Source organism: Heloderma suspectum, chromosome 1, assembly GCF_057233095.1.
Source record: "Heloderma suspectum isolate Gila_16-S chromosome 1, 16-S_ref, whole genome shotgun sequence".
Taxonomy (NCBI): Eukaryota; Metazoa; Chordata; class Lepidosauria; order Squamata; family Helodermatidae; genus Heloderma; species Heloderma suspectum.
The window spans coordinates 309743114-309815202 of NC_139458.1; positions in this window are offsets into that span (position 1 = coordinate 309743114).

Sequence of the window (72089 nt, forward strand, 5' to 3'; positions counted from 1 at the left end):
GACTGTGGTGCTCTGGGAGGGGGGTTTAAGCTTTCCCCGCATTTCTAAGGGAGACAGATTTCTTTCTTTTTTTAAACCTCCCCCTCCCGCTGCAGGGGGTGGATGTTCAGGATGGAAACAGGGGCAAAGCTTAAATCCCCTCTCCCAATACAAATTGGGGTCATGCATGCTTACACTTCATGTAAGCATGCATGCATCCCCTTCATGGATCACTGCCTTGTTGTGGCGAAGGGGCTTGCGTAACTCAGTGAAGCCATAAGCTATGCCGTGCAGGGCCACCCAAGATGGACAGGTCATGGCAGAGAGTTCTGACAAAATGTGATCCACTGGAGAAGGAAATGGCAACCCACTCCAGTATTCTTGCCAAGAAAACCCCATGGAACGTATCACAAGGCTAAAAGATATGATGCCGGAAGATGAGCCCCTCAGGTCGGAAGGTGTCCAATATGCTACTGGGGAAGAGCAGAGGGTATTTCCAAGTAGTGCCAGAAAGAGTGAAGCGGCTGGGCCAAAGCCGAAAGGACACTCAGCTGTGGATGTGTCTGGTGGTGAAAAGAAAATCCGATGCTGTAAAGAACAATATTGTTTAGGAACCTGGAATGTCAGATCAATGAATCAAGGTAAGCTGGAGGTGGTCAAACATGAGATGGCAAGATTGAACATCGACATCTTGGGAATCAGCGAACTAAAATGGACAGGCATGGGTGAATTTAATTCAGGTGACCATCATATCTACTATTGTGGGCAAGAATCCCTTAGAAGAAATGGAGTAGCACTCATAGTCAACAAAAGGGTGGGAAAAGCAGTATTGGGGTACAATCTTAAAAATGATAGAATGATCTCAGTACGAATCCAAGGCAAACCATTCAACATCACAGTAATTCAAGTCTATGCCCCAACCACTGAGGCCGAAGGAGCTGAGGTTGATCGGTTCTATGAAGACCTACAACACCTTCTAGAACTCACACCAAAAAAAGATGTCCTCTTCATCATAGGGGATTGGAATGCTAAAGTAGGAAGTCAAGAAATCACTGGGATAACAGGCAGGCATGGCCTTGGTGTACAAAATGAAGCAGGACAAAAGCTAATAGAGTTTTGCCAAGAGAACATGCTGATCATAGCAAACACTCTTTTCCAACAGCACAAGAGGCGACTCTACACATGGACGTCACCAGATGGTCAATATCGAAATCAGATTGATTATGTCCTTTGCAGTCAAAGATGGAGAAGCTCCATACAGTCAGTAAAAACAAGACCTGGAGCTGACTGTGGCTCAGATCATGAGCTGCTTCTTGCAAAATTTCCGCTTAAATTGAAGAACGTCGGGAAAACCACTAAACCGTTCAGGTATGACCTAAATCATATCCCTGATGAATATACAGTGGAGGTGAGGAATAGATTTCAGGCATTAGACCTGATAGACAGAGTGCCTGAGGAACTATGGACGGAGGTCCGTAACATTGTTCAGGAGGCAGCAACTCAATCCATCGCAAAGAAAAAGAAATGCAAGAAAGCCAAGTGGCTGTCTGATGAGGCTTTACAAGTAGCTCACGAAAGAAGGGAAGCGAAAAGCAAAGGAGAAAGGGGAAGATATACCCAACTGAATGCAGAGTTCCAGAGAATAGCAAGGAGAGACAAGAAGGCCTTCTTAAATGAACAATGCAAAGAAATCGAGGAAAACAACAGAATGGGAAAGACTAGAGATCTCTTCAAGAAAATTGGAGATCTCAAGGGAACGTTTTGTGCAAAGACGGGCATGATAAAGGACAAAGAAGGCAGGGACCTAACAGAAGCAGATGAGATTAAGAAGAGGTGGCAAGAATACACAGAAGAACTATACAGGAAAGATCTGAATGTCCCTGATAGCCATGATAGTGCGGTCACTGAACTTGAGCCAGACATCCTAGAGAGTGAAGTCAAGTGGGCCTTAGGAAGCATTAGTAACAACAAAGCTAGCGGAGATGACAGTATTCCAGCCGAGCTATTTAAAATCCTAAAAGATGATGCTGTTAAAGTGCTGCATTCAATATGCCAACAAATCTGGAACACTCAACAGTGGCCACAAGACTGGAAAAGGTCAGTTTACATTCCAATTCCAAAGAAGGGCAACGCCAAAGAGTGTTCAAACTACCGCACCATTGCGCTCATTTCACATGCCAGCAAGGTGATGCTCAAAATCCTACAAGCTAGGCTTCAGCAGTATGCGAACCGAGAACTACCGGAAGTACAAGCTGGGTTTAGAAGAGGCAGAGGAACTAGAGATCAAATCGCCAACATTCGCTGCATCATGGAGAAAGCAAGAGAATTCCAGAAAAACGTCTATTTCTGCTTCATTGACTACGCTAAAGCCTTTGATTGTGTGGATCACAACAAACTCTGGCAAATTCTTAAAGTGATGGGAGTACCAGACCACCTTACCTGTCTCCTGAGAAACCTGTACGAGGGTCAAGAAGCAACAGTCAGAACCAGACATGGAACAACCGAGTGGTTCAAAATTGGGAAAGCAGTACGACAAGGCTGCATATTGTCACCCTGCTTATTTAACTTATATGCAGAGTACATCATGAGAAATGCCGGGTTGGATGAATCAGAGGTCGGAATTAAGATTGCTGGGAGAATTATCAACAACCTCCGATATGCAGACGATACCACCCTAATGGCAGAAAGCGAAGAGGATCTCAAGAGCCTCTTGTTGAGGGTGAAAGAGGAGAGTGCAAAAGCTGGTTTGAAACTCAACATTAAAAAAACTAAGATCATGGCATCTGGCCCCATCACTTCCTGGCATATAGAAGGGGAAGAAATGGAAGCAGTGACAGATTTTACTTTCTTGGGCTCCAAGATCACCGCAGATGGTGACTGTAGCCATGAAATTAAAAGACGCTTGCTCCTTGGGAGGAAAGCTATGGCCAACCTAGACAGCATAGTAAGAAGCAGAGACATCACCTTGCCGACAAAGGTTCGTATAATCAGAGCTATGGTTTTCCCAGTAGCAACGTATGGCTGTGAGAGCTGGACTATAAGGAAGGCTGAGCGCCGAAGAATTGATGCTTTCGAACTGTGGTGCTGGAGAAGACTCTTACGAGTGCCCTGGACTGCAAGGAGGTCAAATCAGTCCATCCTAAAGGAAATCAACCCTGAGTGCTCATTGGAAGGACAGATAATGAAGCTGAAGCTCCAATATTTTGGCCACCTAATGCGAAGAGAAAACTCCCTGGAAAAGACCCTGATGCTGGGAAAGACTGAAGGCAAAAGGAGAAGGGGACAGCAGAGGATGAGATGGCTAGATAGCATCATGGATGCAATGAATATGAACTTGAGCACGCTCCGGGAGAGAGCGCAGGACAGGAAGCCCTGGCGTGCTATGGTCCATGGGGTCATGAAGAGTCGGACACGACTGAACGACTGAACAACAACAACAATGCTTACACTGAAATAAATAAGCCACATTTCAAGAAAGTGAGTTCTTGACCAGAGACAGGGCTTCAGGTTTACATCTCTGAGTTATTCTGTCAGGGGCTAACTGGGGTGGAGGTAAAAAAAGAAAAGACAGACAGACAGAAACTGGCACCTTGGCTTTTATTGGGAGAGTAAACTAAGGGCTCCTTCACATTGAACTTTTATCCTGCAATTGAGATTGCTCCTTCACGGAAGTTTGCAGGCTCTTTACATGACGCCGCAATCATTCACGGCATCTCCTGCACTAAATATTCCATTTTTAAATAGATTGCAGATAATGAGCTATCAAATTATCCCATTTGTGTCCCACTTCAGTTCCCTCCGTGAAAAGAGTAAAAGCGGCAAGAAGAGGAGCGAGATCAATGAAAGATAATGGGAGACTCAGATATGGGGAAAAGGAGGAGGGAAGGGGAGGGGGGAAAGGAAGCGAGTGAAAAAGGGAGTCGTTGTCATGCTGCATTTAAGACGGAAGCAGAAAGCCCTGTTTTAAATGCAGGATTTTAGGCTGGTGTAGAGATGCCCTAAGTTAAGGGAATAGCTTTTCCTGTGAAGCAAAATTAGTAACGTTTTAAGCAATAAACAAGTAAAGTATACTTCTAATATTTAACCTGTTATAAAATTAAACACATTTTAAAGTATAACTATTATTCAGTAATAAATGCATTTATAAATACATACATTTAATCTTTAAAATCTCCTTGTCTATGGAGATTGTACCACTATAACCTAAAGCCCACTGCTATCTGGTGTTAAGGGGAATGAGGGTTTATTAAGAACTGGATGGTGGCAGCAGTAATTAAAGGATAAGGAAAGCAGGTTCATTCATTTATATAACATTACTGGTGGGATCATAAAGACAACCCCACCACATTTGGTGCCAATGGTGGGATTATAAGGAGTACGTATTTTTTACTAGAGGGACTAAGCTGGCAGAGTGCTGTCAATGTGCAGTATTGTATAAATTTAGCTAATTCTAGTTGGAATTAGAGTTTCAACATTTTTTGGCACACTTTATGCATGTTTAACAGCTCTGTGGCAAGCAGAAATTAACCAGGTTTTTTTTTCTGGTATGTAGGTACTATGGGCAGTATCCAGTGCTGCCCATGCACCAGCAGAACACACTACAAGCACAATGGGAACCTAGTGCTTCCTAAAACAACTAGGAAAAAGCTGAAACAAGTCAGTGGAGATAGCAGAAGGGAGCTCTGCTGACCTGTTCTGAAAATTAGCATTTAGGCTCATTTCTGGGGTTGTTCTAGGAATCACTAGCTTCCTGTTGCATTAGCGGTAGGTCCCACTGGTGCAACATACTCAGTGGGGGTGCAGTGGTGGCGTTGGATACTGCCCCATGATCGTAAAAACTACACCTACTAATGTGTGCATATTACACAGCTATTAAAGGCAAAGGAGCTCAAGTTTTGTTTTTTGGATTGTTTGTTCGTTTGTTTGTTTGTTTTAAACTGGCAATGCTAGCTGGGATAGGGGCATGTTCAATGTTTTAAAATTTCCAGTGTTAGTGTTAAGATTATTTATTTATTTATTGCATTTATATCCCACCTTTTTTCCTCTTGCAAGGAACCCAAGGTGGCTTACATTATCCTCCTCCTCTCCATTTTATCCTCACAACAACAACCCTGTGAGGTAGGTTGGGCTGAGCATCCGTGACTGGTGCAAAGTCGCCCCGTGAGCTTCCATGGCTGAGTGGGGACTAGAACCCGAATCTCCCAGCTCCCAGTCCAACGTTCTTGCCACTACACCACACAGGCTCACTGGAAGATTACACCCTCCATTCCTTACTTTCAGAAGGAATTCCTTATTTACATAACCTGGAATAATTCCAGATTATATAATTTGAACACCCTAAATCTGAAAAAAACCCTACATTTTCCTTATAAACAATAGAGATTATTGTACTAAATCTCTCTCTCTCTCTCTCTCCTTATCACATCCATTCAATCCACATTGCAGCATTTGAGCAAATTGTGTGTGAGTGTATATAAATTTTCTCAAGAGCTGAATGACAATGATAAGGCTATAAGATTTTAAAAACCACTGCATATGACACTAAGAATATATTCAGACTTGCTTACATTATGAGAATAATACAAGTGATGGGAAATGCATTCTTGATACCACTCAAATTTCATTTGGTCCATGAAATCAATGACATAACATGAGTGTTATAGAGAAAGAAATCGGTTGGAATTGTAATATTATGTATAAACCATGTTAGCTGCATGGGTGGATGCATAATATATTTGCAGCCAATGTTGGAAGCTCCATGTATGGATGAGTGTTAGCAGTTTATCTCCACAATAGAGATGACCTGCTGTATTTGTACGTCAATGCACATGAAGGGACAGGACAAGAGATAATTTGGTGCATAAGTCAAGATGTACAAACGGTACCCTGATGTTGTTTCAACCAAGAAATCCAAATGGTCAACATGATGCACAATCTACTGGGAAATGATTCTGCATAAGGCCCATATAAATGATATATTCCTTAGCAAGTGACCCACAGCCTGGTGGCAGGCTCTGGGAACCATAGAAAAAGCAAACAGTACCAGGTCACCCTGCAGCACAGGGCATTTGAGGGCTCAGGCTACTCATGGACAGTGTGTGCTTTAAAGCCCAGGAAAGAAGAGCAATGAGGCAATGGGCAGGAGAGAAGGACGATGGGCCTAGATGGGGCAGAAAGCAAGTGTAGCTCTGGGAAGTAAGACAGAAGAAGATACAAAGGAAAAGAGATGGGCTGCAGAAGAGAGCAAGGGAAGATAAGAGGGTAGAGGCCACCAGAACCAAAGCAGCCCAGGTTGAGAGGGAGGGAGGGGTTTGCACAATCACTGGGTGGATAACAAGCCACTGTGGCTTGTTAATCACCCTGTGCATGCTAGTTGTGTGCTGGTCAGATGGCAGTAATTATTTATTATTATTATTTATTAAATTTATTAATCGCCCATCTGACTGGTCACCCAGCCACTCTGGGTGATGTACAACCCACCATAAAACAATTTAAAACAATAAAATTCTACAATAAAAACATTTTCTAAAATACCCTAACCCACCCCAAATGCCTGCCTGAACAACCACGTTTTTAATGCACGACGGAAGCTCATTAAAGAGGGGGCATGACGGAGTTCCCTAGGGAGGGAGTTCCACAGAGTGGAGGCCACCACAGAGAAGGCCCTCTCCCTCGTCCCCACCAGTCTAGCTGTCCTGGCTGATGGGACAGAGAGAAGGCCATCTGAGGCTGATCTTGTTAAGCGGCCTGTCTGGTGTAGCTGGAGGCGCTCCTTAAGATAGGCTGGGCCGGAACCATATAGGGTTTTAAAGGTCAAAACCAACACCTTGAATTTGGCCCGGAAAACAACTGGTAACCAGTGCAACTCCTTCAGCACTGGAGTGATGTGATCTCGCCGGTGGCTGCCTTTAATCAGGCGAGCCGCCGCGTTCTGTACCAGCTGCAGCTTCCGAACCATCTTCAAGGGTAACCCCACGTAGAGCGCATTACAGTAGTCTAAACGAGAGGAGACCAGGGCATGTACTACCGATGGGAGCAGATGGTCGGAAAGGAAGGGGTGCAGCCGCCGTATCAGATGGAGTTGATACAGCGCTGTCCGGCTCACAGCTGACACCTGAGCCTCCATGGACAGCTGGGAGTCCAAAATGACCCCCAGGCTGCGGACCTGGTCTTTCAAGGGTAGCTGTACCCCATTCAACACCAGGTCAACATCCCCCAGCCTCCTCTTGTCTCCCACCAAAAGTACCTCGGTCTTGTCAGGGTTCAGCTTCAGCTTATTCCTCCCCATCCAGCCACTCACCATCTCCAGACATTTGGACAGGGATTCTACGGCCAACCTTGGTGAAGATTTGAATGAGAGGTAGAGCTGCATGTCATCTGCATATTGATGACACTGCACCCCAAACCTCCTGATGATAGCCCCCAGTGGCTTCACATAGATGTTAAACAGCATCGGGGAGAGGATGGAACCCTGTGGCACCCCACAAGTAAGTGGCCACGGGTCCGAAACCTCCTCTCCCAGTGCTACCCTCTGGTACCTGCCGGAGAGGAAGGACCGGAACCACCGCAATACAATGTCTCCAATGCCCAACCCCTCCAGGCGGTCCAGGAGGATACCGTGGTCAACGGTATCAAAAGCCGCTGAGAGGTCGAGGAGAACAAGGAAGGAGCATTCACCCCTATCCAGAGTCCTCCTCATATCATCTACCAAGGCGACCAAGGCCGTTTCTGTCCCATGCCCAGGCCTGAAGCCCGACTGAAATGGGTCTAGATAATCAGTTTCTTCCAAGTGTGCCTTCAACTGCACCGCCACCACCCGCTCAATCACCTTGCCCAAAAATGGCAGATTTGAGACTGGGCGAAAGTTGTTCAGAACTTGAGGATCCAAGGAGGGCTTCTTTAAGAGCGGTCTTATCACTGCCTCCTTGAGGGCTGATGGCATCACTCCCTCCTAAAGGGAGGCGTTCACCACCTCCTTGATCCCCTCACCCAGTCTCTCTCTGCAGCTCATAATGAGCCAAGATGGGCAAGGATCAAGTAAGCAGGTGGTCGGCCTTACAGATGAAAGCACCTTGTCCAGTTCATCAGGAGGAAGAAGCTGGAACCGATCCCACAAAACCGGTTTGCCACAGGCCGCCTCTTGCTCACTAACTGTATCCACAGCGTGCAGAGTAACACACCTAATCTGATCAATTTTATCTGCAAAGTGCCTTGCCAAAGCCTCACAGGAGGCCTTAGAATGCTCCAATGGTTCCGGAGCCACAGGACCGACCAGGCTCCGGACCACTTGGCACAGCCTCCTGGGGCAGCACTCTGCAGACGCGATGGAGGCAGCATAATATTCCTTTTTTGCTGCCTTCACCGCCATGTGATAGGCTGAAGATACAGCTCTAGCCCGTGTCTGATCGTCTTTGGAGCGAGACTTCCGCCACCGGCGCTCTAGCCGTCTCACCTCCTGTTTCAGAGCTCGTAACCACGGATTGAACCGTGGTGCAGTCCGAGCCCTGTTCAGGGGGAGAAGGCGTTTCGGAGCCACCCGATCTAATGCCCCAGTGATTGCGGCATTCCAGCCACCCACCAGGGTCTCGACCGAGTGGCCGTTGGCATGCCCCAGAGAATCCCCAAGCGCGTTCAGGAATCCATTTGGATCCATAAGACGCCTGGGGCGGACCATTTTAATGGGTCCTCCACCCCTGCGGAGGGGTTGTGGAACCGAGAAGTCCAACATCACCAGATAGTGATCAATTAATCAGATTGCAGTAATTAACTCACCAGTGTGGCTTCTCATGTTATCTGAACCAGGTGAAGGTGACTGGTTGGGATGCATAACGAACCACACAGAATGCATGGGCTGTTATACAGATGTGGGGTGGTTTGTTATTCACTCCAACAAACTACCCTCGCTGAATTTGGATGACAGGAGAAGCCATGCCGGTTTGTGCAAATCCAGCCGGCACGTTACCGGCATGTGCTGAGTGGTTAACAAGGCATGGGGTGGCTTGTTAACTGCCTTGCAATCAAGTCAACCAACACTGGCAAATGGCCAGAGCCAACTATTCAAAGGGCGATTGGCCAAGGGTTGCCTGCATGCGAGAAGAAACATTCTGTGGAAGGAAGCTGAATTGACCAACCCCCTCTACTTACCCCTAGGGGCTGTCCACCTGAAGAAAGAAACCCTTAACCTTGGAGGAAAGAAGAGGGCCTCTTTGCCATGAGCAACCTACTTATGAATTTGTATATTTAAAAAAGTCTGCAGTGCTGTAGCTAGGGGCTCAGGCTGAATAAATGTCTAATGTTTTGCTTTCTGGAGATCAGCCTTTTTCCTGTATTCTTACCAATGGAAAATGGGGGGGGGGGTTGAGGTGCCCCTGCCCCCAGCAAATACTACTAGAGCTGCTATGCTCTTGGATGCATAGTGCCTGGTAGGCCAGGTGGAGGTCGAGGTAAAATATTACCTTGAAATATTTAAATAATATTAAATATTATTTAAATATTATTTAACTTGGTGGGTAAAATATTTCCATTCCATCTTTCAGCACTATTATTTTAAAGGGCAAAATCCAACATTTACACAATGGGACTTTCCCCTTCTCCCCTGCCCCTCCCTCCACCCTTGCCAAGTATGCAGCAATGCTCTGGAGCAGAGTTTGAGCACATGCAGCAGGCTGCAGGCAGCAGGGAAATATCGACTGTCCCTGTTGTGCGGAAGGAAGCTGTTCTGTCAGCAGGAAGACTTAAATGGATACCACCCCTGATTATCTTCTATTTCCTTTGCTGTCTCTGCTTTTCCTATCTATACTGTGAAGTGTGAAGATAATATCTCAATAGGATCAAGGTAACTAAGCTCCCAGCCTTTAGAAATTGCATGCCCATTATTTTCAGGAAATGAAGGTTTTGCTTTTTATGCCCTCTGATTATTATTGTGGTTGGAATTTGGGTGCCATTTTTCTCCAGAATTGTAAGCATTGCTTCACTTTGGCACTGTGTAAGAATCCCAAATCAGTGTTCTTTTCCAGCTTTTGTGATACTTGAGCCCCAAAGGGATTTATGGCTAGAATCTGTTGACTGTTGTGTTCTGTTCTGTCAAATGATAACAACCCAGTGTTAGTATAAACAGCCTCTGATCCAAAAGAGGGAGCTGTAGCAAATTTCTCACTTGGCATGTACAAGGAACTGTATTGGGTCGGTCAAGGCCATGGAGCTGATGGAGGGCACAGAGCACCTGGTCAGCAAATGGAACTTGTCGCATACTCAGTCAGTCATGATCACAAAGTCTTTGTACTCTCTTGAATAATTAAGCCATGATTAAGACTTCAATCCAATACATACTTGTATGCCCCATTGAACTGAATTAGTTCAATACTTACTGCTTGCTTGCTTCTAAGTAGACATGTATAGCCTTGTGCTGTAAATCAGGGGTGGGCAGAAGGTAAATCTCTTTTTGGTCTTCAAGTCCCACAGTCCTCTGCCAGTATGGCCAGTGGTCAGGAATGCTGGGAGTTGACGTTGAAAACTTTTGGAGATCTACTTTATTTTATTTATGAATTGGATTTATTGGATTTATTCTATTTAGGGCACAATCCAATGGCCGCTAGACAGCATGGCCATATACTTTTTTGGTTTCTGGGAACTGAGCTCAGAGCCAGCACCCAGAGGTCAGTTCCCAGAAATCTGACTCCTTGCCCCCTCCCTTGCTGCCTCGTAGGAGGTGTAGGTCATCCCTGGCTCCATGCTCAGAAGAGCAGCACAGAGCAGTTGAAAAGGGGGCATTCCTGGGGGCAGGGAGGGGAGGAGTCCACGGAAGCACCACTATGACACTTCCGACCTCCCACCTGCCCCCCACTTTGAGGAACAAGTGTTAAACAGCCAAAATTGGCTGTCTAGCTGCAAATGAAGGGTGGCCAGAGTGCGGAGAAGAAGATCCCTTCCATGCTTCACCCACCCTACATTGGATAGTCAGCCACCTCCAAGTTTGGAGGCAGCCGACTATCCTCATAGGATTGCGCCCCTATTCTACTCTATTATTTATTTATTTGACTCGTGCCCCACCTTTCTACCAAAAATGGCACTCAAGGCAGCTTATGATCACTAATAAAACTGGATTAAAAAATGATAAAATACATTTGTTTTATTACTGTTTTTTATCAAAATACTTTCTGCTGACCCCTGCTAGAAATCCCCCAGATTCAGGAAAATTTGCAGAGCCTTTCATGTGCCAGAAATTTAACTTCATTAAGCTAGAAAAAGCTTACACAATGTTGAGAGGGAGTGAATCAATATTATGTAACAAATGAAACCAAGGAAACCTGACTTAATTCCAGGTCTGTTGTTCCCTCTCTTTATAAAATCAGAGTAACAGCAGCCTACTTTATTGAACTGCTGTGTGCATGGGTGGCAATCCATTCTGGACCATGATAGCTTGGCCACAGTGGTTCAAGCATTGATAACCTCAAGACTGGATTATTGCAATGCACTTTATGTGGGCTACCCTTGGTTCTAACATATTCAACAATATGTTACATCTCTGCTAAAAGAACTGCACTAGCTGCCAATAAGTTACTGAGAGGTAAGATTCGGTTATTAACATACAAAGCCTTAAACCACTTAGGACCAGGTTACCATCGAGATCACCTTATGAGGTGGTGGCTGGTGATTCCACTTTGTGATGGGTAGTGATCCCATTCAGGGCTTTAGTTACCACCAGCCAAAACTCTAAAGGTGTTATCCAAGGTGCTGAACCCATTTTGGGGATAAGGTTCAGCCGGCATTGCCTATATGTCCCTGCCTAGTCCTTGTGGTTCTGAAAGGAGCATTTCTGGCAGTACTGTATACTCCTGAGGTTTGCCTCAGGACCACCTATAACAAAGCATTTAGTGTTGCAGCACCCACCTCTGGAACACACTCCCCATCAACATTATGCAGATGTTGTCAGTGTTGATCTTTAGATGTCTGCTCAAGACCTACCTCTTCATGCAGGGTGAGGGATGACCCAATCAATATGGTTCTAATTGACCAGCAATTATTTTATTGCTCTTTTATTGTTACATGCTTTGTTTTTACTATCCCTGTTAACCACTCTGACAGGTCACTAGAAAGTGGTATATTCTTATAATAAATACATAAAAATTGTGATTGTAAAGCACTTCATATACTAACAGTGCAATCCTATGCATGTCTACTCAGACGTAACTCCCATTAAGTTAAATGAGACTTCCTTCCAGGTAACAGTGTATAGGATTGCAAACAAAAAAGGATGAAACCAATGTTGTTTATTCATTATATATGTTTTTAAGATGTTTACCTTCTTTTGATTAACTGATTTTCAAGATAGCTCACAATAGATTATAACAATTTGGTTCAAAACTATTAACTTATCTTTGTAGTGGGCCAGCCATAGGGATGGACAGAACACTTACCTTCTGTTCTGTTCTGTTTCTGCTGGGGGGGAGGCGCTCTGTCCCTCCCCCCGGAATCCTCGATGGGGGGGGAGGCGATCCAGTCCTCCCCCCCGGAATCCTGCCTGGCCGGCTCCATTCCGCAGCCAAGTCGCAGAGCCACCGGCCGGCTTCGGCCGCCCACAGCCAGACATCCAGCCACTGGGCAGCCCTGCAGGGACGCAAATGGCAGCTGTCGTAGCCGCCGCCATTTGCCTCCCTGTATTTAGCCATGATAGGCTACGTAAATATTTACGTAGCCTATCACGGCAGGGGGAAAAAAACACAGCATACACAAATGGCGGTGGCTACCGCCATTTGCGTACACTGGGGTTTTTTTCCCCTCTGCCGTGATAGGCTATGTAAGTATTTACGTAGCCTATCACAGCTATGAAGAGGAAGCAAATGGCGGCTGCAGGACGCCGCCATTCGCAAAGCAGCGTGGACGGGAGCAGGTAAGTGCTCCGTTTCGCACTTTTTTGTGGGTTGGGGGCGACGGGGACTTCGTCCCGCGTGCCTTTTGTGGGTTGGGGGGCGGGGGTTTTGTTTTGCGAAGGATTTCGGGGGTCCGAATGCACTGGCATTCGGCCTCACTGAGATCTGTCGTGGAATTCTCTGACATCCCAAGCCAGCCAAGCAAGGTGCTAAGGAGACTTGATGTTAAAGTCACTCCCCAGTTCTTTGGTGTTCCTTCCACGCGTCCTGCTATCCTAATGGAACCTAGGGCAAGTCTGCAGGAAATGGTTTTCCCCCACTGAGGGGGATACAATTGGTTGTAAATGACACATAATTGTCACAAATGACACATAATTGGTCATAAAATACTATGGACTTCATCAGGCTAATATGGGATATAGAAGATAGTTTGGATCCATAATAGCTACTTAGTGCTTACAGTAATAATAGTGGTGTCACACAACAGCAGTGTTGGAAGAAGGTATTGTTATACTGTGGCAAGACGAGACTTAAAATACTTCTGATGACAGTTTACGTAATTCAGGAGATGTTACTATATCTCTCAGCCATTGTTCAAATTCACAGAGTTCTCTGTGTTTTCCATCTAGGGCACTTGGTCACTGTTGTAAAAAAGTACTTAACAGAGTCAGTCCTATGGATTTCTACTCAGAAGTAAGGACTATTGAGGTCAGTGGGACTTACCCCCAGGCAAGTGTGTATAGTATTACAGCCTAAGACAGACATTCAAATGAAAACATCATTTATAAAATAGTCGTGAAGAGATTGGTGTTGCACCAAGTCTGGCACCAAGAACCATAAGAGATATCTTTAGCAGCCTGCATGAGGAAGCACCGCCTACATAGCTCATAAATATCCTGATTTTTTGTGTGTGAATTTCTCCTAATATATGCATTTTTGTATGCAATTTTGCCTAATATACACATTTTTTCAAGTAGTTTATATAATTTAATGTATTTTTGAACATTATGTTCACTAATATACACATTTTTGCATGCATTTTCTGAATGGAGAATTCTATTACACAATCTGGAGAAGTGCAAATTTGGAGGCATAACTGAGTTTTCATTCTTGTATTGGTTCAGAAGTGTGAAGTTAGGTAAGTTCACTTAAAAAGCAAACTGAACAAATTTCTCCTCTATCCCTACTAGGACCTGTTTTTGTATGCGAAGCATTTGATTTGCCACTGAGCTAGCAAGAAGAAAATGATTTCAACACTGTCACCCTTCAATAAGAGAATTTGGCCAAAAAAAACCCATAAGATTCATTCTTTCAGCCCAACTGCGCAGAGACAATTCATTCACAGGATCCTTTTCAGTACTGCATGCTTTCATACTGAACAGTGAATAGAGAATGATGTGGTTGAAGCAGCCAAATATTTTACCACAGATCAAGTTATAGTAAGGAACATATTGGTGCATGACTGGGGTTGTGTGAATGCACTCTGATGTTAGAATACCATACTAATGGTGTCCCATTTAGGGTGCAATCCTAACTAGATAGGCGGCCGCCTCCGAACTCAGAGGCAACTGCCTATCATAAGCAAGGCAGGAGAGGCATGGGGGGGATTGTTCCCTCCGCGCCTCTCCTGCCTTGCTATTTTTTTGCTAGACAGCCATTTTCAGCTGTCTAGCAATGGGGGGGGTGGCAACTGGGAGAGGAAGCTGCCGTTCGACACATAGGATGGTCGGTTCAGGGAAATGAGCATATCCTATGGCCCTCTAGACAGCGTCTAGTGGCCATAGGATTGCTCCCTTAATGTCTAATGCTACTCCTTTGAAAAAGAAGTTGGAAAACAGGGTTTTTTCTCCTTTTACCAGTCATGCAGAAAATACAGCAGTTGCAGTCGATGAAGTCATGGAATGACTTCCATTGCTGGCAACTATCATTGCTGGCAAGTCAGACCTTTAAAAAGGGGAAACATATTTATTAGATTTCTTGATGAGGAAAGAATGAGAAGCTATGTGTATATGCTGTTTATCTAAAATTATCTCAATATATTTTGAATTTGGCATCCTGGATTAAGCATGTTTGTTTAGCAGTTCGAAATGTTCAAATTCCCCTTTGAAAGGGAAAATTTCCCTTTTTCAAAGACCATTCCATAAATGCTGAAAAATTAGTCTTCATCAAAGATATTTGATAACATTGAGGAAAACTATGACATCTCTCCATTGGGGACTTATTTTTGCTTATTAAAAGTTACTGCACTGCAATTGTTCCATGCTGCTCCTTACATTTCAAGGAGGGTTTCTGCTAACTAGTGTTCTTTGGAATCCATTCAAATTAGTATCTGAATTTTTTGGCATTAAAACCCCTTGTCTGATGACTAATGCAGTTTAAAAGGTCAAAAATGAATATGCTAGGGGGATACTGTTAGAACTAGAACCCCATTAATATGCAAAGATATGGCATATCTTTCAAGTTATATATTAGCAGTAACTCCAGTTGTTTGCTGTTTCTGGCACCATATATGAAACCGATCGAAACCTTAGCCATAAGTGGAAAAAGAAATAACAAACAGAGGCTGCTCAGGAATACTTGACAGAAGAGTCTGGAAAGGAATGATTAACCCTGTCAGAGTTGATAAGGTCTGCAGAAAATCCAATAAATTAATTGGCAAATGTTTCAGGGAGCATGGCAGGGTGATCATGAACAGAATCCTTGGGTTATACTTATCCAGTGTGGCACTTGTTAACTGCAGGCTAGGCTCTGTGTTTCCAATACAAGGTTGTACTGTATTTCCAGGTGCCTTACATAGGGGCGAAGATGTTATTGCTGTCTTGCCCTGTTTGTGAGCTTTCTAGAAACATCTGGCTGGCCACTGCAGGAAACAAGATGATGGACTAAATGAAACTTTGATCAATAAGACCAGGCCTTGTGTTCTTTGGAGGTGCCAGCTGGTAAAGTCCTGAATGCTCATTCTTAAGGCATGTCTGGAGGTTAGCCAGAGCCATGCCCTGTAGGCAGACCACAGTGCAAGAAGCCTGGATTGGATTAATGGGACTGATCAACTTAAATATTTATTTCTTTGTGGGATTTATATTGGCCACCTAGCTAACACCATAATTCTCTGGGTGGCTCACTAAGGTAAAACGAGTACAATGCAATATTAAAAACATCATAAAACCAATTGCAGCATAACCAATTCCAGCAGAGAGAGATCCAGAACCAAACACAATTTGAGTTCTTCTACAGCCGTAGAGATTGTCTGTAGTCCATCCATAGTTCTACAAATGATACTAGTGCTGTTATCTTGCATTCTGACTCCAGTGTGAGATTTCACAAAGAAATTTCAAATGTACAGAAGATTGCAATTCTTTCTAGCGAAGATTCCTTTTCACCACTCCATAGAGGTTTAAGGGGCAGTATTTTATAGATATAATAAGTTCAATATTATGGCTACCATCCACTGAGAAGTTCTCCTGCACAAGGTCCAGGAAAGCTGTGCAAGACCGCATGTGCGTTTCAGTGGGGCACATGCAGGAGAATGTCCCAGTGGATGGTTCTGTGTGCACACCTTACACACATGTCATACTGTGGTATACGGTTATCTCGCAGGGCTTTACTCTGCCCGGGCGTAGTTCGGAATCCTTACTGTGCATTACACACATATAATACATAGTAGGATGGCCATGTGTCCCTTTTTACAGAGGACAGTCCTCTATTTGAGGGATTGTCAGAGGACTGTCTCCTGTTCTGAAGGTGTCCTCTATTTGAAGTACTGCCCAGTCCACATCTGGTTTATAGATAAAGAATCAGAAGGCTGAGCTGGGCCTTGAAGGTGCCCATCAACAGCACCTGGACAGCAGACTGAGCAAGGCACACAAGTCAGCTGGTCCCAGTCCTCCACACTATGGTGAGATGCACAATATTTCTATTTAAATTATTATTATTTCTAAATTTGCATCTATACATATAAATTAGCATATGCAAAATTTATGCAAATCAGTGTCCTTTGTTGTCCTCTTTTTTGGTTGTGCTTTCTCTTTTTGACCATTCAAAAGTGGCCACCCTAATAGTGAGAGCATAATAACAAGAGTACATTTATATATTTCCGAAAACAGTCCCAAGGATTTCCTGTGTTTCCTGATACTAATGATTCCATGATTGCCAACTTTACAAGAACTGTTATGTTCAGCCATGTTTCTCTTTAAATATGTCATCCTTATTTATTGATAATGTGTCATTATAAAACCTCCCACTACCACCTCATTCATTATGCACTCTACTAAGCTAGCTGATTATATTCCCCCATTGTCTTACATTGGATATTTCAGAATATTCTGGCTATGTCAGAATATGTTCCAATAGCAAACATGTGGCTAATGGAATATACATTTTATTAATGGTGAAAACTCCAAATAATTTATAGCAGCAATGATTAATTGTAGAGATTTTTGCAAGCTTGACCGGAAAACAAACATATTGAAGGTACTGTGCCTACAAAACTATGGACATAAACTATGGACATAAACTATATGTGCATAAGGAGAAGAACTATAGATAACAGCATACTTTTTAAGTAACAAGTAATGTTCATGGAAACTTCTCATAGATATTGGTAAGTTTTCTCACCAAAGTGTAGGTGATAATAAGTATCCTTGACAGGACTTTGTAGTGTTCCAGACGGAGGCCCAGTCAGTGTCAGATACTCAGCCTTTCTATCATCCATAGAAAATTTGGAAAACATGCCAACAAAAAGAGAATTTGAAATAGATTCTAGCAAAAAGCTTTGGGAGAAAGCTAAAATGTAGGCAGAAAAAAATTATAAAGAATTAACATAGTCTTCAGAAATCTAAAATTAAACAAGATCACAGTTTTACTGCCAGCTGGCCCATTTATATCTTCTTATAAATTATCACCAGTGTTATAATTTCCAGTAGTGGTATACAGTGACCTGGTTCACACATAATACTAAACCATGGTTAACTGGTAGTTCTTGCCCTACCCAGGGTTCGTCTGGCAGACAATTGAACAAACTGTGGTTTGTTTTCTCAATCCCTCATTTGTTGGTTTCCCTTGTCCTTTACCTGCTCACTCCCTGTAGCCAAAATGCCTTTGCAGAGCTGTAGTACTGGCATGTAGAGTGGCTGGGAATTTTTTTACCACTATTGCCCACCACCTCTGTAGCTAGGGGTGTACAGATTCCCCACCGTCCATTCCAGTGGGGAATCCATGTGCGGGGAGGCAATCTGTTCCTCCCACCCACCAGAATCCTCCAGAGCAGCTCTGCTCCACGAGGATTCCAGGGCAGGGGAACCGGCTTGGCGGCCACTTAACTTCCCTCCTGCCAGCCAGAGCCATTTGCCTCCTCCCTGTCCTGCCGATCGCCATGTCTTTTCTTAAAAAAAGAAAAAAGAAAAAAAGCGATCGGCAGGATGTGCCCATAGGCTTATATGCAAAATAGAGCTGTGAATCTTGCGTATAAGCCTATGGACACATAGACTTAGACACAAGATTCATGACTCTATTTGCATCTAAGTCTATGGGCACATCCTGCTGATCGCTTCTTTTTTTAAGAAAAGACATGGCAATTGGCAGTGACAGGGAGGAGGTGAATGGCTCTGGCTGGCAAGAAGCAGCTGAGTGCCGTTCTGCCTCCAGTCTTCCTGGAGCGGAGGTAAGTGGTCCCGGATTCCAAAGAATCTGGCCTCATTTGAATCCACACTGGATTTCTCTGACATCCCTATCTGTAGCTATGAACAACCCACAGTTGTGGGTTCACATGTAATAACAACCCATAACTTAAACAACCAAAAGTTCACAACCCAGCAACAAACCATTTGTTCTCTTTCTGGCATGTCTGCAGTTAACAAACCAGGGTTTGTTGGTGTGGCTGGGTTCAGCAGGGATTCCCAGATCCAAGGTCATAGCACTGTCTCTGACCTCAGATCCAAGAATCAGAAATATCCTATGCCCCCCCGCCCAGATGCTGTCTACTCTAGGGCCATAGGATTGCTCCCTTATTTGTTATTATAAATAACAAATTTATAATTTATATATTTTATAATAAAATATATTTTTAAATATATATAAAAATATATTATATACTCCCTTCACATCTTAGATTTTCTTCTCATTTAACTGGGGACCATCTGTAACCTTCTAATTTTCTGCAGCGCCTCCCCCCAATCACAAATTCAGAATTATAAAGTAACAGCGTGTATAGAGTTGATTTGTTATATATATAAATATATATAGAGAGAGAGAGAGCGAGAGAGAGAGAGAGAGAGAGAGAGAGAGAGTAAAAACAGTTCTAGCTTCTGTAATAAAATTAACATGGTGCAATTCAGATTTCACAAATCACCTTTATAAAATCATGACCGTCATTCACAGAGATGATATATAACGAATAATAGCAACAATATTGTTTAAATGAGGGTTACGTCATGATAGATTACAATAGGAAACATGGAGATTAGATCAATTCATCAAAATCATTGTCAAGCCAATTAATATTTACAGAATAATGAAATGGTTCATAATGATGGGATACTAAAATTGTTACTCATCTCATAATATATAAATCTACATGCATAAACCTTTATATATGTCGATGATTGGTCTTCTCCCTTCCCAAACTTTAGCCTATGCTATTTGATGACTGATTCTCAATAGAGATCTAGGATAATCAGTGCTGGTTCCAGGTGCTCGAAGGCCCCTGGGTAAGACACCGTTAATGGCTTCCTCCCTTAGTGAGTCTAACTTCTCACCACCATTGTCACCAGCTGCTACTGCTCTTTCTCCTCTTTCTCAACATTGCTACAACTTGCTTGCTAGACTACCAGACAGCCAGTGAGCAGCGAGAGGAAGGTGCACAAGCAAGGTGCGATGGTGAAGAGGAGGAGCAACTCCAGGGGGCTCTTGGCAGTGGGCCCCTGCTGGGGTGTGGGCCCTCGGCAGGTGCCCAACCGTGCCCACCCTTAACACCGGCCCTGAGGATAATGCTTCCAAACTGTCTTTAAAACATGAAAAATGGAACTGGTTTTTGTTTTGCTTTTAAACAAAGCCTTTAATTATTAGTCTTCCTATCCGAAGCTTTGTGTTTCATTATAGTCTTTTTTCTTCATAGGAGCTCTCCTGACAACTCCTGGGGCGTGCATTACATGGAGAAATGCCATGCAAGTTGTGGACTGGGCACTGTATGGCTGTACTTTGCTGCAATTACTACAGTGATGTATGCCCAGAGATGACTGGGAAGGCTCACTTGGAGAGGGGGAAAAGGTGGCTGTTTGCATGCATGAACTGGACCACAGTCTTAAGCATTTGTGAAGAATCTACAGAACTAGAGTTTTTAAAAAGTGATTGTGAAAGACACAGTTTGTTGGAGGCTGCAACGTAAAGACATTTACTATTATGAATTAGATAAACAATTACTCAGTTGTTTGGTGAGGTTCTTATTAATCTGTGAATGTCAGTCCCATGTGACCAACCACCTCCAAAACTCTCTTGCCTGTTCACTCCCTTCCTGTCATCAGAGACAGCTCTGACTTCAAGGTTACTCCACAGCCTGCCCCTTCCATCTATTCGTTGCCATTTCACAAAATCATTAGGGTTGTCCATTGCAGGGAAATCCGGCCCTTTGGGGGCCTGACGGAGTCCCCACCACCACCTTCCACTGCCACTGCCACCGCCATGCACAATTCGCTCCTTCTCCCCTTCCTGGGACCCAGGGGGAAGAGAAGGCGCCATTTGTGCACAGTGGTGGAGTCACTGTGTATGAGCTTCTCCTCCTGGCCCCCAGGAAGAGAAGGAGAGACTTATGCACAGTGACCCCACCACTATGCACAAATGGCGCCTTCTCCCCCTCCTGGGACCTGGGAGGGGGAGAAAGAATAATTTGTGCACAGTGGCTAGGCCACTGTGTTCAAATGGTGCCTTCTTCCTCCCAGGCCCCAGGAGAAGGAGACATTTGTGCACAGTGATCCCACTATGCACAAAATGGAGGATGAGAGGGGAATGATGCTCCTGCCCCAGTGCCCTGCAAAGACATTTGTGCGCAGTGACTCCACTATGTGCAAAATGGAGGATGAGAGGGAAGCGACACGCCTGCCCTGCTGCTGTGCAAAGCCAGAAAATCCACCAGCTGGCCTGACTTGGTGTGGGCTGAGTTGGGCCAGCTGGTGGATGTTGGACTGGGGGTCGAGCCGGCAAACACTCACTGAGTTCCATCGCCCAAACGGACTCCTCCAACATCCCTAACGATCATACATTTTAGCCATTTTGCGATACTCTTGCAACTGACAAGTCAGAGAGAATTGGATGATACCCCATCTATGTCTAATAGAACAATGAAGTACAAACAGTTAGGAAGTAGAAAAGTGTAAGACACACACCCTTTTAAAAATGTCTATGAATTTTGATGTACTTGTTACTGTCTTTAAATCCCCAGGTACATTTGCATGGGAGTAAAGCACCCAGTCCAAACTAGTTCAGTAATTTAGGTTGTAGTCCTATATGCAATTTCCTGGAAATATGGCTTGTTGAATTCAGTGGGATTTACTCTGGAATAGACATGTATAGGTTTGCACTGTTGATCTTTTTATATTTCTGAAATAGCTACCACCTCCAGTGTCTCATGGGCAGGCTGATGCCTGAGCTACAGTGAGATGACTAAATTTGGGTTTACCCTAGGCTGCTCTGGCCATAAGCTGCTTTCTAAGAAAGCATGTCACCGAGCAATTGTTATGTAATACTTCTCTTACATAAAACCGAAGTGTAATGTGGACACCTGTGAATTAAAGATTGACTACATACGATACTGTATTATTGGAAAGAAAATTGCATTATTTCTCTGATTGGCTTGGGTGTAATTGGCTAGCAATACTTGACTTCCTTGTCCTTTACCAAGGCATATCATGTTCAAAATGGCGCTGATCTCATCATTTATAGGCCTTCTCCCAAGCTAGAAAATGTCTAATCAAGCTCTGTGTCTCTTAGGTACACATCAGGCAGAATCCAAAAGAAGAGATTTTGTTTTCACAACCTGCCCTTCACTATTTTAAAATCGAAGAATTCCTTTTCAGTAACCAGAAAAGATCCCTGTCCTTCCAACTTCCAGAGCCATTTAAAGTTGAAAATATAATGAACAATTTCCATGGCTGGCTCTACCATTACTAGGGATATATGAGAAATACGTTTCAGTTCATTTTTGACCAGAATCTACCAAATTTGCACTTCCCAGAATGAAATATGGACCAAAACTAGGGATGTACAAAAGTCACTTAGCTTTGCAGAACTTGGATTTACAGTGGGGGGGGAGGCACTCCATTCCTCCCCCCGGAATCCTCCCTGGGCCAGCTCTGCTCCGTGGCAGCTCCACGGAGCCGCCAGCTAGGGCCGCCTGCAGCCGGAGTTCCAGCCGCGGACAGGCTGCTGCGGACACAAATGGCGGCCACCGTAGCAGCCACCATTTGCGCCCTGTGAAGCTGCCATGTTAGGCTACATAAGTATTTACATAGCCTATCACGGCAAGCCAAAAAAAACACAACAACACACAGTGTACACAAATGGCGGCCGCTACGGCGGATGCCATTTGTGTTCCCTATTTTTAGCCATTTTAGCCTACGTAAATATTTACGTAGACTATAACGGCGAAAAACAAGGGGAACGCAAATAGCGTAGTGGGAGCCATTTGCGTTCCTCCCCCCGCCATTTTCGCCCACTTAAACATTTGCGTAGGTTATTACAGTGAAAAAAATGGAACGCAAATAGCTCCCACTATGCTATTTGCATTCCCCTTGTTTTCACTGTAATAGCCTACGCAAATATTTACGTAGGCTAAAACGGATAAAACAGATAAAAAACACACCCCAAAATCCCCGGAACGGACCTACCTGGAGGCAGCTCCGGCATCGGCTCCGGATCATCTTCCGGGCTGCTGCAGCCGTGAATGGCGGCTGTCGTAGCGGCTGCCATTTGCATCCCCGCTTTAGCCATGATAGGCTATGTAAATATTTATGTAGCCTATCACAGCTAAAGCGGGGATGCAAATGGCAGCTGCTACGCCATTTGTGTCCCTGCTTTAGCTGTGATAGTCTACGTAAATATATATGTAGCCTATCACGACCTAGTATAGGGATGCAAATGGTGTCCCCTTTGTAGGATGCCATTTGTGTCCGCAGCAGCCCGGAAGTGGATGGAGGTCCCGCTGCAGGCTGGCCAGGCAGGATTCTGGAGGGGAGGCAATCCGGTCGAGGATTCTGGGGGGAGGACCAGATCACCTCCCCCCCCCCGCTAGGGGTGCACGAAAGCCACTTACCTGGTCTCGCAGCTTGCTTCGCGGTGGGGGGGAGGTGCTTCGCTGCTCCCCCCGAAGTTCAGGCCGGGGGGGGAGGCTTCCCTCCTCGCCCGGCTGAAATTCAGGCCGGGGGGGGAGGCTTCCCGCCTCGCCCGGCCGAAATTCAGGCCGGGGAGGAGGTGCCTCACCTCGCCCGGCCGCGAAATAAAAAGTTAAAAAAAAAAACGCCCCCGTGATAGGCTACGTGACGATTAACGTAGCCTATCACGGCTAGATCTGCAAAGTCATTTTTTTTTTTTTTTACTTTTATTGGAATGGCGGCGGCGGCAGCCGGTCAAAAGACCGGCTGCCGCCTCTGCCCCTGTCGAAGACCTGCCGAACCACCGCCGAGACCAACTGCCAGGAGGGACATTCGGGAAAGGTAAGTCCCATCCCGGGGGGGGCGGGCGGGCAGAGAATTTCTCCCCGAAACTACTTCGGGGGGCTGAATACGTTGGCACTCAGCCCCCCAAAGTTTCGGGGAGAAATTCTCCCCCATCCCTACCCCCTGCGGACCCCCCGCTGGAATGGAAGGTAGGGGTTTCATACATCCCTAAGCTGAGCACTCTGGAGTTCAGTGCTGGCTGAGAGCAGCCTGGAGTTGTGTCATTGCTATGTAGGGAGGGGGGATAAATCCACCACAGACCCCAATGAGGCTGGATTTCAAGAGTAGGGATGTACGAAAGTCACTTACCTTTTCTAAGGGTGACATTCGCGGGGGGGGAGGCGCTCCATCCCTCCCCCTGAAATTCTCCCCAGCAGAGAGAATTCTCTGCAGAGCCACTGGCCGGGGCCACCCACAGCCAGACATCCGGCCACTGGGCTGCACAGGGACACAAATGGCGGCCACCATAGCCACCGCTATGGTGTCCCTGTATTTTGCCATGATAGGCTACGTATATATTTACCTAGCCTATTACGGCAAAAGACAGGGGCGCAAATGGCGGCCACTACACTACGGCGACTGCCATTTGCGTTCCCTTTTTTTGCGGTGATAGGCTACATAAATATTTACGTAGCCTATCACAGCCTCCGCAGGGACACAAATGGCGTCCCTGCATTAATCCTGATAGGTTACATAAGTATTTACATAGCCTATCACGGCCATAATGAAGAAATGAATGGCGGCCACAGATGCGGCCGCCATTTGCAAAGCAGCGCGAACGGCACCTGGTAAGTGTGCTTCCTTCCACCATGGATTTCAGGGGGCCGAATGCACTGGCATTCAGCCTCACTGAGATCCGTGGCGGAATTCTCTGACATCCGTAAGAATCCAGCCCCATTGGGGCCTGTGGCGGAATGGAGCACTCACCTCCACCTCCACACAGAATCCTTCCAGGTCAGATCCATTGCTGCCTTGATCCTGCGGAGCTGGCCGTGTCCCTGGTGAATGCCAATATGGCAGGCAGCCATTGCCGTGCCATATTGCTGGAAGTCAGGCTCCGGATGCAAATGGCATAGTGGGCGCCATTTGCGGCCATAAAGCTGGTAGATTAGCCTAAATGCAGCCATTTATAGCTGTATTTAGGCTAATCTACCAGCTTTACGGCCGCAAATGGCATCCACTACGCCATTTGCGGCCCTGTTTTTAGACATGATAGGCTATGCAAATATTTGCGTAGCCTATCATGTCTAAAAAGAGGGCCACAAATGGCGTAGTGGATGCCATTTGTGGCCGTAAAGCTGGTAGATCGCGTGAACAGGGATAGGCCCATCCCTATTGCTATGTGCACCTTAACCACTCTAGCCCTCTCTCCTGCAAGGACAGGAGGAGATGGCTAGAGGGCTTGGGTGTGTGTGGTGCTGAGGGGTCCTCCTGCCTCTGCCGGCTGCGAAGGAAGCCCTTAACAGCGAGTGGGGGCAGGATGGACCTTGGCACCCCAAGCGCTGTTGACCTCTCCTCCTTGTGAGTGCTTGGGGCATAAAGGACTCTGGCACAAAGAACAAGGGCTTGACTGCTGGAGTTCTTGGTGCACAGAGGAGGGGGAGCTTGCATGGCTTGGTGGGGCGGGGACGAGCAGGGAGGCTCAGCAAGCGGGTCTGTGCTGTGCGAGGGGGGAGCTCGTTGAGCTCCCCTATGCCCCAGAAGAAGGTGTGTAACCGTTCCTAAGGGCAACAAATCTTTCAGTAATTTAATGTATCGTTACTCCATTTTTATTGTCAGAGAGGGGATTTTCTGTGTCAGGGACCAAAATAACTTCATCAGCCTTGAGCACATGGGCCTCCACAGGAAAGGGCAAGGAGGTGCCATTCCCCCCCCCCTGAAATTCTCCAGATTGTGGGACTCTTCTTCCCATGCCAGCTTTTAAGGGAGCCCTTGACGGACGGCACGGAGAAAAAGGGCCTTGGTGGCACCCAGCACTCTTACCCTGGCTTCCTCTTAAGGAGGACAGGGTGAGAGTGCTGCGGTGCTGCCGAGGCCCTTCTTTTCCATGCCAGCCATCAAGGGCTTGCTTAACAGCTGGCATGGGAAGAAGAGTCATGGCGAGCTGCCCCACAAAATCTGACCAACATGGCAAAGCTCTAGGGGAATCGATGGGGAGGAAAAGCCTCAGCAGCATCAACAGTGCTGCAGAGCCGCCCCGCCGGAAATCTGACCAACGCAGAGGTGAGTGGGGCCAATCCACTGCAGACTTCGTAGGTCGGATTCTTGAGAATCCAGCCTGATTTGACTCTGCAGTGGGTTTCTCTACCATCTCTAGTGTTCATCAAGGTTTCCAAGATGAAGGAAATAATTCCAGGCAAGTCATGTGAAGTTGTCAATATAATGATAAGGGTAGTGATGCCATAAAATATCCAGTATGATCTTCTTAAGACAGCTGTACCATGTTGATGTATTTGGGTTGTTTTTTTTCCCTCCTGTTCCTGGTGTGTGTTTTATCCCTCTGCAAATAAAGCCATAGAGATGGATGAACCCATCCCCATCTGGGGCGGGGAGCTCGATGACCTGCCCCCACCAGCTCACGCAGCCTAGGTCTGCTCAGCGAGCTTCCGTGCTCGCCCGCCCACCTGCCCACCGAGCTGCGCAAGCCATCCCTCCTCTCCTCACCAAGGACTCCAGTCAAGCCCTTGTGTTTTATGTGCACAAGGGCTTGTCTGCTGAGTCCTCAGCGCAGACAGCCCCCAGCGCTCTTGCCCTGGCCTACTCTAGAAGAGGCCAGGGCGAGAGTGCTGTGGTGCCACCATCACCCTTCTTCCTCACACCTGCTGTCAAGGGCTGGGAGCAGGGAAGAAGGGTCTCAGCGTGGCCAGGGCTAACGTAGCTGGGATGGGGGCAGGAAGGATCATTCCTGTCCCCCTCCCTCCTATCCTGAGCCAGCTACACAGAGGCATCAGCTTGATGAGAGCAGAGCAGCGAGAGAGGGGCTTCTCTCTTGTCTCCCTCTTCCTGTCCAGTCGCTGCCTTCATGGGAGCTGGGATGGGAAGGGGAGAAAGGATCATTCCCCACTACCACCCTGCACCCACAGCATTTTTTTTTTTTTAAAGTTAGATCTTGCACACAATGGCTGGCTGGAAATTGTCAGCCATTGTGCACAAGATTTCATTTACAACAAACAGGAAGTTGCCATGTGCGACTTGGCTGTGGGCACTCGCAGGCGGGACTGTAAGTCCTGGCAGCTTGGTGGGGGGGGAGGCCTCTGTGAGCCAAGTCCAGGGGCCTGAGCAGATGGGAGTCCATGGGACTAAACCCCCAGACAGACGCTCGCAACATCCCCTATAAAGCCATGGTGCTTCTTGAATATAACGCACTTCTGTATTACTACTGTTCACTTGCCAGGATCTTCCAGTTCCACTGCTCTGTGTACACTTCTAATTAGTTTTTTATTATAAAATTTTAAGGATACAAAAAAAAACCCATAAAGAGAAAAAGAAATCTGTATACACACACACACACACACACACACACACACAGATTTGAATATATCAGTTTCAATACACACATATGAAGTGTGTGTGTGTGTGTTTGTGTGTGTGTATATGTATATGTATATGTATATCTATATGTATATGTATATGTATATCTATATCTATATCTATATCTATCTTTCTAATAATTATTCATAACCTTCAACAAAAGCAGAAGAAATATCCATGTATGTATCTATACACAAGTGGTGGCTATATGCCACCCATTCAAATGTTGAAAGCACTGTAAGGTCCTCAGTCCATTTCATTATAGGAGGTGAGTGTTTATTCTTCCAGTGTTGTAATATCAGTCTTTTAGCTGTCAGAACAGCACAGAGAATCCATCTGAAAAAAAAAAAAATTGTGAGTTTATATCAGTGGGAGAGGTGGATATTGTATCACCCTCATCCTTAATAGCTGAAATAATATTTCAGTGTTGTTGTTGTTTAATTGATGTGCCAGAATCTTACTGGGATGTTCACCATTTTGCCAGGATGCTGTCATAAACAGGCGAGGATGAATGTTGCCTGCTGTGAAAGAACTCATATTTAACTGTCTGCAACTCCTTATACAGTTGTGCAGTTGGGCAAATGGCAAACTGGGCTATAAGGATTTCAACTTCTTATTTAGATATATTTGTTGCACTTTTTACAACTACAACAACAACATCAACAAACCCTTATAGGACATGTGTTGTAGCGGCACGCACTATGTGCGTAAGTTACAGCCACAAACTATTGTACACCGCAGCTTTGCCCCAAACCCTGGAAAAATTCCCATAGGCACCAATGCTTGTGCATCTTGACTTCGGAGAGAAGGGCACCATTTGCTGCTCTGCCTGAGGCAGCGACGTGTCTTGGATTAGCACTGATACCTTCATACACTGAAATTGGGTAGCAAAGCATATCGTCATTACACTGATATCCCCATGGGGTGAAGGGAAACTGCCTGGAGAGCATCTACAAACACTGTTTATGTGTTCGTTCGTTTGTTTATATGCTAGAAACTCAACGCTGCTTTTGAAGTTAAATGAAGGTGCCAAAGCTTCAAAATGGTAGGATTTCTATACAAGAAAATAACTGCATGCATGCTCACACAGAGACACACACACACACACCAGTTGGGACTGCTTGTTTTGTAAGCTTTACTGGCTAAAACATGGGGTTTGCAACATTTAGGGTGCAATCCTATGCAGATAGGCGGCCGCCTCCGAACTCGGAGGCAACTGCCTATCCAATGCAGGGCAGGAGAAGCACGGAGGGGATTGGTCCCTCCGCGCTCCTCCTGCCCTGCATTTTTGGCTAGACAGCTGCAATCTGCTGTCTAGCAGTGTGAGGGCAGAGCAGGGGAGGAGGCTGCCGTATGATACTAGGATGTATCATACAGGCATTTCCACCCTCCCCGCCCTAGAACACCCCCAGGCACACCCCTTTCTGGCTGCTCCGTGCTCCTCTTGCGAGCGGGGAGCGTGGGGCTGTTCCACGCTGCCTCCAAGGCAGCACAGAAGGTGGGGAGGTCAGTTCTCCAGGAACCGACCTCAAAGCGCAGTCTCCAAGCCTGGTTCCTGGAAAAGGAAAACCAGATATCCTATGGCTGTCTAGCCACTGTCTGGTGACCACAGGATTGCTCCCTCAATAGCTTTGTCAAGCAGATTGGCATCATCACAAATCCTAAATGAAAAGGCTCACAAAGCGGAAAGTTGAGGGACAAATGAATTTGAACCCAGGTCTCCTAGGTTCAAATTAGACACTCTGTTCTCTTGATTACATGGATAATTTTATCTCCTTTGGGCAAGAAGAGTTTGTTTTTTAATCAGTCTGAATCAACTTTTCCCTCTAGTAGTAAATTCACTATTTCAGTATTTGATTCATGTCCCAAAGAGACATGCAACATCTAACTTGGTGATCAAGGCAAATGTTCCAGTTATATATAGTTTAATCTTTTTTACCTGAAGGAAATATTTTGACATTGTTGAAAGGATATGCTTGCAAATTGGAAACAATATATAACAATTTCAGTTTAATAATAAACTATCTCCAGCCACTCTTTTTGCTATTCAGTGTTTATCAACTTAACAATACAGATTTACAGATTTAAAAATAAAAATAAAAACACCTTACAGTTTATGTCTTCTGTCAAAATTACACCAGCTGTGACAAACATTTACCATAGCATGTTTTAGGATAAACCCTCCTTATTATCTTGTCCAAAAATTCCCTCACACATCTCTCTTCCCTCTGCCTGTTTCTGCATACAGGAGCCATTGCTGTTGTCTGCTTTAGAATGAGGAACAAAAAGGCAAAGAGTAATGATGATAAGCATAGAAACAGAGAATTCTGGGAGGACACTTTTCAGAATGCTTTTATGCTGGCCTTCCCCAAGGCTTTCAGAACAGATTTGCTCATATGTATCTTTGACATCCTGTTTCCTCATATGATCTGCGTCCTGCTGTCTCTAGTAACTCCATGAGCTCTCCTCTCTATTGGACTGCATCTCCTGCCATCCATTTTTAGGTTATTTCCATGGGTATCTGACTGCAGTGCTTCACGGGAGCCCAAACCTACAGAAATTTATCAGGAGAAATGAAATACATATCTCTGTGAACAGGAGCTCATTGGCAAATACAGGACCAGATTGATTCTGAACTACTATTCGTCTCATGTGTGGCAAAGGAAGAATATATGTTTTATCATATATTTGTTTTGTACCTCGCTTCACACAATACAACAGAACATGTAATAGAAAAGTATCATTTTATTTTCTCCAAGTTTCTCTCTCTCTCTCCCTCCCTTTTTTCCTTTTTCTTTTCTTTTTGCCTTTCTCTTTCCTTTTCTTCTCTTACTTTCTCATTTCTTTCTTTTTTCTCTTTGAGCATCCTTGGTACTACATAGTCATACTACAAAATCTTCCACTGCAAAAACCTAAAAAGTCAGAGAGGACAAGGAAAGGAACTAACTGGATTCAACCTTCTCTTCGTTGATATCTTCCCAAATAATGGTTCCTTCATGTGCCATGGAATTCCATATATACTCATTGGGTATTGCTGACATCCAGGTAAAACTGAGCAAGCTTGAAACTTGTCCAGTTGGGTGCTGGGGAAACCACTGATTCCTTGCCTTCTCACCAATATCCAAATGGCCTGACTGGTTTCACAGCCACAAGAAATAAGGTTGAAGAATATTGCTCAGTGTCTTTGGGTGTGATACCAGTCCACTTGATGCCAAGGATTCTGAAAAGCGGAAGTTACATTTTATTTCATGTTCTCCATTTTCCTGACCCGCAAAAGCTCAAAGGGCAACCATTGCAGGGACAATTGAATTATGAGAAAAGAGTCTTGAAATTCATGGAGAGTTTTTTTTAAAAAAAAATCATTTATTATATCTGTTTAAAAAAAAATGCAAGCTGGTCAGGGGCAGGAGAAAGAAACTAAGACAGGCAGATCTGATCTTTAAAACAGTGCCAACAACACTTTCTCCAGAGCACCAGCACATCCTTGTAGCTCGCCAAGACTTCTTTTCGCTAGCTACTCAAAACATTTAGGTTTGATTCTCCTTTGCTGACTAAATTCAAACACTGCCTCTTTTTTCTTCCCATGTATGTATGACAGTTCTATACCACCCAATAGCCCTGTTACCGATGTACGGACACCCTAATCAGAGTAGTGGTGTCAGCCAGTGATGCAGTTAGGAAATTTTAGATTTTAGACTTAATAATCTCATGGGGGAGCTCTCTTTCGACACCATGCATAGAGACTCTCTTACATCTCACCAAGTAAGAGAGTCTCAATTTTTTGTTGTTTAAAGAAAAAGAATCTTACAAAACAGACAGGTATAAGTAGAGAAATGGTGGGAAAGGTGTTTTTCTCTTCTCCACCCACTCTCTGTTTCAAATCCCACACCCCAAATGGCTTCCCTCTTGCACATTTACAAAGATAACTTTGCAAGGGCAAGGACTGGATAGGGTCAGGGATTTGGAGCAGAGATGCTGTGGCTGGGGAAAAGGTTAAGCACTCGCCCTACTTTTTCTCTGGTCACAATCTCCCCTCCCCAAATAGTCTTTTGTAGAATGGAAAAAAAAAAAACCCTGCATGAGAGCTCTTTGAAATGCATTTGCCCTAATGTGAAGTTAAAGCTTAATATAGGGGTCACATTATGGTCTGTACTTTGCAGCTTTGATGCGATATCTATTCTAGGAGTCAGCAAATGCAGACACCTGGAACAAAACTGGGCCCCCGAGGAAAGCCGCCCTCTCCAGTTGCCATGCCAGAGACAAAAGGGGTATATGGAAGGGCTGGCATCTATGGCAACAGGCCTTGTCAGCAATTGTCTATGGGAGGGGTGGACACTTTGTGGCCCTCCAGACTTTTGGCCTACAACTCCCATGATCCCTCACCATTGACTATGCTGGTTATGGTTGATGGAAGTTGTAGGCCAAAACATCTAGAGGGCTACCCGTTGAATTGGGGTCTTCATCCTCCATCCCGGTTCACATTCTCAAAATGGCTCTCTAGTTGCTGGCAATGATCTGGGCAAGACACCTTGGTAAGACTTGTGTCAAAGACACAAGACAACTTTTTCTTCACATCACTTTTTTATTATTATTTGACTTTCACTCTTCATACATTTGTGTAATGGAACCAAGAAAACATGTAGCTGCAATAACATTTTTTGGATTTCATAACATGGCCTGATGTGCGCTCTGTTCGCCCTTAACATTGAGATGTGCTACTGTAGCTAATGTTGAAATTTGATGGGTTATTTGCAGAAATTGCAGCAAGGTTCTTGTTGCCTCTTTACCAGTGCTCCTGTGAATGGCCCCACATAACATTAGACAATGAAAACAGTAGGTGAGTAGGTCTCCTCTCAGCATTTTTGCCTCTCCTCTTACACTGGGTTTTGTTTACTTTAGATCAGCAGTGTCATGACCAGAACTAAATACCTCATTTCAGATTGTGATTGTTTGACCAGCTTTTGCACTTCTCTATTTTTCAATATTGATGAAGGTTCTGAATGCCTGTTGAGTCTTTAATATGAAGTGTCAGTTTTTGTGACCTTTCTTGAACTCTTTGTGATTTTTTTCTTAAAGGGCTCTGCCTTTCATGGAAACTTTCTATATTAATAGTTCTTTCCTTTTGGAATTTATAATATTGATATTAGTTGGGCTTTAAGCTAGGATTGGAACCCCACTGCTTCATGTTGTAAGATGCAAATGACTGAGGTTATGGGAAATTCAACATTTTAGAAATCAACACTATTTTTTTAATAAGGAAATGGCAGCTCTTTTATTTTTAATTGCAAGGGCAGATGTATTTAGTATATATTTGTATAATGACTTTTTGTGGTTTTCCCATAAAGCTTCTGAGCACACACACAAAAACACCTGTTGTTTTTCTCAATGCTTATTATAAGGATAAGATTTCCATCAAAATAATACAAATAGAAACAACTCTATGTTGTTTTTTTAATGCATACAATGGGAATAAGACTTAATTAATGCAAAGCAGGCACATTTTTGCCCATTCTTTTCTTAATAATTCCCCAGTCTAATGCCTTGCACATAAACCTTGGGAATTTCATTGTACCTACTGTTGAACCAGGAGATGCCACCCCTGTTGCTCTTAAGCTTCTTTTGGTAGAAAATGTTTTTTAACACATGTCTAGACAGCACCTTGTTAAAAAGCTTTTAATCCCTGACTGGGACTCCAAAAAGCCCTTTTGCAACACACAATTAATACTACTTTTAAATTACTTTCAACAATAGGTAGAGAAGCTCACACCGTATTTCCAAGAATTATTAAGTTGAGAGCAAGCAATAAACTAATTCAGAAGTCTTTCTATTACGTAATAAGGATGTTAATTAAACATTGAGCTTTCAGTATCCAAATTTCTTATATAAAAACAAAAGAAAACACACTGAATATAACCTTCAAGGTATAATAATTTGGTCTAGAAGTGAATATTCCAAATTAATGAGGATTTTAAAAAATCTTATTTTATTCAGTGATGTGTAGTTGAACATCCATATAACACTGAACATCCATATAACAACATGTTTTCTTTAAATGTAATAGACAGCACAACCCATAGTCTTGATGACTGACACTATTTATCTTGAATAAGCAGGTGTATGTAGTGAGTCATTGTCCAATGATTTTTAAAAATATTTATTTATTTATTTATTTATTTATTTATTTATTTATTTTTGCGGGTATGCCCATATGAACCTCCCTTGTCTGAGGACTTTCCATTTACTTCAGTGGAGGAAGTAACTCCATGAACAATTACTTTTGTGACAAAGAGCTTGCTATCCACTGAACCTCTTTGGGCACACAGGATGTGGAGATTAACTGGGGTTTGCAAAATGTACCGCATACGATATAACATGATTGACTGATTAATTGATTGATTGATTGATTTCTATACCGCCCAATAGCCAAAGCTCTCTATAATCTCATTATAGATGTTCCCAATATGTTTTTTCTCAATCTACTGGGTAAAATCCAGTTGTGTCCATCTTCTGTTGGAATGGCATCTACTAGCAGAGTAGATCCACCCCTCTCCCCTGCAGCCCCCACCTCCAATCAGCTCTGGAGGGTTGGGAGACCCTTTGGAGCAGATTTTGGGACTGCCTGGGAGCTGCAAGGGGAAAAAAGGACAAGGAAGGTTCACTGCATAAGTAGAAGTGTACTTACATTATGTTGGATGTACTACACTCTTACCTTCTACTGTGGCTGATACAATGTCAAGTCCTCCACTGCTTCTTTCACTTCTCTCTGCAATCTATTGACCTGGATCACCCAACACGACAAGCCAGAGTATGGGTTGGGTATGGGTTGTTGTTGAACCGTGGGTTGTTGTGTTGTGTGAAACCAACTGTGCTAATAAACCATGGTTTATTAAACACAAACAACACACAGTTCATAACCCAACAACAAACCATAGATTCTCTTCATGGATTGTTTATGGTAAAGAAGCCATGGTTTGTTAGCAGAGCTGGCTTCACACAACAGAACGACCCACAATTCAGCAACATTCCACAATTCAACAACAACCCATACTCAACCCACACCCTGGCTTGTCTTGTTATGTGAACCCAGCTGTTCTGTTATAGCCCAGAGCCTGATCACAGTTCTGTGGTGATGCCAGAGTGCTTGTATTTTGTGCATCGTGCTTTTCCCTCCCACACCACATTGCTTTGTTATTGTGCTGTCTGAGAAAGCAAGAAAAAAGCATCATAATATAGAAACATTATTGTATCTATTTTGTAAAAAAAGAAAGAAATCTCCTTAGTTTAGTAATAAGACAACTCTGAAAATGCATTTAGTGGAATATGAATCTTTAAAATATGTTATTATTTTGACAGAAGTTATCTCATATTACTTTTTTTTAAGCCTTTCAAAATTTGATAATAAAAATTGACAGAGTCATTGTACTAGTAATTTTCCTTCTCACCATGCTATTTAATTTTATGTCATATTACCAATCTTCTATTCTATTAATGAACTCATTAATTAATGTGACACAAGTTTCACAAATTTGATTGGCATTTGATAGTGTGCTGCGTTCAGTTGATGTCTTATTAGTAAATCTCTGGCTTTATTAAAAATGATACATTCCTAAGTACATTTGAACTAACAATGACAGTCAATATCTTTGGAGTAAAAACTGTCTGAGCATTTGGTATACATAGGATAGGTAACTTTCCACACTCAAATACACATGCATGCACCCATGCACACAGACCCTGGTGATATTCGTGCTTTCTTTTGCTATACATTTCTCTGAATCAGCAACATGTTCTTTAAAAGAATCATATTAAAAATGCATACTTTCTAGGGCTGCTGCTCTCTCAAAGGACATGCTGTGCTTTATAAACATGAGTTCAGGAGCAGATATTTGTACTTCTGTGCTGCCCCTTGTTCTTGCTGTGCATAGATATGCCAGCCCTGTTGGCACTGAGCAGGAATCAGAGAAGGGGCAGATGCAAATCCTAGTCACCGTTGGTTCAAAGAGTGTTTGAGAGCCAGAACAATTTCTGTAGAAATGCTCTGCAACAAGAAGACCTAGTAGTAGATATGCTTACGCTAACACATGGTGCAAGCAGTCATCACATAAGAAATGAGGAAAGTTTCTACTGAAAGAAAACATGGATACAACAGTGGTTGTAGTCCTGTACTAGCCTTTCCCAGCCCTGGTGCCCTCCATATGTTTTAGACTAGAACTGCCAGAATTCCTGACCACCATTTAACTCATGGGTCTGGATCCTGATTTCTCTGCTATGGACGGAAGAGCTCCTGCATCTGCAAAAGGGACTCTGATGCATTGGAGTCTCCAGCTGGAGGGACAGAGGGGAGAGGCAATGTTCATCTATTTTCTCTCCCACAAGCACCGCCCCTGCACTGTTCCAGAGGAGCCCACAACCCTGTGGAGCAGATTTTTGAGAATGCAAGCAGCTGCAGGAAGAGATGAAATTGCCACCTGTTTTTCTGCTGGCAGGAGCAACCAGTGAGTGGAATTCCACTGACAGAACATTTCCACGAATGGAATGTTCCTTAGGATCCAAGCCATAGCATCATAACATAGGTTCAAGCAAACAGCAGTATTTTTATAGCTGAGAAACTAGAATATGTTTGACTTTGGAAAATGCCTATTTGTCTGTAAAATGGAAGGTGGTGGTGGTGTGTGTGTGTGTGTGTTTAAAACAGAAGGCTTTTTTATAATGTGTCTCTGCAGGTTAAAACAATGGTAGCTTGGCATGTTTCTGTTGGCGCTGACATATTTTGGAAGCTCTGATCAGTCAGGCCCCTTGAATGCAGGTATTACAAAAAAGATGATAGGAAAATATAACATTGGGTGATACAGACTGTCCAAATTCCTGTACAGATGAAAGCATTCTAAGAGCACCTATTTTTATTTGGAGATGAGAGGTGCATCAGCAGAATGCCTGAATGTTAAAAAAAAGAAGCAAACCTTGTCCTAGCCAACATGACTAACAGCCACTGATAACCTTATCCACCATGAATTTGTCTAATCCCCTTTAAAGCCATCTATGTTGGTGACTACTACAGTACTACTACATCTTGTGGTAACAAATAGCATAGTTGAACTGTGTGCTGTGTAAAGACGTTCTTCCTTTAGTCTGCCCTGAATCTCTCACCATTCAGCTTCATTACTTGAGCCCAGGTTCTAGTATTATCAGGCAGGGGAGGGGGGAGAAAAACTTGTCTGTATCCACTTTATTTATGGAATGCAGAATTTTTGGAAACCTCTATCAAATCCTGTCTTATTCACCTTTTTCTAAACTAAAAAGCTCCGGTGCCATCACCTTTCTTTGTAGGGGAGTTGCTTCAAACCGCTGGTCATTTTGATTGTCCTTTTTTGCACCTTTCCAAGCTCTCCAGTATCTTTTTTTGAGGGGTGCTTGCACCATATATTTGCATAAAGACATTATGATATTGGCATGTTTATATTCCATCCCTTTCCTAATGATCCCTAGCGTGGAACTCACCCTTTTCACAGCAACCACACATTGCATTAATATTAAATTTTTTCATTGAACTATCAGCTTATATATGAAGTTAGGAGGGTTTTCCCCCATGTTTTGCTCTGTAGAGTTACTTATATTGAACCACATTTGCCATTTTGTTGCCCATTCACCCAGTCTGGAGAGATTACAGACTGGGAATCTATCTTCTTTCCCTCCTCCCACCCCGAATGTTGTAATATTTGAAACTGAGGACTTAGAATATGATGTTATATTTTCAATTTTTTTGGCTTTGTTATGTTTGTCTTGGTTTGTTTTGTTTTGTTGAAACTCACAATAAAAACTTGATTAAAAAAAAATTATGGAAATTCCACCAGCGGGCCCAGCTTGTTGCGCACTGAGTCAGGCCAGCTGACAGAAGGCGGAGCAGAGTCTGGGGGGCCAAGCTAACAACAGCATTTCAAGCTCTACCTTCCAACATCCCTAGTTCTTATATTTCTCCATTATGAGAATTGTCCATTGATTCCTACTCTTTGCTTGCTGTTCTGTAACGAGGTACCAGTCTAGAAGTGGATCCTTCTTCTTAGCTTGAGTCATGACAGCTACATTTATTTAGCAGAAGCCTTTGGTGTAGGACCTTGTACAACAATTTTTGAAGTTCACATACTGCCTACTGAATCTCTAATTGATCATACCTATCCACATACTTGGTGAAGACAAGAATTCAAAGAACTACAAAAGATTATTGAAATAGGATTTCCCCCCTCAAAGCCATGTTGATGACTTGTTCAGCAAAACTTGTTCTTCTGTATGTTTTTAATTTTATCTTTAGTAATTGTTGTTTATTCATTCAGTCTCTTCCAACTCTTCGTGACTTCATGCACCAGCCCACGCCAGAGCTTCCTGTCGGCCGTCGCCACCCCCAGCTCCCCCAAGGTCGAGTCCGTCACCTCCAGAATATCATCCATCCATCTTGCCCTTGGTCGGCCCCTCTTCCTTTGGCCTTCCACTTTCCCTAGCATCAGCATCTTCTCCAGGGTATCCTGTCTTCTCATGATGTGGCCAAAGTACTTCAGTTTTGCCTTTAATATCCTTCCCTCAAGTGAGCAGTCTGGCTTTATTTCCTGGAGGATGGACTGGTTTGATCTTCTTGCAATCCAAGGCTCTCTCAGAATTTTCCTCCAACACCACAGTTCAAAAGCATCTGTCTTCCTTCGCTCAGCCTTCCTTATGGTCCAGCTCTCACAGCCATAGGTTACTATGGGGAATACCATTGCTTTAACTACACAGACCTTTGTTGTCAGTGTGATAACAGTCTTAACTATTTTATCAAGATTTGTCATTGCTGTCCTCCCAAGAAGTAAATGTCTTCTGATTTCCTGGCTGCAGTCAGCATCTGCAGTAATCTTTGCGCCTAGAAAGACAAAGTCTGTCACTGCCTCCATGTTTTCTCCCTCTATTTGCCAGTTATCAATCAAGCTGGTTGCCATAATCTTGTGTGTTTTTTTTGAGGTTTAAGTGCAACCCAGCTTTTGCACTTTCTTCTTTCACCTTCGTCATAAGGTTCCTCAGCTCCTCCTTGCTTTCAGCCATATCTTTAGTAATGCTTTCTTTCCACCATTTTACCCCAAGCAGCTTGTTAACCATGATGGCATCCTCTTGAACTTGGTGATACCTTTCCTGATCTGAGGGACACATTCTATCTTCTATTATTGTACTTTTGAATAACTCCCATGTGTTATCCTCTTCTTTCATATTCAACTTCCTTAGTACCACTCCCCTCATGTGTATTTTTTTAGAATTGTCTGCTTTTGAAATCAAATGTGACCATGTTGGACTTCTTTAGTATTGGCCATTTACATATAAATTGAATTTAATAACACTGTGGTCACTGTTTCCACTTTTCAATGGGTGCAACACTTATGTCTCACACCAGATCCTGACAGTTGTTTAGGATTAAGTCAGGGATCTGTTTTCCTCTGGTTGGTTCCATGACCAACTAGGACACAGTCATTTGGGTATCTAAAATTTTATCTCTTCATTGTGACTGGAACATTTATATGCTCAGTCTATGTGTGGGTAACTGAAGGCACTTATTACTAATGATGGGCAAATGTACCCTGAGTGAGTGAGTTATCTGGAAAACAACCTTACCGTAGGCTCAGACAAGAGTTCTCCCCTCAAAGTGAACTCTTGTTCCATGTAAACAAGCTTTTGCACATGCATGATATAAAAGTGCATCTTCGTAACTGTAGTTAGGCATCACATAATGCCTCCTCAGAACCACAGCTGGGGTGGCGGCAGCAACAACTAAGGAAGCAGCTAAGGAGATGGTAGGATGACTAAAAATTGGGGGGGGGGGTGCTGTGGAGTCCTCCTCCTTTTCATGGAGCCAGAGCAGCAGTGACAACAATAGGATTACTCAAAATTTAGGAGAAGTGCTGCCAAGTCCTCCTCCTTCTTGCAGAGCCAGAGGAGTGGCAAGGAGGGAAGCAGCACTGGATTAGGCAAGGAAGCAGTTAATCTGACCAATGCAGTGCATGCAGAGAAGTGGCACTGTGGGCCAATCTACATTGTGCCTGCCATCGCAATGAATTCGGTGTCCCGTTGGGTTAAACGCTTTTTCATTAAAATGTGATTATTCACACTCACCCATTTTCCCCGTTGCAGTACTTCATGGAATGCACAAGCTCAGTTCACACTCGAGCGCTGTGCTGTTTTCCTACTGTTTTCCTGCACGCACTTGTCTGATCTCAGATGCTAAGTGGGATTGGCCCTGGTCAGTAGTTGGATGGGCGACCGCCTGGGAATCAGGCTTCCTGCATTGAGCAGGGGGTTGTTGTATCCCTTCAAATGAGACTAAGTTTTACCTAGGGATGGCAGAGAATTCCACCACAGATTCCAGTGAGTCTGGGATCCCCCGGAATCCGTGGCGGAACGGTCTCCTTCCCTCCCACCCTCCCACAGAATCCCCCTGGGACGGAACTTACCTGGGGCGGATGTGGTGGATTCGGTGGCGGCTCCAGCGGTGGTGGCAGCAGCTCCAGCGGCTGGTCTCCTGGCCGGCCATGGCCGGGCTGCTGCGGCCGCCATTGCCAGCCTTGCAGCTGTGATAGGCTACGTAAGTATTTACGTAACCTATCACAGCTAACCCCCCCCCAAAAAAACAGCGTATGCAAATGGCGGCGGCTGCGGTGGCCGCCATTTGCGTTCCCTATTTTTCACCGTTCTAGCCTATGTAAATATTTACGTAGGCTATTACAGTGAAAAAAAGGGGAACGCAAATAGCGTAGTGGGCGCTATTTGCGTTCCCCTTTTTTTGCTGTAATAGCCTACGTAAATATTTACATAGGCTAGAACGGCGAAAAATAGGGAATGCAAATGGTGGCCGCTGTAGCCGCCGCCATGCCTACGTTGTTTTTTGGGGGGGCTAGATGTGATAAGGCTACGTAAATACTTACGTAGCCTATTACGGCAGCCTGGCTGGACACAAATGGCAGCTGCTATGGCGGCCACTATTTGTGTCCGCACCAGCCCGTCTGGGGCCAGAAATCCGGCTGCAGATGGCCCTGGTGAGCTGCCCCGTGGAGCCGCCGCAGAGCAGAGCCAGCCGGGCAGGATTCCAGGGGGGAGGACGGATCGCCTCCCCTCCGTTGAGGATTCCGGGGGGAGGGACTGAGTGCCTCCCCCCCCCACAAATCAATCCGCGAAAACTTAAGTGAGTTTCGTACATCCCTAGTTTTACCCCCTCCTATCCCCCTCTCAGGATGTTTGTTTTTTTAATTATCGAGGCTTCTCCGAAATGTTTTTTTTTTCTAATTCAGGCATGATCTTTGAAGATTCAAAGTTCTGAAGCTTCACAACTTCGAAGCTACAAAGACCATGCCTGAATTAGAAAAAAAAATATTTCAGAGAAGCCCCAATTCTGGGGGGATAACACTTTAATTTAAAAAAAAAAAAACATTGGGAGTGGGGGATAGGAGGGGTAAAACCTAATCTCATTTGAAGGGATAGAACAACCCCCTTCTCAGTGCAGGAAGCCTGATTCCCAGGTGGTTGCCCATCCAACTACTGCCCGGGGCCGACCCCACTTAGCTTCCGAGATCAGACAAGAGCATGCACATCCAGCCCTTTGCTTGTTGCTGAGGAAATGGGCAAAGGATGTACGAAATGTACGTACCTTTCCGCGGATTATGTTTCCTTTCCACCTTTCCGTGGTGGGGGGGAGGCGTTCCGTCACTGCCCCCGGAATCCTCGATGGGGGGGAGGCGCTCCATTCCTCCCCCCCCGGAATCCTTGATGGCCGGCTGTGCTCCACGGCGGCTCCGCGGAGCAGCTGGCCAGGCCCAGGACAGAGCCATCCGCAGCCAGATTTCTGGCCATGGAGGGCTCTGGGTAAAAACAAAAACAAAAACCGCGTACGCAAATGGCGGCGGCTACAGCCACCGCCATTTACATTCCTTATTTTTGGCCATCTTATTCTATGTAAATATTTACGCAGACTACGACGAAAATAAAGGGGAATGCAAATAGCGTAGCGGGCGCTATTTCCGTCCCTTTTTGATTCACCGTTTTAGCCTACGTAAATATTTACATAGGCTAAAACGGCAAATCAAAAAGGGACACAAATAGCACCCACTACACTATTTGCGTTCCCCTTATTTTTGCCGTCTTATTCTACGTAAATATTTACGTAGACTAAGACACCAAAAATAAGAAACGCAAATGGCAGCAGCCGTAGCCACCACCATTTGCATACGCGTTCTTTTTCTTTTACCCAGCCACAATAGGCTACGTAAATCTTTACATAGCCTATCATGTCTTGAAAAGAAAACAAAAAACACAAGTCTGCAAATGGTGGCGGCGGCAGCCGGTCGGAAGACCAGCCGCCGCCGCCGCTGCTGGAGCCGCCGCCGCAGCTGCCGCCACCTGGAAGATCCACCCCAGGTAAGTCTCGTCCCGGGGGGGATCCGCGGGGGGGGCAGGCCATTCCATCACAGATTTTGGGGTGCGGAATGCACTGGCATTCGGCTTCACCGAGATCCATGGCGGAATTCTCTGCCATCCCTAACAGGGGCTGCTGAGGAAGCTATGTGATCAGTAGCCAGAAGAAGGCATGGGGCTGTCAAGACCTGTGACTGGACAGGAGGGAAATACAAACACTGCCATATATGGACAGGTGGGGGAGGGGACTACAACCGGATACGGTAGCAAAGGCAGAAAATCCGAGCACATTAAGGGGAAATACTGGGATATTAGGGTATTGAAAGCGGAAGCACAGAAGTGGGAAATTCTGGTTCCAATTCGAGACAGATACTGCGTAGTGTGAAAGGCAGGTGGTGAAACCTCATTTGAAGTAGGGATGTATGAAATGCATTTACCTTTCACGGATTATGTTGATGGGGGGGAGGTGCTCCGTCCCTCCCCCTGGAATCCTGGATGGGGGACAGGCACTCCATTCCTCCCCCCCCCCCGGAATCCTGGCCGGCCGGCTGTGCTCCGCAGGGATTCTGCGGAGCCACCGGCCGGCTCCGCCAGCAGCCGGACATCCGGCTGCTGGCTAGCAGGGACGCAAATGGTGGCGGCCGTAGCCGCCGCCATTTGCGTCCCTGCAGTCAGCCATGATAGGCGACGTAAATGTTTACGTAGCTTATCATAGCTTACTTAAAAAAAAAAAACAACGCACGTACGCAAATGGTGGCAGCCACGGCCGCCACCATTTGCGTACGCACATTGTTGGTTTTTATTTTTTAAGTCAGCCGTGATAGGCTACGTAAACATTTACGTAGCCTATCAAGGTTTTTTTTTTTTTAACTTAGCCGTGATAGGCTACATAAATCTTTACGTAGCCTATCACTTTTTTTTTTAACTGGAAATGGCGGCGGTGGCAGCCGGTCAGAAGACCGGCTGCCACAGCCACCGCAGCCAAACCGCAGCCGCCGCCGCAGCCGCCGCTGCCAGGAAGATCCACCCCACGTAAGTCTCATCCCAGGGGGCACGGGGGGGCAGACCGTTCCGCCACCGATTTCGGGGGGGCGGAATGCACTGGGATTTGGCCTCCCCGAGATCCGTGGTGGAATTCTCTGACATCCCTAATTGGAAGCAAAAAAAGGCGGTAAGTGTAGATCCAGCCTGTGTGTGCTCAGAAGTTCTGAACTTGATAGCAGATCCATAAAATGCTGGTCTGGGCTCATTAAAAAGGTTACCATTATGAATGAGCAAGGTTTGACCAGCGACCAGATTAAGTATGAAATTGGGTGGCATCACTACTTATTACTACAATAAGTAGTAACCTCTGATTTTATTCTTCTTCTCAGGGTAACTCTGAGCATTTTGGTCTAGGCAGCAATAGTATGTCCCCAGTATTAAATTACTTTGGGGACCTAGTATTGTCAGCTACAGTGATTCTGTGGAGGTACAGTTTGTACTATTTGAGATTTCTAGTTTGTTTGTCTCTATGTCCCCTTTGCCACACAGAGCAATGCTGTCCCCAGTATGCCCTTCCTTATAGAATCATAGAACAGTAGGGTTGGAAGGGGCCTACAAGGCCATCGAGTCCAACCCCCTGATCAGTGCAGGAATCCAGGTCAGAGCATCCCTGACAGATGGCTGTCCAGCCTCGTCTTGAATGCCTCCAGTATGGGAGAGCCCACCACATCCCTAGGTAATTGGTTCCATTGTCGTATTGCTCTAACAGTCAGGAAGTTTTTCCTGATGTTCAGCCAGAATCTGGCTTCCTGTAACTTGAGCCCATTATTCTGTGTCCTTGTCCTAAGCATTTGTGGGCAGACCTCGGGTTCTCTCCATTCCATCAGGTTTCCATTATATCCATTTTAGTTATGTTTTCCTTTATAACCAAGCACTGCAGCTCCCCTCTCTTGGCATATAATATACAGCATTTATTTGTTCATTTGTTTGGACTTTAAATTTGCCCTGTCACCCAAGATTTGGGTTGAATGACTAAGTTTAGAAACAAGTCATAAAGCCACTTCAATATTTGATTTTTAAATTACCATTGCCATTTCAAACAGCCATTTCTGGTGTCATCCTTGCTGCACTCTTCTTGGTACTATTTATATTTCCATGGATAGGCAAACATATTCAAACATCCGGAAATCAGCCTGGGCCATAGCAGATTGGGATAAATTCAGAGGTTGGCTGATTTTCTGAGCAAAAGTGGCTTGGGCAGTTGATTCCTATCATTTCTTCATTCCTGTTGCATTTATTGTCTAGCTATTTTTTAGGGAAAGTAAAGTACTCCGTATCCAAGTATGAAATTTGAAGTTGGAAGCAGCCCCCAGTAGACTACATAGTGAGGCATTAGTATTGATTGTTACCTTGGGCCAGAACAAAACTGAGACAAGAGACTTTGTTATTCTAATATTTATATTTTGTGATATGGAAGAGCACCATTCTATACCATGGCAGGCAGCTGATAACAGAACCAGTCCTACCACATGGCAGAGTTAGGAAGTTGCCTCAGGAAGGCAGATATTGTGTGCCATTAAAATAGGCCTGCATAGTTTGTGAGCCATGAAGCTGTATTCCCAGCTCCTTCCCATCCCCATGCTGCAGTCATAAACCAGCAGCAAACAAAACAAATACCCAGGAGATTTAACAAGCTCTTGATGAGGCACTGTTCATATAGCTTGATCGGTCAGAAGTCATACAGGCTGGCATTAAAGGATGGCAAATTATCAATTATATTATTTATTTGATTTATTTTCCTACAGCAGGTGGATCACCATCTGGATGTTCTAATTTAAATGCCAAGATGTGTTGGTCAAGGTTGACAACCTTCTTATAATATTTGTGGGGGCTTTGAATCGCTAAGGTTAAGCCAATCTGGATGTGGGATTCTAGTTTTGATATATTTTATCTGTTTTCAGATTATTTTTATTGTAGATATTGTGTGCATGAGTTTTGATTAGCCCTACACAGAAGGGGGAAAATCAATGTCTGTATAGCTACAAGAACATTTCTTTCATGTTGTCATATCTAAGGATGTGAACAGAATCCTTGGAGAAAATGCAACCAACCACTTGTAAGCTTGATCCTTGTCCATCTTGTCTTGTACACTTGGGTCTGTGAAGTAATAAGTGCTTCTTTAGGGGAGGGTATGTACCTAGCGTATTGAAAGAAGTAGTGGTATGGCCTCTGTTAGAACACAACAACACATATTCAGATTATTCAGACCTGAATAAAAATTGCCCTATTTCTGAGCAAAGTGTGTGAATAAGTGTTGGTGAAGCAGTGTTTCCTGATGAAACTGATTATGTAGATCCTTTCCACTTTGGCTTTTGGCCTAGTTTTGGGATTGAATTGAAACTGCCTTAATAGCTTCACTTATTGGTCAGTATAGGAATACAATAAATTAAGTGAATAAATAAGTTGGAGGAGACTTGCTCCAGGAGACAGACAAGGGGAGTGCAATCCTGTTGATTCTCCTGGGCCTCTCAGCATGGTATCCTTCTGGGACATCTTGCAGCTTCAAGGGAATGGGAACTGGTGGTACTGTACTGAGCTGGTCTTGACAGATAGGACCCAGAAGGTGGGGCTGAGGTACCCTTGGCCAGTTGCCTATAGGTTCCACAGTGTTCCATCTTGTTCCCCATGCTACTCAACATCTATGTGACCTGCTGGGTGAGGTCATCTGGGTATTTGGGCTGTGGAGTTATCAGTGTATGGATTATACAAAGCTCTTATCTCTCACTTTCATCTGACTCTAGGAAATGGTAGAAGTACTGAACCACTGTCAGATAGCTATGAGGGACTAGATGGGTTAAAACAAGATGAAACCTAATACTGGCAAAATGAAAGTACTGTTGGTAGGTTGATTAAATGACTCAGGACTAGTTCAGGTGTGCAACATGTCTTGGACATAGTTGCACTCCTCTGAAAGATCAGGTTCATAGTTTGGTGGTGCTCCTTGATCTGGCACTCTTACTATTTATTTATTTATTATTATTATTATTAAATTTATTAATCGCCCATCTGGCTGGTCACCCAGCCACTCTGGGCGATGTGCAGCGTACAATAAAACAGTTTAAAACAATAAAATTCTACAATAAAAACATTTTCTAAAATGCCCTAACCCACCCCAAATGCCTGCCTGAACAACCACATTTTTAATGCATGATGGAAGCTCATTAAAGAGGGGGCATGGTGGAGTTCCCTAGGGAGGGAGTTCCACAGAATGTGGGCCACCATAGAAAAGGCCCTGTCCCTCATCCCCACCAATCTAGCTGTCCTGGCTGATGGGACAGAGAGAAGGCCATCCAAGGCTGATCTTATTAAGCGGCCAGTCTGGTGCTGCTGGAGGCGCTCCTTCAGATTAGGGATGTACGGAAGTTCCGCCACAGATCTCGGGAAAGCCGAATGTCAGCGCATTCAGCCCCCCGAAATCGGTGGCAGAATGGCCCGCCACCCCCCGCCACCCCCCAGGACGAGACTTACCTGGGGCGGATCTTCCTGGTGGTGGTCGCGGCGGCTCCAGCGGCGGCACGGCGGCGGCGGCTGCGGCGGCCAGTCTTCTGACCGGCTGCCACCACCGCCATTTCCAGGTTAAAACAAAAACAAAACGTGATAGGCTACGTAAAGATTTACGTAGCCTATCACGGCTGACTTAAAAAAAAACACGCGTGTAAGCAAATGGCGGCGGCCATGGCCGCCACCATTTGCGTTCCTTATTTTGGCACGTCTTAGTCTACCTAAACATTTACGTAGACTAAGACAGCGAAAATAAGGGGAATGCAAATAGCGTAGACGCTCCGCTATTTGCGTTCCCCTTATTTTCGCTGTCTTAGTCTATGTAAATGTTTACGTAAACTAAGACGTGCCAAAATAAAGAACGCAAATGGCGGCGGCCATGGCCGCCGCCATTTGCGTATGCGCATTTTGTTTTTGTTTTTTTAATCAGCCGTGATAGGCTACGTAAACATTTACGTAGCCTATCACGGCTGACTGCAGGGACGCAAACAGCGACGGCTACGGCCACCGCCATTTGCGTCCCTGCTAGCCAGCGGCTGCATGTCCGGCTGCTGGCGGAGCCGGCCAGCGGCTCCGCAGAATCGCTGCGGAGCACAGCCGGCCGGCCAGGATTCCGGGGGGATGGACAGAACACCTCCCCCCCACCATCAACATAATCTGCAGAAAGGTAAGTCACTTTCGTACATCCGTATTTAAGATAGGCTGGGCCAGAACCATATAGGGTTTTAAAGGTCAAAACCAACACCTTGAATTTGGCCCGGAAAACAACTGGTACCCAGTGCAACTCCTTCAGCACTGGAGTGATGTGATCTCGCCGGCAGCTGCCTTTACTCAGGTGAGCCGCTGGCCGCATTCTGTACCAGCTGCAGCTTCTGAACCGTCTTCAAGGGTAACCCCCCGTAGAGCGCATTACAGTAGTCTAAATGAGAGGAGACCGGGGCATATACTACCGATGGGAGCAGATGGTCGGAAAGGAAGGGGCGCAGCCGCCATATCAGATGGAGTTGATACAGCGCTGTCCAGCTCACAGCTGACACCTGAGCCTCCATGGACAGCTGGAAGTCCAAAATGACCCCCATGCTGTGGACCTGGTCTTTCAAGGGTAGCCGTACCCCATTCAACACCAGGTCAACATCCCCCAGCCTCCTTTTGTCTCCCACCAAAAGTACCTTGGTCTTGTCAGGGTTCAGCTTCAGCTTATTCCTCCCCATCCAGCCACTCACCATCTCCAGACATTTGGACAGAGATTCTACGGCCAACCTTGGTGAAGATTTGAGCGAGAGGCAGAGCTGCGTGTCATCTGCATATTGATGACACCGCACCCCAAACCTCCTGATGATAGCCCCCAGCAGCTTCACATAGATATTAAATCGTATCGGGGAGAGGATGGAACCCTGTGGCACCCCACAACTGAGTGCCCACGGGTCCGATACCTCCTCTCCCAGTGCTACCCTCTGGCACCTGCTGGAGAAGAAGGACCAGAACCACCACAATATGGTGTCTTCAATGTCCAACCCCTCCAGGCGGTCCAGGAGGATACCGTGGTCAACAGTATCAAAAGCCGCTGAGAGGTCGAGGAGAACAAAGAAGGAGCATTCACCCCTATCCAGAGTCCTCCTCATATCATCTACCAAGGCGACCATGGCCGTTTCTGTCCCATGCCGAAGCCTGAAGCCCGACTGAAATGGGTCTAGATAATCGGTTTCTTCCAAGTGTGCCTTCAACTGCATCCTAGGGATGTCGGAGAATTTCTCCACGAATCTCCGGGAGACCGAATGCCAACGCATTCAGCCCCCCGAAATTGGTGGAGAAACGGTCCGCCAACCCCCCGCCACCCCCCTGGGATGGGACTTACCTTCGGCGAATGTCCCTGGCGGTGGCGGCTCCCGGCGGTGGTTCAGCGGCGGTGTGGCGGCGGCGGCGGTGGCCGGTCTTCTGACCGGCCACCACCGCCGCCATTTCCAAGTAAAAAAACCAAACGAACAACAAACGTGATAGGCTACGTAAAGATTTACGTAGCCTATCACGGCTAGATTTTCAAAAAGCACCGTGATAGGCTACGTAAATCTTTACGTAGCCTATCATGGCTGACTTTGAAAAAAAAAAAAAGCGCGTACGCAAATGGCGGCGCCCATGGGCACCGCCATTAGCATTCTTTATTTTGGCCCAGGTAGTCTACATAAATATTTACGTAGACTACCCAGGCCAAAATAAGGAACGCAAATGGCGGCACCCATGGGCACCACCATTTGCGTACGTGCTTTTTTTTTTTTTTCAAAGTCAGCCATGATAGGCTATGTAAAGATTTACGTAGCCTATCACGGCTGACTGCAGGCCAGGGATGCAAACGGCGGCAGCTACGGCCGCCGCCATTTGCGTCCCGGCAGGAGAAGAACTTTCACGGCTGGGGAGGCCGGGCACTCCCCCCCGGCCAGAATTTCGGCAGGGAGGGACGGAGCACCTCCCCCCCACCGCGAAGCAAGCTGCGGGACCAGGTAAGTGAATTTCATCCATCCCTAATCGCCATCACCCGCTCAATCACCTTGTCCAAAAATGGCAGATTTGAGACCGGGCGAAAGTTGTTCAGAGCTTGAGGATCCAAGGAGGGCTTCTTTAAGAGCAGTCTTATCACTGTCTCCTTGATGGCTGATGGCATCACTCCCTCCTCAAGGGAGGCGTTCACCACTAGACGTGCAGGTGGTTTCAGTTCTGAGGAATGTCTTTTTCCAGCTTCAGATGGTACTCCAGGCATTCACACCCTAGTTATCCAGATTAGACTACTGTAAGGTAATCTATGTGGGGCTGCCCTTGGAAAAGATCTGGAAACTGCAATTGGTGCAAAATATGATAGCTAGGCTGCTGGTGGAATCCAGGACTTTTGAAAATAATACACATATTTTAACTGAGTTGCACAGGTTGCTGGTTTCTTTCCAGGCCAAAATGCTTGAGTTGTATGTTGAAACGTATGGTGCAATCAGTATTTCCTTTACACAAAATTCAGCCTGAATAGAACACATTTTGATTAATTAGTCCAATGCTGTGTTCCAATGTCTGCCAACACATCGTGAGTTGGACCAGAAGTCTTGTATAAAAATTAAAGATATCCAGTATCCTGTGCAAATATCTGTGAAAATAAGGGAAATTTTAAAAATTGCATTTCATAATGTCTCCACAAAGGTCAATGAATATATTTCAGTTTTCCCAGATCCAATCTGTTTCTTATTGGGTTCATTGGCCTCTTTCACAAAAGGTCTCTCTCTCTCTCTCTCTCTCTCTCTCTCTCTCTCACTCCCTCTCTCAATTTGCCGTGTTTCTGAAATATCCTCATACAGGTCACATGTCATTTGTTCAGTTTCATTGTAGTGTGGCTTTAGTTATTATAAGTTACAGCTTTTTAATATTATTGTGTGAGAAGCCACACCTGCAAGAGAATCACCTGGACTGGATGGCCTGGCATTTGGCAGAATTAGGGTCTTCCAATGTTACCTTTAGAGGCATGGAAGTTGCTGCATCTTGCCTCTTGCTCATGCTGCTTTGTAAGCCGAGAAGCCCAAGGTCACATGTGAAGAGGAAATCCAGCTGGTTCCAGGAGAAAGGGGGTGGTACTTAGGCCACTCTTCAAAAAGCCTAACTTGGACCCAGATGATGTTAACAACTATAGGCCAGTAGCCAACATCCTCTTCCTGGGCAAGTTGCCTGAGCAGATAGTTGCTGGTCAACTCCAGGCACTCTTGAATGAAACTGATTATTTAGATCCATTTCCATCGGGCTTCTGGCCTGGTTTTGGAATAGAAACTGCCTTGGTCACCCTATGGGATGACCTTTGCACAGAGAGGGACAGGGGCAGTGTGACATAGTTTATTCTCTTTGACTTCTTGGTAGTTTTTGATAACATTAACCATGGTATTCTTCTGGATTGTTTGGGTTGGGAGTTGGAGGAATTCAGTTTCAGTTCTGGTCCTACTTGGATGGATGGCCAGTTCTAGAAGGTGGTACTGGGAGTTATTTCTCTGTGCCTTGGCAGCTAAGCTATGCAGTTCCACAGGGCTCTATTCTATCCCCCATGCTGTTTAACATCTACATGAAACTGCTCAGGGAGGTTACCTATAGGGGTGAGCTGAGTTACCATTAATATGCAGATGACACCCAGCTCTATCTCTCCTTTTCATCACATGAGGCAATGGGTGTTCTGAATCAGTGCCTGGGCACGATAATGGACTGGATGAGGGCCAATAAACTGAGACTCAATACAGACAAGACTGAGGTATAGTGGGTGGTTCATCTGCCCAGCTAAATGATGTTCAATCTGTTTTGGAGGGAGTGTTCTCCCCCTAAAGGATCCGGTTCATAGTTTGGGGATGTTCTTAGATCCAGCATTGTCACTAGAAGCACAGGTGGACTTGGTGGCATGGAGCACCTTTTATCAGTTTAGGCTAATATACCAACTATGTCCTTGTTGTTGTTGTTGTTCAGTCGTTCAGTCGTGTCCGACTCTTCGTGACCCCATGGACCATAGCATGCCAGGCCTTCCGATCCTCCGCTCTCTCCCGGAGTGTGCTTAAGTTCATATTCATTGCATTGATGATGCTATCTAGCCATCTCATCCTCTGCCATCCCCTTCTCCTTTTGCCTTCAATCTTTCCCAGCATCAGGGTCTTTTCCAGGGAGTTTTCTCTTCACATTAGGTGGCCAAAATGTTTGAGCTTCAGCTTCAGTATCTGTCCTTCCAATGAGCACTTAGGGTTGATTTCCTTTAGGATGGACTGATTTGACCTCCTTGCAGTCCAGGGGACTTGTAAGAGTCTTCTCCAGCACCACAGTTCAAAGGCATCAATTCTTCGGTGCTCAGCCTTCCTTATAGTCCAGCTCTCACAGCCATATGTTGCTACTGGGAAAACCATAGCTTTGATTATACGAATCTTTGTCGGCAAGTTGATGTCTCTGCTTCTTACTATGCTGTCTAGGTTTGCCATAGCTTTCCTTTAAAGGAGCAAGCATCCTTTAATTTCATGGCTACAGTCACCGTTTGTGGTGATCTTGGAGCCCAAGAAAATAAAATCTGTCACTGCTTCCATTTCTTCCCCTTCTATATGCCAGGAAGTGATGGGCCAGATGCCATGATCTGAGTTTTTTTAATGTTGAGTTTCAAACCAGCTTTTGCACTCTCCACTTTCACCCTCAACAAGAGGCTCTTTAGATCCTCTTCACCTTCTGCCATTAAACTATGTCCTTATTTGGACAGATATAGCCTACCTACAGTTATCCATGCTCTGGTAATCTCTCATCTGGATTCCTGCAATGCATTATATGTGGGGCTGCCTTTGAAAATATTCCAGAAACTTCAGCTGGTCCAAATGAAGGCAACAAGACTGTTAACAAGAACTACCCAAAATGATGATATTACGCCAGTACTTTTCCAGCTGCAACCGCTGCCAGTCCATTTCCAGGCCCAATTCAAAGTGCTGGTATTAACATTCAAAGCCCTAAACAGCTTGGGGCCAAGTTGCCTAAAGGATCATCTGCTCCCATGTTCACCTGCCTGGACCCTAAGGTCATGTTCAGTGGTCCTTCTCTGGGAGACCCCACAAAAGGAAGTGAGGTGGGTGGCTGGGCTACTAAGAAAAGCACCTTTTCTGTGGTGGCACCCCAGTTGTGGAATGAGCTTCCCAGAGAGGCTTACCTGGCACCTATGTTTTGCTCTTTTCAGCGCTAGGTGAAAATCTTCTTATTTTCCCAGGTGCTTTAGTCTTTCAGTTTCTGTCATTTTAAACCTCTTACTGTATTTTTTTAAATCATTACACTGCTGCTAGGTTTTATTTTGGTTTTTATTTTTATTTTATACTGTAGCTTTACACTTTTACACTTTTATATTGTATTTTATAGTGTTGTACTCTGTGGTTTCGGTTCTTCTGAACCCCCCAAAGGACTTCAGCTACTGAGTATATATAAATGGAAACAAACAAACAAACAAACAAAGGAGACGGTGTCAGCTCCAGGTTTCTGGCACCTCTTGGGCAAGACACCCCCACTGAGCCCTTTCCTTCCGTGAGTCTATATTCTCACTGCCATTGTCACCAGCTACTATTGCTCCTCATCCTCGTTCTTATCATTGCTAGTATAGTTTGCTTGCTTCAGAGGAAGGGGGTCCATGATCGAGCACGCCACGCTATCTGTTCCTTCTCCTTCTCACTGTCATTATCTGGGCCAGAGCAAGAGTCAGGTGAACAAGCAGGCTGCAGCGGTGAGGAGGAAAAGGAAGTCCAGACGGCCGTTGCCTTGGAGGGTGGTCCTTCAGGAGGTGCATACCCTTGATGCCTGTCCTGGGAAAAGTTCACACCACAGCTCCGTCCCATGGCACCATAGTTCTTCTTGAAAATTGAGGGAATACTGGCATGCGAAGGTGTCAGAGAGCTGGCTGCTCTCACCTGGCCAATGTTGCTGAATGGCACCAAAAAGAACCATGCTGTTGCAGCATCTCCCATGCTAAAGGTAACTTCAGAAAAGACCCTAAGCTGCCAACACATGAAGGGGGCTTAAAATCCTATGTTCATGGCAATTAATTTATGCACGACAGACACAGACGGTGTAAAATGCACTCCGTCTGTGTTTTGCAGATTGTCAGGTGTCTGTCATTCCATTGTCCACCCACAGATGGATGCACATTTTTTTTGTCATGTGGAAAAATACAGAAATAATTATGTAAATATTTACATAAGTATTTACATAATTTACCCCAGTACGTAACATTTAATGCATTGTCCCCTATTCCTTTCTACATTTCCTCAGCAGAAACTTAGGAATTTTCCTACAGATTTATATGCATAAATTTCAGGAAAGTAAAAAAATCATCCGAAAGTCCTCGGACTCCACAGGGCCTGAGGGGGTCACTCCACAGCGGATTCCACAGGTCGGATTCTTAGAAATCTGAGCTCATTTTAATCTGTCTTAAACTTCTCCAGCATCCCTACCTGTAATTTGTAGAGTGCCTTGTCACAAGGATCCTCCTTGTCCAGTGGAGAGTCCCCAAGCACCACCACCACCACCCATACACAGCCAACATTCCTACTAGTATTAGGGATGTCCGAGAATTCCGCCACGGATCTCGGTGAGGCCGAATGCCAGTGCATTTGCCCCCCCGAAATCTGTGGTGGAACAGCCTGCCACCCCCCGCCACCCCCGCGTATCCCCCCCGGGACGAGACTTACCTGGGGCGGATGTTCCGGGTGGTGGCGGCTCTAGCGGCGGCTTTGGCGGCGGCTGAGGCGTCTGGTCTTCCGACCGGCTGCCGCTGCCGCCATTTGCAGTCTGGAGGTGTGTGTTATTGTTGTTGTTGTTGTTGTTTTTACAGGGACATGATAGGCTACATAAAGATTTATGTAGCCTATCATGGCTGGGTTAAAAAAAAATGCATACACAAATGGCGGCGGCTATGGCCGCCGCCATTTGCGTTCCTTCTTTTTGGCCGTCTTAGTCTACATAAATATTTATATAGACTATTACAGCAAAAACAAAGGGGAATGCAAATAGCGTAGCGGGCGCTATTTGCGTCCCTTTTTGATTCTCCATTTTAGCCTACGTAAATATTTACGTAGGCTAAAACGGCAAATCAAAAAGGAACGCAAATAGTGCCCGCTATGCTATTTGCGTTCCACTTTGTTTTCACCATAATAGTCTACGTAAGTATTTACGTAGACTAAGACGGCCCAGAATAAGGAATGCAAATGGCGGCGGCCATAGCCTCCACCATTTGTGTATGTGTTTTTTTGTGTGTGTGTTTTTACCCAGAGCCCTCTGCGGCCGGAAATCCGGCTGCGGACGGCTCTGGCCTGGGCTGGGCCTGGCCAGCTGCTCCACGGAGCCGCCGCAGAGCACAGCCGGTTGTCGAGGATTCTGGGGGGGAGGAACGGATCACCTCCCCCCCGTCAAGGATTCCGGGGGAAGGGACGGAACACCTCCCCCCCCCATAAACATAATCCACAGAAAGGTAAGTGACTTTCATACATCCCTACTAGTAGTAGGCAGCAGTACTGGAAGTCTGAGTGTTTTACAAGGACTATGGCTACTGTGTGGGCCATTGTTTCAAAATCTCCATCTGCTAAATCTAATATGCGGGGAACAGATAGGATGGTGTATATCCTACCAGTTAGCTTGAATTACATACACACATTGTTAGGGATGATCAATCAAATTAAAAATCGATGCTTTGAAAGCATCATACTGTGTCTTCTACTTTCACAAGGTTGTGTATTTGAGCCAAAAAAGCATACTTATCATCTCTTGCAAAAGAGGCCAAGGTCTAACTTACACTGCTGTTAGCTTCGAGCAGCTTATCACACTGATCAATCAAATGAGACTGTCTGTCCATTGTGGGGTATTGTACTGTGAACATGGTATCACAGGTCCCTGGGGTAATCACAACTTCTCTTTCAATGCTTGCACCACAAAACATTCAGGAAAGGCAGATCTTTTGTGATCAAGGGAGGACAGTGCTACATAGATGTCCATACACACAGAGATCAATCCTCTTCATCCCCCTGGATCTGAAACCACAGGGGACTCTGAGGACGGATTGGCTATGAACACACTCACTCAATAAAACCCATCTAAAGTACAAAAGCTGAAAGAAACAAACCTGGCATGAGTTGCCAGATGTCCATTGTATTCTTTTATTATCAGCAGCACCAAAAACACAAATGCAAATATTGTGTTTAAAGCATCAGTAAGGTAGACTTTGCACAAAGGAACAAATAGAATCATTTATTGTCTGCAACACAGCTGTTTTGCATTGCTTTTATTCCTCTTTTTTCCCCAGGAATCCTCTCCAAGAGCTCGCTAAATATCCAAAACAAAGAAAATACTTTAAAATCCCCCTTTGTGTGATATTTTACTTTCACTGGGGAGAGGCACAAGGCAAATTGAGGTTTTAATTTTCCAAATAGTGGATTTCCAATACAGCGGGTATGCTAAAATAAGTACTGCAGCTATTCTAGCCATATTGTCATGTTCCTGGTTATTTAGGTAGAGGGATCCTGGCTCAAGTTAGATGCACAAGCCACGTCTCCCACCTGTAGATCAGGGTGGGGAATGGGCAGCCCTCCAGATGCTGGTGGACTATAAATCCCATCATCCCTCACCATCAGCCATGCTGTTGGGGCTGATGGGAGTTGTAGTCCAACCTCTAGAGTGTCACACATTCCCCACTCCTACTTTAGATACTCCCTGTCCCCCTTCCTTCCACCTCAGAAGCTAGCTGACTCTGCTACCACCAGCTGCCAATTGCTACATGTTTTCAAGATGAGACTAACCATTAATCTCTAAGCATGTCATACACAGTTCAAGGGTAACCTTATTGGAGTGCTTGCTACAGTATCTGAGCACAAGTCTGTGTGAGACCACATCAGTCCTCTTCCATTCACTGAATGCCTTTGAAATGCCCCACTGTTAAAAAGATGGGCATTTCTTTTTCATGCAACTTATAATTTTAGATCTAAAGGGACCAGAAGGGCACCAAGTCTAATCCTTTTCCCCAAGGTAGGTTCCTTCACAAATTGAGCTTCTCAGGGCACAATGCTATCAAGATAGGTGGCCGCCTCCGAACTCAGAGGTGACCACCTATCCAAAGCAGGGCAGAAGAAGCACAGAGGGGATCATTCCCACTGCGCTTCTCCTGCCCTGCTTTTTCTGCTCAACAACCAATTATGGCTGTCTAGCCGCAGGAGCATGGAGCAGGGAAGGAGGCTGCTGTATGACACATTGGATGCATCATACAGGCAGCTATGATCTCCCCGCCCCGGAACGCCCCCAGCCACACCCCTTTCTGGCCCCTCCGCGCTCCTCTTGCAAGCCCAGAGGATGGGGCTGTTCCACGCTGCCTCTGAGGCAGCACAGAAGTGGGGGGAGATCAGTTGTCCAGTTACCGGCCTTGGAGCACAGGCACCGAGGATGGTTCCCAGAAAACAACACATCCTATGGCCATCTAGCCACTGTCTAGTAGGCATAAGATTGCTCCCTAAGGGTGCAATCCAATGCATGGTTAGACAGAAAAATGTCCTACAACTTCCAGTGCTCCCCAGCAGGCTGGGATATGCTGGGAGTTCTAGGAATTTTTTTTTCTGACCAAACATGCATAGGATTGCATAGGGATGGACGAAAGTCACTTACCTGTCCTCGAAGCTTTTCGCGGTGGGGGGGAGGCGCTTCGCTGCTCCCCCCGCGAAGTTCAGGCCGGGTGGGGGAGGCTTCCCGCCTCGCCCGGCCGAAATTCAGGCCGGGGGGGAGGCTTCCCGCCTCGCCTGGCTGAAATTCAGGCCGGGGAGGAGGCGCCTCGCCTTGCCCGGCAGCGAACTAAAAAGTTAAAAAAAAAAAAACGCCCCATGATAGGCTACGTGACAATTAATGTAGCCTATCACGGCTAGATCTGCAAAGTCAGCCATGATAGGCTACGTTAATCGTCACGTAGCCTATCATGGGTGACTTTAAAAAAAAAAAAAGCGCGTACGCAAATGGCGGCCCCCATAGGGAGCCGCCATTCGCGTTCCTTATTTGGTCACTGTAGTCTACGTAAATCTTTACGTAGACTACAGCGACCAAATAAGGAACGGGAATGGTGGCTCCCTATGGGGGCCACCATTATCCGTACGCGCTTTTTTTTAAAAAAAAAAGTTTTTTTTTTCTTTTATTGGAATGGCAGCAGCGGCAGCCGGTCGAAAGATTGCACCCTGGCAGATTAAATTACATTAATTTACAGTGCATTCTTATAGATTGTAAGTACATTAAATAGGACTTATTCCCAGGTAAATTATAGGGATGGCGGAGAATTCTGCCACAGATTTAAGTGAGGCCGAATGCACTGGCATTCAGCCCCCCAAAACCCGTGGCGGAACAGCCTCCCACCCCACGCCCCCACGCGGGATCCCCCCCAGGACGAAGCTTACCTGGGGCTGATGTTCCGGCGGCAGCGGCAGCTGGTCTCTCGGCTGGCTGCTGCGGACTCAAATGGTGGCCGCCATAGCAGCCACCATTTGCGTCTGGCCAGGCTGCCATAATAGGCTATGTAAGTATTTATGTAGCCTATCACGGCAAAGCGAGCCATGCAAATGGCAGCCACCACACCATTTGCGTAGCTGCCTTTGCCGTGATAGGCTACATAAACACGTAGCCTATCACAGCAAACTAAAAAAAAAAAAACGTGTACGCAAATGGTGGCGGCTATGGCAGCCGCTATTTGCATTTCCTTTTTTTTGCTGTTTTAGCCTATGTAAATATTTACGTAAGCTATTACGGTGAAAAAAAAGGAGAATGCAAATAGCGTAGTGGGCGCTATTTGCGTTCCCCTTTTTCTCGCCGTGATAGCTTATGTAAATATTTACATAGGCTAAAACAGTGGAAAAAAGGGAACACAAATGGCAGCCGCCGTAGCCGCCGCCATTTGCATACGCGGGTTTTTTCCCCCCCGGAAGGCTGGCCAGCGGCTGGATGTCCGGCTGCAGGCAGCCCCAGCTGGCAGCTCTGCAGAATCTCTGCAGAGCAGAGCCAGCCAGATCAGGATTTCGGGTGGAGGTGCAGAGTACCTCCCCCCTTTGCGAATCACCTCATCGGAAATGTAAGTGACTTTTGTACATCCCTAGTAAATTAGTATAGGATTGCAGCCTTAGAGTACATTATACTAGCAGAAAATTTGGACTGAGCATGCTACAGCACACCAGTGTGCCTGCAAGGCCAGCTGACTTGGGCAAGTAAGTGAACTAATTTGTCACAGAGAAACGAAAAACAGTGTCAAGTTGACCTCGTGAAATATTCCTTTCTGAATTAGGGTTGGTGGAGAATTTCTCCACGAATCTTCAGGAGGCTGAGTGCCGACGCATGAGGCCCCCCGAAAGTGTTGGGGAAATTCTCCGCCGGCCCCCCGCCCCCCTGGGGTGGGACTTACCTTCGGTGAATGTCCCTCTTGGCAGCGGGTCCCGGCGGCGTTTCGGCGTGGGTGGGGGCGGCGGCCGGTCTCCCGACCGGCTGCCGCCGCTGCCATTGCAAAAAAAAAAATTAAAGTAAAAAAACAACAACACACACCCATGATAAGCTACATAACGATTTACGTAGCCTATCACGGCTAAATTTCCAAAGTCAGCCATGATAGGCTATGTAAATCATCATGTAGCCTATCACGGCTGACTTAGGAAAAAAAAAAGCGTGTACGCAAATGGTGGCACCCATGTGGCGCCGCCATTTGCGTTCCTTATTTTGGTGCGTCTAGTCTACGTAAAGATTTACATAGACTACGGCGAAAATAAAGGCACACTATTTGCGTTGCCCTTATTTTCGCAGTCATCTACGTAAATCTTTACGTAGACTAGACGTGCCAAAATAAGGAACGCAAATGGGGGTCCCCATGGGAGCCGCTATTTGCATACGCGCTTTTTTTTTTTTCAAAGTCACCCGTGATAGGCTACGTGATGATTTACATAGCCTATCACGGCTGACTTTGGAAATCTAGCCGTGATAGGCTACGTAAATCGTTACATAGCCTATCACGGGGATGTGTGTGTGTGTGTGTGTTTAACTTTTTTTTTCGCGGCCGGGTAGATGGGGCGCTCCTACCCGGCCTGAATTTCGGCGGCGAGGGATGGGGCGCCTCCCCCCCACCCTGAATTTTGGCCGGGCGAGGCGGGGCGCCTCCCCCCCCTCACCTGAACTTCAGGGGGAGAAGCAAAGCACCTCCCCCCCACCGCGAAGCAAGCTGCGGGACGAGGTAAGTCCCTTTCATCCATCCCTATTCTGAATGATCTACAGGAACAAGGATGTTCCCTGCCCCCTTTGTGAGGGACTTTTAACATTATTTCTAGAATGACTGTAGTCTCTATATCATGGAAGCTTTTTATTTATTTATTTAGATTTTTATATACTGCTTCCCCACCCCAGCCCCACAAAAAAAGTTCTCGGAGTAGTTTGCATAGTAAAACAGGGCAAACATTTACATCGCAAAACATTCTAAGAGTGAAATTCTATGCATTCTAGTCAGAAGTAAGCCCCATTGAGTTGTTCCCAGGTCAGTGAATAAAAGGACTACAGCCTAAAACATCTTAATTCTGGGGATGAACCCATCTATTTCAGTTTCTCCCACAGGCAATTAAAAAAAAAAAATTATATCCCAAATATGAAGATACTTGCAAACTGTAGTACATTCCTATAAAAAATAAACTGAAAGGAAATTCTCACCCACATAGCTTCTTAATTCTAAAGTTTCCACTATCATTTCACCTGTCTTCTTTCTAGAGCAGGGGTCCCCAGCATTGCTTCTAAGGGTGCAGGTGAACGCTCAAGGCTTTTAATTGCACCCATTTGATGATTTCTATGTATTCAAGGCCTGTCTGCTAACCTCCAGGTTGCTCTATATTTTTAAGCCTATGGACTTTTTCACTTAAAATATTTTATTTTATTTGTGTGCTGTATTGGTCAGTGTTATCATACGACACAGGGAATACAGCACCATCTGAAAGATGCCAATGTTATGACTTCATGCAATTAATTCAAATTCTGCTACTAGGGATCATTTAACTAAAATAGGGATGTACAAAAGTCACTTATCTTTTCGAAGGGTGACATTCGCTGTGGGGGGAAGCGCTCCGTCCCTCCCCCCGAAATTCTCTCCGGCCGGCTCCACTCTGCGGCGATTCTGTGGAGCCTCCGGCCGGGGCTGCCTGCAGCTGGACATCCGGCCGCTGGGCAGCCTGCAGGGACATAAATGGCGGCCACCATAGCGGCCGCCATTTGCGTCCCTGTATTTTGCCATGATAGGCTACGTAAATATTTATGAAGCCTATCACAGCAAAACAAAAACAAAAACAGAGAACGCAAATGGCAGCGGCTAGGGCAGCCGCCATTTGTGTTCCCTTTTTTTTTTGGCCGTGATAGGCTACGTAAATATTTACGTAGCCTATTACAGCAAAAGAGATGGGTACAAATGGCAGCCACTATGACATTTACACCCCTCTCTTTTGCCGTAATAGCCTATGTAAATATTTACGCAGGCTATCATGGCCAAAATAAAAGAGAACGCAAATGGTAGCCGCTGCCATTTGCGTTCTCTGTTTTTTGCCGTGATAGGCTATGTAAATACTTACGCAGCCTATCACGGCTTCCGCAAATGTCATCCCTGCATTAGCCGTGATAGGCTACGTTAGTATTTATGTAGCCTAACACGGATATAATGAAGAAGCGAATGGCGGCCGCGGCCACGGCCACCATTTGCAAAGCAGTGCAAATGGCAGCAGGTAAGTGCTCCGTTTCACGCGCCTTTCGTGAGTTGGGGAGGCGGGGGCTTCATTCCGCCATGTTTTTCGGGGGGCCAAATGCACTGGCATTAGGCCTCACCAAGATCCATGGCGGAATTATCTGACATCCCTAAACTAAGACAGGTAAACTTATTGTTCCTCTTTGGGAGAACAGTCTAGCGTTCCCCATTAAAAGAAATGCACAACAGCCCCAATCCAGGGGGGAAAGCATTGGTCACAAAGCTGCAATCCTATACACACTCAATGGGATTTACTTCTAAGTAGACACACAGAAGATTTCACTGTGGGGTATCTGAATGGGGCTTTTACTCTGGTTCTACTCCACCCCCAAGTTCATCATGTCAGATGATGCACGCCACTCTCCATAGTTAGCCTGGCATTTCTTGCCCTAAATCCATGGGGGGGGGGTTAGGAATGTTAGAGAATTCTGCCACGGATTCCAGGGGGGTGAATTCACTGGAATTCGGCCTCCCTGGGAGCAACCCGGCACACCACCCCATGAAAGCCCCATGAAACAGAGCCTACCTCCAGCTGCTGCCGGGCTGCAGCCACAAATGGCAGCCGCTATGCCGGCCGCCATTTGCATCCCTGGCAAGCCATGATAGGCTACGTAAGTATCTACGTAAGTATCTACGTAAATGGCATAGCCGCCATTTGCCTCCATGTCTTTAGCCATGACGGACTACGTATATATTTACATAGCCCATCACGGCTAAAGACACTGACGCAAATGGCGACGGCTATGGCAGCTGCCATTTGCATCCCTGTGCAGCCCAGGGGCCGGATGTCCGGCTGCGGGCGGCCCCAGCCGGCAGCTCCGCGGAGTCACCATGGAGCAGAGCCAGCCGGGGAGGATTCTGGGGGGAGGGACGGAGCACCTCCCCCCCACCGCAGATTGCCCGGTGGGAGCCAGGTAAGAGTTTCGTATATCCCTAGTTTTTTTTCAAACTCATTTTGTGTAGGGTTTTCCCATCACAGCAGCTTCAGTGCAGTCTGTGTGACCTCAGCTGGCTTTGGCACGGGCTGGTGGAAGCAGCACTGTTTTGTGGAAGGGAAATTTGTGTAGGGGAGAGGCAAGGGGAGAGCAGAGGGCTAAATATGTCTACCCAGAAGTAATTCCTTGCCTTCAATTGCACTTTGCCATCTATTGGGAGCAGAGGGGTTGGGAAAATCCCTTTGCCTGTTGTTTGAGCGGGGCGGGGGGACAGCCAGCCCTTTTTCACTGCTGCTTTGAAACTGCGCTGTTGCAGACATGGGCTCAGTCACTGCCTCTTGCTTTAAAAACTCATTGAGCCTGGAGTGGGGAGGACAGCCAGCCCTGCTGCTTTGAAACTGCGCAACTATGCAGGAACGCAGCTAAGAAAGGGTGGACACCTGTTGATTCGAAGCTGCATAGCTAAGTAAGGGTGGATGCCACAGCAGATGTTTTTCATGGACGTGTATTCAGAAGCACTTCATTGAGACCGTGTGGGGTGGTGGGTGGGGAGCCTGTTGATTGTCCGGTTAATACATACCAAAGACAACACGCTAGTCTCTCTTCCTCCTTTCCAGCTCTCTGCATCTCCCACTCATTCTGCTCAGGCTCTGGGCAGTGGCTGCCTGCCTCATGAATGTGTGTGCATATGTCAGGTATATGTACTGTCATGAACGTCTGCTCGTAAGCAAACCCCCCATTGCACTTCATTGTACACATGAGGGAGGAGGGGAGGGAGAGCAAAACTGTGCTCATTGGCTGCCCTGCACCCACTGCTGGTGTCCATTTCTACTTGTGGGACTCACCCACCCCACTCCAACTAATGCAGCTTCAGTTCCCATTTGCCCTGCAGAGAAATACAGCACTTTACTGGGTTGTGTGTCCCAGAAGGAGCTAATTAGTTTCGGGGGGGGGGGGGGAATATTCCCAAATAGCTTCATGAAGCTTTTCCATTTAGACTGACCCTGTAAGTTATTTCAGGTATTACAAAGTGTGGTTTTCTAGCACACTCTTTTCTTTTCAATTCTTTTCTGTTCTATTCTGTTCTATATTCTTTTGTAGTTACATCCATATTTAGGCACCTAAACAAAAGCAGTCTTAGTGTTTTAAACCCACTGAGCACCTTTGCAGCAGGTCTTATTGAAATCAATTATATTAGGATTATAAAAATGTGGAGGAAACTATTGAATTGCACAGGAAATAAAACTCAAAGAAAAGATCTCTCTCGACAGTTTAATGAGCCTTCAGTTCACTTTCATCGGAGCTGTAGGAGTTCAGCAAGCTGTGCAATAATATTTTACTTTATTTTAGGTGGCTAGAGATAGACGTGGAGGGATCACCTTATCTCAGATTAAAGAATATGTATTTCTTAACAGTTTTATTGTCTTCTAACTCTCCATATAGGCAATTCATCATTGTGCTACACTGATCTCTATGTGTGAAACTCATCACTGTTGCCACTGTTGGTGATTAAACACAACCTGTCATCAGATTTTACAACCATGTCCAGTCAGTTCAGAAATGCAATGTGCCTACATGTTATTATCACATTTTTTCTTAGAATATTTGGCCATATCCTTTCTCAAATCATGTTTTGAAGAGACATTTGTCTTTTGTGACATACTGCAATAAATATTTCTGCTTTGAAACAGTTCCTGTACATGCCCCTTCACCACCATTGATTTCATCATTTTTGCAAGGCCGTATTATTGTAAAGTGGATGTTTAGTTTTGAAATGATTCTTGATCAAGATTTCAGAAGTACAAAATGAAATGTGGCTTTTTCAGAGAGCAGGCTATATAGAGGGGAGAGAGAGAGAGAGAGAGAGCGATGATTATGTTAGTCACTATTATATGTATATAATAACTAAGATGATTGTCCTTCCCTAGTCAACCCAGTGTTTCATTCTAATTATAGAGAAAATTTTGAGAGGTCAAATTGATTTGCTGCCACAATGCTTCCCAGTCATTACGTTTACCTTGTAGTGAAACAGTGTGCTAAATCACCATTTGGTGACTCAGCCATGGGATTCCTGGAGAAAAAATATACACAGTCAGAACAGTTAGTGCAATTCTGCTTGGTTGCACCATTTCATTGTAGGTCGGGGAGGCAGGTGTTGCATGTAGGGCTGTGCAGGGACCCCCAGTCTGCCGTGGAGGCTGCTTCAGGGCTTTTGAAGCAGGCCCAGTTCGCTTCAGGCTGATTTGGCAGGGCTGACCTGCTTCAGGCTGCAGAGCCAAAGCTGGATTTCGATGGCTGAGTCCTGCTTTGCTGCCCCTGACATGCCGCACAAGCCCCCAGCTCCTTACCTGGGCCCTCAGGTGGCACGCCGGCAGCTGTCTTCTTGTTCCAGGGAGTTGGAGCTGCCACTGCCACCAGCTCCTGAGCCCTCAGGATGCATGCCAGCAGCCATTTTCTTGATCCAGAGAGTCGTCATATTTAAAATGCGACTCGGAAATAGACTTGTGCTTGGCAGCTGTCAAGCACGCAACATTAATGTAGCATACTTGATAGCTTGATAGCTGCCATTTGCTGCCATAGGATCTATTTCTGGAAAAGGGAGTCACCATTGTAAAGATTGCAACTCAATGGAACAACAAGATGGCTGCTGGCGCACATCCCAAGGGCCTTGGCAAGTTGCTGGGGGCTAGAGGCAGTGGCAAAGTGGCTGGGCTTTGGCTCAAAGTTTGGGCTTCAGACCAAAGCAGTACACAGCCCTAGCTGTATGATGAATGGCCTTCCATATCAGTGGCAGTTCATGCAAGGAACAGAACATAGTAAGAACATAAGAAGAACCATGCTAGATCAGACCAAGGGTCCATCTAGTCCCGCATTCTGTTTATATAGTGGCCAACCAGCTGCCTGTGGGAAGCCCACAAGAAGGACATGAGTGCAACAGCACACTCCAGCTCATGTTCCCAGCAACTGGTGTATATACCGTACTGCCTCTGATACTGGAGGTAGCATATAATTATCAAGACTAGTAGCCATCAATATCCTCCATGAATTTATCCAATCCCCTTTTAAAGCCATCCAAACTGGTGGCCATCACTCCATCTTGTGGAAGTGAATTCCATAGTTTAACTCTACGCTGTGTGAAGAAGTACCTCCTTTTATCTCTCCTGAATCTCCCACCAGTCAGCTTCATGGGATGACCCCGGGTTCTAGTATTATGAGAGAGGGAGAAAAAATGTCTCCCTATCCACATTCTCCATGCCATGCATCATTCTGTACACTTCTGTCATGTCTCCCCTCACTCACAGCTACTGCTGCTGAGAGTAGGGATGTATGAAACACCTACCTGGCTCCGCACTGGGCAATCTGCAGTGGGTGGGAGGTGCTCTGTCCCTCCCCCTGGAATCCTGCCCGGCCGGCTCCACTCCGTGACCAAGCCGTGGAGCCGCCAGCCGGCTTCGGCCGCCCACAGCCGGACAGGTAGCTGCCGCCATTTGCCTATGCTGGGTTTTTTTTTCCCCCTGCCATGATAGGCTACATAAATACTTACATAGCCTATCATGGCGGGGGGGGGGGGGGAACCAGCGTACGCAAATGGCGGTAGCTGCCGCCATTTGCATATGCTGCGTTTCCCCCCACACACCGTGATAGGCTACGTAAATACTTACATAGCCTATCACGGACTCCGCAGGGATGCAAATGGTGTCCCTGTGTTAGCCGTGATAGGCTACGTAAGTATTTACGTAGCCTATCATGGCTACGAAGAGGAGGAAGCAAATGGCGGCCACAGGACGGCCGCCATTCACAAAGCAGCACAGATGGGAGCAGGTAAGTGCTCCATTTTGCGCGCCTTTCGTGGGGTGGGGGCAGCAGGGACTTTGTCCCGCGTGCCTTTCATGGGGGGGCAGGGGCTTCATTCCGCGATGGATTTCAGGGGGTCGAATGCACTGGCATTTGGCCTCACTGAGATCTGTCACCGAATTCTCTGACATCCCTAGCTGAGAGGCAACTGAGGGAGAGATGACCAGAGTAAGGTGGTTGCCTCAGACAGCAGGTGCTAATGCATGTGTGTGGGGTGGGAGGGGGGGCAGTGGCATTCATCCTGACTCCTTTGCTCTTCCTATCTACTTTGTGCACCACACCACCTGCCCTGTGTCTCCGAAAGTGTGCTACCACCCTCAGGTGGAGTGCAGGGTGTTGTCATTTTATCAGTAATGATGTGAAATTCAACTGCCAGTCCAGCCATCTTCCGTAAGTGGAATTGTGGCATGGGGAGACATCAGGTAGCAAAATGTCTTAGACTGGCCCTGGGTGAACAACCCCCTTCCCCCCTTAGTCACTGCTCAGTTAACTCCTCCCCCCCCCTTAGCTGCTCCATACAAAGCTTCTACTGCCTGTTATAAAAAGTGTATTGCAATGGAAAACTAGCATGCCATGGAACACGTTCTATTCCCCCACCCACCCCGACGTACCAGTTCTCTTATTTATATGGGAGTGTGAAGGTCTAAGACATACATAGGCAAAGGGGGAAAAAGGTCAGGCTTAGACGCCTGGAGTTTTCTGCTGGGAGGGGATAACCGTGAGACAACTAATTTCATTTCTCTGGTTAAGTGTCAGTTTCATTTCTCCACTTAGGTTTCATTTCTTCAGGTTTGAAGCAGTACTTTCAGTTTTGAGGGAGGAGGGTATTTAAACAGAATGAGGCAGCCAGTAGGAACAGGCAAAGCCTGAAGTGAAAGCAAAGTCTGAAAAGTGAGCAGGAAGAAGCAGCCTAGAAAGGTCTAAGGGTAAAGGAACTTGCATTTTGCAAATTTTATTTTCTTTTAATGCCTTTTGTATCACTCAGCTCTATTGTGTAAATACCTTTAGTTGTGATTGTTTGCTTTAAATTTACCAATTACAAATAACAGTAAACTGTTGTAGTTAAACCTTGTGTCTAGAGTGTCAGTTACCCCATGTCTACAGCCTAAACCCCATGTTACTGGGAAGGGGAAGTTTAAAAGAAGGAAGGAGGGACTCTTAAGGAGCAAGAGATCCTTAAGGAGTTGCTCAAGGGGTCCAGGTCGTAAAGGGAACCTTGACAGGGAGATTTTAAAAACAAAACCCACATTCAATCTTCTGTCTGAAGACTGAAATAGCACCATCCAGTAGCATGTACATTGTGTGTAGATTGGATCATAAAGCTGGTTCCTGCTAGTTATGAAGTCACATTGGGGGCGGGGGGGGGGGTGTAATAGCAAACTCAATGGATTTGGAAGGGAAGCCTTATCAGTCAATTCTACAACGTCTCTATAGTTTGGGCCATCTTTTATTGGGCTTACCATCAGCCACCTCCCTTCACATTGCTCCTGTTTCCCAAGCAAACTTACTCTTATAAAGGGGGAAACTTGTGACTGGGCAGGCTGGATGGCCTTATAGTCATCCTTTTAAGGCCTGAACACTTCTGAGCATGCTCAGAGTTGACCATTAGGCAGACGGTATTGGAAACTACAATACCTATGCATTCTTGTGCCAACAAATAGTACTGAGCATCTTTACCATTGCCAGATAATTCTCCCTGCAGCTAATTCCCTATCTTTTCACAAAGATAAGTGTGTTTTGGAAAGGATGGAGCAAAGAGAAGTAGCATGTGGAAAAGCATCAACAGTCCAAACTTTCTCAGAGACCACTCAGTAAATAAACCATGCTTTTTTGCCTGAGAGAATTGTCAAAAAAAAAAAAATCTTGGAAAAACTAAGATAATTACGAAGTGAGCCAGGAGAAGCCCTCCCATCATTAGTTCCTATGTGGTCTAAACCAGCTGTTATGTTCAAATGAAATATTCATTCAAGTGATCTACATCCTTGAGCACTGTACTGTCCGAGGATGTGCTCATGGAAGATTGAAGTGGAAACCACTTGGAAAAGCTATTTTCAGTTTCCATTGCACTGCACACTTATTATAATGACTGCAATCTATAACTGGATTGTACTGCAGAATGTACACACAAGGGCAGTGTATGAACCAGATGTTTGTCTGAACTGTTAACAATTGTGCACGTTGTTATAGGTTTACGGTACATCATGTTATACATATTGGCTTGGATCCTAAGCTTCCATGCATGGAACTCCACTCATAGGATGCTCCTGCTTATGGAAGGGGAGAAGTGATTTTCAGCAATTTCCCCTTCTCCCACAATCCCCGTGCTACCTGTAAATCAGCTCTGGACGATTAATAGGGTCAGGAGTTGCAGGATCCATGTGCAGCTTCCCCATGTGGTGAACCATTGAACTGCAGGCAGCAACTTCTCAGTGAAGTACCTTCCAGTCTTGAACTAACTCTGCCCACCCAGGCTGGCCATTGGACCCTCCTGGACAGGAAGGAGTATAGAAGGCCTTCTGTTCTTTTTGTGCCTTGCTTGAGCAACAAGGTCTTCCTGAGCTCTCGTGTATTCCTGCAGCCTTCATTATTCTTTGGTGCTGGCTGTTAGCTTCCTCCCTGATCCTGCTTCCTGCTTTGTCCTTTGGTCCTGATTATTAGCTGGTCCCACAGTTCCTGGGGCATGTTTTCATGAGCAATTTATTCCGAACTGGCTGCGTGTGGCAGTCGTTAGGGATACATGACATCATGGACATCCAGCAGCCACCCCAGAGTTTATCGTGGAAAAACTGGTCCTTCTGAGACTGGTTATAGTCTGATTTTTCCTCTTTACTTTGGCTCAGTTATGGTCCTGTTGGGGTGCGTTCCATCACCCGCACTTGCATCGGTATCATAGTCCTGCCCATGGGGGCACGTAGCCCTGCCCATGGGGGTATGTTGCTCACCTGCCCATGACCTCATTGACCCAACCTTTTCCCTCCCTGTTTTCTGGAAGATTCACTGCCAGTTTGGAGCAGGATGCCGAGGGACCAACTTTTTTTTTTTTTATGAAAATAAGCACTAGATCACTAGTGTGTGTAAGTGTGCTGTTGTGGGCGAGCAAGTACTCCCACTACAACCTGAAAATCAGGTTTATCTCAGGTCGCTTCCCCAGAACTACACATGGAGAGGATCCATGGCTAATATTCCTTTGTGTCCTTTGGACCCAGGAAATGATGCCACAAGCATCACAGTCCAGTTTTCATATTACACGCTAAGGCTCTATCTCATTATAACACTATTGCGCAGTTCTTCCATCAACATGCATACCCTCTATGTCGGTATCTCACTATCACTCTATCACTCAACCACACAATAGCACTAACTCACATTTGCGCTATCGTGCGGTAGCGCTATCACACGATAGCACATTAGTTCGGAGGTTCCTGCTAACTCCTGTTGTAGTCAGTGAGGCTTGTTCCTGAAAGTGCACTCTGATGTGTTTGTGCTATCACTCAATCATCAGACAAACACCTGATGTGTTTGTGCTATCAGGGGTACCTGCTAGTGTGGAAGCCTGGTATTCAGAGGGAAAGGGGAAAAAATGGGTGGAATCAGGCATAGTTTGGGGAAGTCTACTTAGAATTAACTCCCATTGTGGTCAATGAGGCTTGTTCCTGAGATTTTCATTAAGGGGAGTAGAGCCTGGTGGGGGTAGCCTCTCTTACTGGTTGAGCAATCCCTATCAGTCTGATGATGTTCACTTCCAATCCACCCACCCACCCACCCACCCCAGAAGTATGTTTCTGTCAGTGACTTACAATGGTGCAGTGCAGTCCTTCATGGAGCCATGCCAATTCCATGAAGAATTCGGTATTCCCATCCATTGTTGTGGAAACACAGCCTTGGATTCCAGCATCTGGCTTACCCCAGACAATTGCCTACAGCCCAGCCCTGATAGGGGGATACTTCAAATGACCTGGAAACCTGCAGGGAAGTATAAATTAACAAAAAATGTCTCCCTACCTTTCTACCAATGGCAGCCTCCGCTGAATCGAAGTCCTTCAATTCACAGAAGCACAGTGCTAGATGCAAGCAACTATGCTGAAATGTTTGAAGCATCATTCAAAGACAGTTGCATAGCTGGGCTTTGTAAAATTGCTCTGATTCATAATTTTCTGTACAAAAAAAAAATTAATAAATAACAGTCTAGACAGAAAATATGTTGTTGTTGTTGTTGTTCAGTCGTTCAGTCGTGTCCGACTCTTCGTGACCCCATGGACCATAGCACGCCAGGCCTTCCTGTCCTGCGCTCTCTCCCGGAGCGTGCTCAAGTTCATATTCATTGCATCCGTGATGCTATCTAGCCATCTCATCCTCTGCCGTCCCCTTCTCCTTTGGCCTTCAGTCTTTCCCAGCATCAGGGTCTTTTCCAGAGAGTTTTCTCTTCGCATTAGGTGGCCAAAATATTGGAGCTTCAGCTTCATTATCTGTCCTTCCAATGAGCACTCAGGGTTGATTTCCTTTAGGATGGACTGATTTGACCTCCTTGCAGTCCAGGGCACTCGTAAGAGTCTTCTCCAGCACCACAGTTCGAAAGCATCAATTCTTCGGCGCTCAGCCTTCCTTATAGTCCAGCTCTCACAGCCATACATTACTACTGGGAAAACCATAGCTTTGATTAGACGGACCTTTGTCGGCAAGGTGATGTCTCTGCTTCTTACTATGCTGTCTAGGTTGGCCATAGCTTTCCTCCCAAGGAGCAAGCGTCTTTTAATTTCATGGCTACAGTCACCGTCTGCGGTGATCTTGGAGCCCAAGAAAGTAAAATCTGTCACTGCTTCCATTTCTTCCCCTTCTATATGCCAGGAAGTGATGGGGCCAGATGCCATGATCTTCGTTTTTTTAATGTTGAGTTTCAAACCAGCTTTTGCACTCTCCTCTTTCACCCTCAACAAGAGGCTCTTGAGATCCTCTTCGCTTTCTGCCATTAGGGTGGTATTGTCTGCATATCGGAGGTTGTTGATAATTCTCCCGGCAGTCTTAATTCCGACCTCTGATTCATCCAACCCGGCATTTCTCATGATGTACTCTGCATATAAGTTAAATAAGCAGGGTGACAATATGCAGCCTTGTCGTACTCCTTTCCCAATTTTGAACCAATCGGTTGTTCCATGTCTGGTTCTGACTGTTGCTTCTTGACCCTCGTACAGGTTTCTCAGGAGACAGGTAAGGTGGTCTGGTACTCCCATCACTTTAAGAATTTGCCACAGTTTCATAGAATCATAGAATAGTAGGGTTGGAAGGGGCCTACAAGGCCATCGAGTCCAACCCCCTGCTCAATGCAGGAATCCAAGTCAGAGCATCCCTGACAAATGGCTGTCCAGCCTCGTCTTGAAGGCCTCCAGTGTGGGAGAGCCCACCACCTCCCCAGGTAATTGGTTCCATTGCCGTATTGCTCTGACACTCAGGAAGTTTTTCCTGATGTTCAGTCGGAATCTGGCTTCCTGTAACTTGAGCCCATTATTCCGTGTCCTGCACTCTGGGATGATCAAGAAGAGATCCTGGCCTTCTTCTCTGTGACAACCTTTCAAGTACTTGAAGAGTGCTATCATATCTCCCCTCAGTCTTCTCTTCTCAAGGCTAAACATGCCCAGTTCTTTCAGTCTCTCTTCATAGGGCTTTGTTTCCAGTCCCCTGATCATCTTTGTTGCCCTCCTTTGAACCCTCTCCAGCTTGTCTGCATCCTTCTTAAAGTGTGGTGCCCAGAACTGGACACAGTACTCCAGATGAGGCCTAACCAGTGCTGAGTAGAGGGGAACTAGTACTTCCCGGGATTTGGAAGCGATGCTTCTATGAATGCAGCCCAAAATAGCATTTGCCTTTTTTGCAGCCACATCACATTGTTGGCTCATATTCAGCTTGTGATGGACGACAATTCCAAGATCCTTCTCGCTCGTAGTGTGGTTGAGCCACGTATCCCCCATCTTGTAACTGTGCATTTGGTTTCTTTTTCCTAGGTGCAGAACTTGGCATTTGTCCCTATTAAATGCCATTCTGTTGTTTTCTGCCCAGCACTCCAGTCTATCCAGATCAGATCCAGAACAGTTTGTTGTGATCCACACAATCAAAGGCTTTAGCATAGTCAATGAAGCAGAAATAGACGTTTTTCTGGAATTCTCTTGCTTTCTCCATGATGCAGCGAATGTTGGCGATTTGATCTCTAGTTCCTCTGCCTCTTCGAAACCCAGCTTGTACTTCCGGTAGTTCTCGGTTCGCATACTGCTGAAGCCTAGCTTGTAGGATTTGGAACTCTTATATTTATGTTCTTTGGAAACAAGTACAGAATCAAAAGTCCTTGTTAATAAACCTTTCACTACCCTTTAATAAAATAATGTATAAAATTTAACAAGTAAATCGAATCTCCCATGTGATATGTGGACATTAAGTTGTGCAATAGTCAGGAATGTTCACTCTGTAGCCTATAATTATGGTGAAGGTAAAAGAAAATGTCAGTCCGCTTTGGAGTGCTTTCTTCCATAACCCTTCATCTGCATGTGGAGCTATCTTTAAACAGGAAGAGTGTTGTTTCATTTCAAAGGGTTTCCACATACTCTAGAATCTAATTAATTAGTTAATAATATATGAAGCCTGCACTACATTATCTCTGCAATCACCCTGATGGAAAAGCAGTCATGTTGATGGAGTTAAGATCTAATTTTGGTCTCTGTTCTTTCCTGAAGGTGGCAGGTGGCTCTAAAAATTTCATCAATTCTGATAATCAGAAATCATTGCTATTATACTTTGCCACATAACCTGGAGATACAACACACGCGTGTGCACATACAGGCATCAGTGATGAGATAAAAAAGATGTACTTTATAAACTGCATTTATTTACCCAAATCTTTTTAAAGTTTGAAATATAACTAGCACTTTAGTTTAGAATGGGTTTCAACTTCTTGTGAATCAAAGTCCTTGTGAATAAACTT